Source organism: Periplaneta americana, chromosome 2, assembly GCF_040183065.1.
Source record: "Periplaneta americana isolate PAMFEO1 chromosome 2, P.americana_PAMFEO1_priV1, whole genome shotgun sequence".
Lineage (NCBI taxonomy): Eukaryota > Metazoa > Arthropoda > Insecta > Blattodea > Blattidae > Periplaneta > Periplaneta americana.
In genome coordinates, this window is record NC_091118.1 from 205,876,354 (window position 1) to 205,948,442 (window position 72,089).

The 72,089-nt window shown below is 35.3% G+C and overlaps 1 protein-coding gene across 1 annotated transcript; it reads right to left on the reverse strand.

Annotated features, from left to right (window-relative positions):
- Positions 1–52,125: 52,125 nt before the first annotated feature.
- Positions 52,126–55,431, reverse strand: LOC138695088 (uncharacterized). The gene has a single exon (XM_069819476.1). The coding sequence runs from the start codon at positions 55,399–55,401 to the stop codon at positions 53,380–53,382; it is 2,022 nt and encodes a 673-aa protein (XP_069675577.1). The 5' UTR covers positions 55,402–55,431; the 3' UTR covers positions 52,126–53,379.
- Positions 55,432–72,089: the final 16,658 nt, after the last annotated feature.

The window sequence follows — 72,089 nt, forward strand, 5'->3', positions numbered from 1 at the left end:
GAGATTTATACTTCGAAGAGGTGGAAAAATTCAAATATCTTGGAGCAATAGTAACAAATATAAATGACACTCGGGAGGAAATTAAACGCAGAATAAATATGGGAAATGCCTATTATTATTCGGTTGAGAAGCTTTTATCATCTAGTCTGCTGTCAAAAAATCTCAAAGTTAGAATTTATAAAACAGTTATATTACCGGTTGTTCTGTATGCCTGTGAAACTTGGACTCTCATTTGAGAGAGGAACAGAGATTGAGGGTTTTTGAGAATAAGGTTCTTAGGAAAATATTTGGAGCTAAGAGGGATGAAGTTACAGGAGAATGGAGAAAGTTACACAACACAGAACTGCACGCATTGTATTCTTCACCTGACATAATTAGGAACATTAAATCCAGACGTTTGAGATGGGCAGGGCATGTAGCACGTATGGGCGAATCCAGAAATGCATATAGAGTGTTAGTTGGGAGACCGGAGGGAAAAAGACCTTTGGGGAAGCCGAGACGTAGATGGGAAGATAATATTAAAATGGATTTGAGGGAGGTGGGATATAATGATAGAGACTGGATTGATCTTGCTCAGAATAGGGACCTATGGCCGGCTTTATGTGAGGGAGGCAATGATCCTTCGGGTTCCTTAAAAGCCAGTAAGTAAGTATGTAGGTAAGTAAATAAGTAAGTATTTTATTCAACGTCGTTTTCAAATACAAAGGTAGTTTAACTCAGAGCCTAAATATAGCGTGAAAACAAATTTTACCTGAAGCCCTCTATCAGGGAGGGGTTCGAATAGTTATGATTAATGTATGACATCGTACGAAGTGACACTCAATTTTACAAAGTTTTTAATTGGTAATTTTATTACGCTTTATAAACTGCTACGGTTATCTAGCGTCTGAATGAGATGAAGGTGATAATGTCAGCGAAATGAGTCCAGGGTCCAGAGCCGAAAGCTACCCAGCATTTACTCTTAAAGAGTTGAGAGAAAATCCCGGAAATAACCTCAACCAGGTAACTTGTCCCAAACCTGAATACAATATATTTTGCATATTTCCACTCGGTAATGAGTTTTGGAATAATATTCTGGGGAAATTCCACAGATAGTAACAGTATATTCCTATTAAAAAAAGAGAGAGTGATAAAAATAATAGTAGATGCCAAATCTGGAAATCGTATAGGACTATTAAAAAAAAACTACAAATAATTCCCATGGCTTGTCAGTATATTTTTTCATTAATAACACTGTAAAACATGAAATTTGTTCTTTTTATAAAAATATGCGTATTCGATGTATTCCCTTTATGGAAAAAACGAATCTGCGATTAATTTTTGTCCAGCACGTACTGTTTCTCCAAAATAAAAAGTTATTTAATGTTAGTGAAATGTTGCACTACTTTCACCTTATGGGATGCAACATGTCACAGAAGGTACACTTTCTTGACAGCCACCTGGACTTCTTTCCAAAAAGAGAAAACCTTTGTGCCGTAAGCGATGAACACGGGGAAATATTTACCTTCGAAAAGCTCTTCAGTGGCAATGGCGGGCTTATGTGAGGGCGGCAATGAACCTCCGGGTTCCTTAAAAGCCAGTAAGTAAGTATCTCTTTTCATATTGTAACTAATATCACAGCCCAAATATTTGAAACTAGACACCTGTTCTATACTTTGATTTTCTAAAATAAATTTGGATCTCACTGGATATTTTCCTCTAAATGCCATTGTCTTTGTTTTTTTTACTAATATCTTTAGATCATATAAGTTACATAATTTATTTAATTCATGTAAAGATTTCTGTAGGTCATCTTCATTTTCTGTATTATGATTAAATCGTCTGCAAATGATTATTTATATATACTGTAAATTTTTATACTGAACAACAATGTAATTTTATTATCTCAACAATAACTCTTCACTCTCTACAATTTAATTTCACTCCCGTCAACAATGGGATTTGCTCTCCACACAGCAACACAGCGTTCGTTATTGAACTCCACAAACGACAATGACAATTTACTTGGACTATTACGAACAACAATGAACTGTTAATCTTAACTAATATTCACAAAGCACTATTTACAACACAGAACTGTCAGTTCTCAGTTCACAGCTCGTTTGTCTTGGCTAGTTCTTCTAGCTCAGTCACTCGCATTCACAGAATCTCGAACCCCAGACCTTCAGAGCCGATCTGCTGCACTTCGAACTCAGGTCCCCCAACTGCGGTCCACTGCACTCGAACTCCGGGCTTCAGGCTCCACAGTTACGGACACAACTCAAGTCGCGCTCTGGTCTCGAAGCTGGCTTCACTGCTACACAAGACGGTCTGGCTTGCTCTCCACTGACTTTAACAACACTGGCTTACTGACTGACTGAAAATCACTCGCGTTCACTAGTGCGTTGTATTTATAACTAAGCCATAGTTTCTGGAGAGTTCGCCAAAGATTCCACTCTCGAATAATCTGGATTTCCACTTCGACGGACTTCTCGGCCTCTCTAGGCAAGCAGAAGATGCGCGCGCAACCTCCCCTCGCCGCGTCGCCCTTTCCCCTCTCTTCTCTCCACAATAGTACATGTCCCAGGAAGCAGATGCCTCTCCTCCGTCGGTCGTGAGATCGAACCTCACGTGGCCGTCACAATACTTTATTATTTACTCTTATTCCTGGATTCACTAAAGCTTTCCATTTATTTAAAATGTCGTCTCTATACATATTAAATAAAGTGGGCGATAAACTCCACCCTTGTCGCAACCCAGTGTTTGTTTTAATTGTATCTGTTCTTGTGAATCCGGTGTCTATAATTATATTTGTATCTTCATATAATTCCTTACTCACAATGTTTATTTCTTAATTCGAGGGGTCTACTTCACTTAACACGACTTCCCATTTCACACACACTCTGTACATGGACGTAGTCGGGGATCCATTGAGAGCAGCATTTACATATCGCTACAACATTTTAGTTGTGAAAGGAATTAATTTCAAAATTGCAATGTCAATGCAACTTAACCTCAACAATGGCTGACACGATGATAAAATCTATTTTCAATTGCAAGCGAACATGTTGTATGATTATGCACCATGCCGTGTTTATTAAAACGACAATTATTCGTTTTGTGCCGTCGTGTCTGCGTAGCCCTCAACATTGATTACCATATAATTTGTGTACAAAAGGGCGCTTAATTACAAAATTAATCACATGTGCCATGTTTTCATTTTTTTTGTGTGTTTTCATTATTGCACTCTCGCTTACATACACTGCAGATCAAATTAGTAATGGAGATGCATCACACACAGCTAACGAACTTGATGGCCAGCTAAATGGGACTTTCAGATGACCGGCAAAATTATGAAAGTGGCTTGGATGGTCGATTGAATTATCAGTCGCACCTGCTTTACTAAGGCCTAGCGCTCACGAGCTCTTTTGATTTGAGTGGGCACGCGAACGGAGAAAAAACCGCTGTTTTCTCAGTCTAGCTCTAGCAGATAACACTCAAGAAGAATTGTGGGAAATCTGTAATATGTGCTATATATTACGTCTTCGAAAACAGCGAAGAAAGAGAATGTGGGTCCATGCTCTCTTAAGCCAAAGATTACTTAAGGAACAGATTCATTGTACATATACGGAATTAAAATTTGGAATGAGTCTTGATGGGAGTCCACCTGTATGCAAGCCTTGGCAACAATTTCGCACGACTGTTCACAAGTACCATGTTATACAGGGGCTCTTGTTTACTGCACATGCGCAGTGTATTGTAAGCGAAACTTACAGAATAAGGGAGCTCCAAGTTTTATTTCCGTACCATATTCTAAAAACTTTCTGAATATTTTAGAATGAGTAAAAATTCATTCAGCGTATTATTAAACTTCATACAGCAACACAGCTTATCAGGATACAAACAATTATGAGAAAAGCAATAGCACCAGAAGAAAGACTAGCAGTCACCGTAAGGTTAACAATATTTATATTTAATTTCAATCGTTACAATTTACACAAGATATTACATACGAGTATATAAAGCAAGTTATTTAATATGTTTATGTTAATGCAGTTCGAATAAGTCAGATTAACTTGATGAGAGCACTGTACTGTCACTAGGTCACAATTAACCCAGATAAGACTGACGTCCTATATATAGGACAGCGGACGTTTCACACAAATATGTTAATAACAATGACTATGACAGACTAAATATAAGAAAAAAAATTGGAGGCAATTTATAACACATAAGGATTATGGTATCATGATTGCCGACTATGAAAATCTTACACAGCAATGATAAAAAAATAAAACGTTCCGTCCTATATATAGGACGTCAGTCTTATCTGGGTTAAACACCATTGGGTGTAGCCTACTGCAGGACGGCGTTAGTTGAGAATTGGGTACATATGTTGAAAAAATCATTGTTGTAGACGAAGTCTGTTCGGTGTGAGGAGTCTGAATCTGCCCAGGTTGAGTCAAATGTGTTAAGACTGATTATGTGGTGGCAAACCAGATGAACTAAACACATTTGAAGGATATCGGAAGTGAGAATTGATATGCATAAAAATATGTTTTGATATCCTGCATAACTGGGTGACCTGGGTTATTTCGCTAAAAAAAATGAATTTTTGTAATACTTGAAAAAATTCCACTTTTACTGTCAATTTTTGTTGTGGTGAAAGTTTTCGAAAATTCGGCAATAATGAGAGCAAGAAGGATTTATCTTCATCGATTTCTTCTGTTCTACCATCTTTCAGAATTTGTTTGTGAGGTTCTTCGAAACTAGGCTTCCTAGATATTAATTTCTTTTGCCTCTTTGTTTCCTTACCTCTCGAATACTTTCCATTGCGTTGGGATAATATTTCACAACTGCATCATTAATGCCGGCCCGGATGGCTCAAGCGGTAGGGGCACGGCATGTCCCTATCGCTTGGTCCGAAGGGTTGTGGGTTCGAGTCCCGCCTCGGGCATGGGTGTTGTGATTGTATTAGTAAAAAAAAAAGGTAAACAAACAGAAAACAAAAATAGATAACTTTGGAAAACGGCCTCTGGCCGGTCGAAATTAAAAAAAAAAAAAAAAAAAAAAAAAAATTAAACGGTTGTTTTGCAGCTCGTTTGCACACTAACATATTCTGAGACGTGTTTCATAATATTGCGCGGTTGGCGCTCCGCTCAGAAAATAGAGCATGTTGCGTTTTTAAAACCGTTGCTGTAAAATATCCGCTCGTGAGTTCACATCAATTTCAAGCAATGTGTTCTATCAAAGCGGTTTTCTAACCGCTACGGATAAGGGGACGAAAAACCGTCCCTGCGCGCTAGGCCTGAAACACGATGAAACTATGGAACAGTAACCGAGCGTATTCTTATAAAAACCTGAGAACTTTTGCTCGTCTGAATCGACGTGGAGACCTTTGTACTCGTGTAACACTGCGCTGGTTTTCTTACCATAGGCAGAACGCGGGCATTGTGGTACTGAAAGGGTTTGCATTGTGTGGACCCGATTCAGATGCGATGCCATGTACTGCAAGCAGGCTTCATTCAGCGTGACAGTCGATGTAGCCTTCAGGGCACAATCAATCCCGTTCGACTCCCCCGTGACCTCGTCGTGCTGTTCAGGTAGCGAGCTCTTTGTTCTTCCGCTGCATTCAGCAACGTGAGGCGGGCAATTTGCAAACATAGCGGATCAACGGCGATTATACCGCTAATGATATTAGGCCTACAAGTGCTTTTGATTCCTGGCAATGTCAAGCATGGGAAAGAAAGATCGCTATGCTGCAAGGAATATACAGGGACATCACTTTATTTTTACTTGCATTTTTATTGTACCTGCATTTCTGAATGTACTTCAATCTCACCCCTTCACTAATGTCCTTGCTCCCGTCAGACACACAAACTTACGGCCGCTGTTGCATTCGAAGTCTTCAAGCAGTGAAGTAAACACTGCAGTGTATAGTGTGTTTCATAAATATGATTGCGTTTCCTATAGAAAAAAGAACCTATATTAATAATATCGTACTAAAAATTATATTCAAGAAACGATAAATTCAATTTCAGAGAATATGCTTCAAAATGTTTTTAATAACATGCGTACTGAATTGAAGCCTGCATTGTAATGAACGGCAACCATTTTCAGCAACTTGGTTAAAAATTCAGATTAGTTTTTTTTTTTTAATTGAGGTGGCTAGAAGCAAAGGAATGCTAGTGACATTTGTAATAACATGAGTTAAGTGCATCCAGTGTAAACAAAAGTATCTAAAATTTTAGTGGCAAAGGGATATTTTAATCGCATCACACATTAAAATTTAAATAAAAATTTCACCGATTTTACGAAAGCTTAAACATTTAAACCCCATTTTCTCAAAAGTAACTTAAGTGTACTTACAGCCCTTTACTTATGAACCCCTCAATTTAAATGCACTCTCTATATTGTATGATAACATCAATAATTAATATGCTAAATAAAGTAGACATTACATAACGAACGTAGCCGCCTGAAAAGTTGAGTTTTTGAAAAAAAAATGTTACTACTCTACTGTATTTTGATAAATTCCGTAAAAGTGACGATCAAACTGAAAATCGTAATATCGTATTTCCCTACAACATAAATGGATACACTACTTTTCTCTCCTCCTATACCTAGTAAAATGATTTGTTTACATATTGCACTAGTAACATCAAACTCCTGTAATGGCAGGGGGAAACAGTGTTTCCGAATATAGCCAGGTTAATGTTAAAAATGTTGGTAAAAATAAAGTGATGTCCCTGTATAATAACTAGAGGGTTATGCAGCAAATACTGCAAACTAAGTCCATAAGAAGTTCAAATAAAAATTGTTCAGATTTATTTTCAGTGAAGAATACCGACATTTTGAAAGTTATTTTCTTCCATAATAGTGAAACATACTCCCTCTGAATGTTTTTTTTTATGCCAAATACTTTTCCTTGAACCTATCCGTCTTCAGTTCTTGAGTTCCAATGCGAAATCGCAAGTAACAATGTCAGGACGATCAGCGAGTTTTTCATGTGGGAGTAATGCAGTAGCTATTTCAGGTCATTGCGGATTGTAGGTGAAAGTTAAGAAAATGTAAGGTTTGTCATGCTTTGAACAAAAGACTTAGCATCTTGTCTAGTTCCTGCATGTTTCGTGAACTACCGTGAAATGTAGAGGGCAGAATCACTTTTTCCCACTAAGAGATCTTGCTGAGGAGATCAAGAGACTACAAAATCTTGTAGGCCTCTTATTTTATCAGTAAGTAATACCTTTTGGTCTTTTCTTAGGAATTGTAATTTTTGCGCTTCCTCCAGACAATACTGATCTACCAAATACTGCTGGATTAATTTGTGTAACAATGAATGTTATCCCGTACCTATATTTTCTGTAATATAGGCTGTTGTGAGGAATCAATTGCTGAGATGCTGAAAAGGAGGCGAATGATATGGCGGTGTTGTAGAATCTTGTATGCGCCCTAAATAAAATAAATTGTCCATCGTAAATCGTTAGCAGTTTCAATGTTTCATTCGTTGCTGGTTGCGGGAAATAAACTTACTCATCACGGTAGCAAGAAGTGAAATGGCCTTCTATTTTTCCTACAACAAAATATGCTTGGCAGCGATCACAAATAATCTAATCGATTAAACCAAAGAAATATGAAATTAATTTTGATGTAGTTTAAAGACGCAGCTAAAATAGGAACCATGACTCAATTACTACCAAGGAAAATTACAGAATCAAACATATAAATAATCACACCACCATTAAATATATGAAAAAGACCCACACCACTTGATTAATAACTATAAAAGTATTTCATTTTTGTTACCTTACGTAAGTTCTATAGTTTTCAGAAACATATATATAGCCGTTACTCAGTAAATTATAGAAATGAACATCTAATATAAAATATTCTTTCTCTGCGTCTACTTACATAAAACCCCAAAAGGTTTCACTTTCATATCATCAGTATAGCATTATGTGTTGCATTAACTATAATAATATTTCATTTTTAATGGCAATGTCACCAAACATTCTTAAGTTCTGTAGATCTTAATATCCAATACACAGCTGTACTCGGAAAACTATAGAGCAGAGAACCAGACCTGTAAATTATTTTTATACGTTACCAAAAATTTACACAAATGAAGATCGACATATTGGCATTATGATGTGAAAGAATCTGAGCCATCTGAACTCTAAATATGTCAGCAATCCTGCAGGTCATGGCCTTCGTGTTTTATTATTTATTGTAGTGTGTGTTTTGTTTTATTCTGAAATGCAATTAATTAGTACTCAAAACTGACGAAAGATGGATTTTGGAAAATAGGAAAATGATGTAGGAAAATTGAAATTTCACTGAAAACTATTATTTTTCTGAAAAACTTTTGGTTCCAAGCTTCATAATGAGGGGTCATTTATTAAAATCCTTTCAGCCGTTTTCCCGTAATTTCCATTACCAGTTCAAATTATATATATATATATATATATATATATAGATAATAATAATAATAGTAATAGGCCAGTAATAGTAATAATAATAGTGTTGAGAATAGTAATAATAATAGTAATAATATCACGAATTAATTCGAATATTTATTCTGTTACATGCAAAAAAAAAAAAAAAATTGAAAAATGTGCTGTTGGTAAAGAGAATTAATTGTTAAATGAATGCTTTCTTAGTTTATTCTCAAATTCGTTTGCCGTCTGGCAGTCTCTGACATTGCTCGGTAATGAAGTAATGACGAAACTATGACGTAGCTATGTAACAGTTATACTGTTATACACGACATATGTAGTGATTATTAGTAAGGATTTTACACACGGCGTATAAACGAGCTACTCATTGTATAAGACAGTTAAACGTCTGTATATAGAGTTTTTATTAGTAATACCGATATTGTGTAGTATAACGTAAATTCAAACGTGTAATGTTAAAAAAATATTTTCTGTACTAAAAATTCACTGCATAATATATTATATTTGTAAACGTGAACATTTATTTTGTGTCCTACGGTGACTGAATGTTTATATGTTAAGACAAGAAGTAATAAAATGGCACTCTCCATCTGCCATTCCTCTCAATCTACACAACACAATCGACCGTGCGTTCGTAACTTATTGAGATCCGGTACCCTGGACCGAGACTTTTGAGAGTGTAGGCTAATCCGTCTCAGGATGGGACCTGATTGTCAAGGCTGAGACAGGATAGTGCGCCTGTCAGCATGGAATTCACGAATGGGGCAAATCGCAATATAGCGAACGTAGAAGCTCCACCCACGACCCCTTCCACTTTTCCCCTACTAGCTCACCAGACACTCTACGTGATAAGCGAGTGTTGTGTCGAATACACATTTCATGTGGGTGGGGATAACGTCCCCTACTGGCGTTCGCTATATTGCGATTTAATGTCACTCAGTCCACCTGTTGGACTTGGACAATCATGGGCTATATACGTGGGGTGTAACTTTAATAGTGGCAACACTGCTGTAAAAGCGAAACGAGGCGGAGTTCATTGTTGTCACTTCTACCACATGTTAGTCTATGTCTGCGTTCCTTCCCCCCTAAAAGGACTCTTCCGTCTGACTCACAGCGCATGCGCTATGGAGAGTTGGAGTTATAGTCCCGTCGCTCTAATTTCCGGCAGCCAATCACCTTACAGGTCGGCTACATTTAAACGTGTGCGTCTTGTGATTCGCTAGTGAAGAAGTTATGCATCTCCTAAGGATCGATAAATACTTAATATAATCGCCCGCCATTTTGGCTCTTTCGTTTGCGTTCGCAGAAAGCACACGAGGACGTTATTTGCCGCTGAATTATTTGCTGAATTACAGTGCGTTTGATTTATTATCATAGGAGCTACGACATGTTAATGTTTAACGGTGTGGCAAATAGATCCCTCGTCTGGTAGCTCGGCAACGAAAGAACAAAAATGACGAACGATACTACTTACTTAGACTTTATAGAACCTTGACTTCCTAAGACGTAAGCAAAGAGGAGGAGTCACGCCGGGAATAACAGCGTCGCGACTTTAGTTTCCTGTTAGTTACAGCTCTAAGCGGTTGTGTTTCGCCATGTTTACAAAGCAGGAACAGTGATCTTGGCTGAATGTTAATGCACAGCATTTCCGTCATTTTTTTTAGCATAATCTGAGAACAGCGTTGCGAAGAAAGCGTCCACACGTTTTGCAGAACCCTCCCATCATTTTGCAGGATAATGCAGGGGCGCACACGGCACAGCCTGTAGCTGATTTGTACTGTCGCTTGGGGTGGGAAGTGCTTTTCCATCCTCCACATTCACCAGACTTAAGCCCCTGTGATTATGTCTTAATTCCGAAGAAGAAAGAAACACTTCGTGACGTTTGATTCCGGACTGTTCCCGATATTCTGCAGGCAGTAGGGCTGTCCATCAGAAACATCAACACAACAGAAGCTGCTACAAGGATACTACGACTTCAACATCGCTGGCAACGAGTTGTTGACAATGCTGGTTACTACATTGAAGGACTGTAGAAGTTTCGCAGATGTATCACTTGTATATTCGTAATAAATAAATAGTTGCCATTATTAAAGTTACAACCTATGTAGGTCGCGCAATGGACCTATGGAAGCCTTAAGGTACGGTCACACGTCGCTACTTTTGCAGTCCTGCAGTACAAAAAACTGCGCAACTCTCGTACTGCGACGTGTGATCAACGGTGCAACCCGAAAAGTAGCGGCTGCCGAACCTGCTCCCCGCTACTTTTCCATGCTGCGCGCAGCTTAAAAGTAGCGACGTGTGAACAGGGTTCTCAGGGTTGCAGCCGCAGCATTTTTGATATCGGTTTTGTTGAAACTTTTGCTGCGGTTGCAACCAGTGTTACCACCCAAATGTGCCAATGATACTTTTATTGTTTGGATATATTTTAATGTTAAATATGATGAAAATAAATTATTTGTAACAGTTATTAAATACACAACACAGTCTGAGCATAATTGCTGACGATATAATTCATTTTTTAAATTTTCCGTAGTGTAGTTCCAAACAGGAGGGTTGCCAACATTGATTACATGAATATACTGTTGGTTATCATTTAAGTATATAGGCGTTTTTAAAAGCTTTATAGGAAAAATAATGTCAATTTCTGAATACTAGATACGACAGAAACTTAAATAATAGATAAGTAAGCTGTCGCATGAGTTTATTAATAATGCGAACATAACCACAAAATGTATATTGAGAAGTCAACACGGAGATGGAAACCTGCAGCATGACTGGGGCTGCAAAAGTAGCGCCTTGTGTGTGAACAGACTCGCAACCTCCAGTTGCAACTTTTGCAGCACTCGGGTTGCGCAGCACGAAAAGTAGCGTACAGCGCGCTCCTTTTGGCTTACGTATGAACACGACACGCAACTTTTGTAGCTGCAGTACAAAAGTTGCGCTGCAAAAGTAGCGACGTGTGACCGTACCTTTAGTGCAGGGATGTCGAATAGCGCTCTCGAGCTGCGAACTGAAGAGCCTTCACTCTTCCCTTACCGTACAACGGTTGAACACAGGTAGCAGGCAGCCTGGCCGAATGATCGTAAACAAAAACGAAACTGCGGCGGCTGGTACTTTGATAACTTTTATACATCTTACCAGTTGATTAGGAACTCAGTTTAGATTTGCACTTGATGAACTCTGATAAACAAAGAATGTAGGCTACATGAGGATGAATTATGATGGTAATAATAATAATAATAATAATAATAATGATAGTAATAATAATAATAATAATAATAATAATAATAATAATAATAATAATAATAATAATAATAGAATTTTATCTACTGGGTCATTCCATGAATGTTGTTCGTTAGTGACGGAAATAAATCTTAATAATAATGTTGTCAATATCATGTTTAAAATATCAACTTTGTGTGTATGTAATTTACAATTCATTTTATATATCAATATGCCTGGTAAATTATTAAATAAGTATATAATAAATATATAATAAATTTCAATCTTAAGACATATCAACTTGCAAATGTTTATTTGCTATTTAATAACAACATATGAACGTTTTCGCCGTTTAGGGCATCTTCAGATATAACAAAAAACATGTAATCTGGACCTATAATAGTAAATTATGCAAATGACATGGAGTAGAGAACAATATATGTGATACATAAGATTCATGAGCTTTATATAAATTATGACATAATACAGGATGAATATTGAGATGGTCTTTGGATTTGGATTTTGAATCTTATGTATCACATATATTGTTCTCTACTCCATGTCATTTGCATAATTTACTATTATAGGTCCAGATTACATGTTTTTTGTTATATCTGAAGATGCCCTAAACGGCGAAAACGTTCATATGTTGTTATTAAATAGCAAATAAACATTTGCAAGTTGATATGTCTTAAGATTGAAATTTATTATATACTTATTTAATAATTTGTGTGTATGTGTTGTAGCAGTGCAACTCAAATTCAGAAACGTAAACTGTTTTGATGTACAAAATTAATTACTTTTAGCGTGGCATGAAATTTGTTCATAGTTTTTGTTACAGATTCAAAAATATCTCCTCCTCGAGTTCGATCCTTTAGTGAAATGACATCTACAAGATCTCCATGAACATTGAAATCTGAATCGACATTCCTTATGAATATACTGTAGCTAGCTGCGCCGTATCTTTCCGGTCGGTACTTTCATCAAGAGCTATAGTGAGTAATGAGTGAAAGTTTTCATTCTTGCTATCAGTTGTTCCTCCAAGTTATCTCCCATTTATGATACGCGCTCTGCAACAATATTACGAGACAAACATATACATTTAAAATCATTAACGTATTCCGGACATGCAACAGCTATGAGACAGCCTTTCACAAATTCGCCGTCAGTAAATAGCTTTGAAGTCGTTGCAATAATTTCACAAATTTTGTAGCTAGCACGAACCAAGATTATTCTACTAACACCCGATGATGATGGAAGGTTTTCTGAATTCAATCTTGATCTTAATTCTTCTACAGCCTTTTCACGAGTGAAACCGGATAACTTTTCTGGTCCATAAGCTTCAGCATGACGTGTAGGATTAAAATGCCTTTTAATATTATGATGGCTAATGCATCCAAGTTCTTTTCTACATATTAAGCAATGTGCCTTTCCGTCCTTCAAGATAAATAAATATTTATCTGTCCACTCACTATTGAATCGTCGTTCCACATCCATACCAGCCGCCAGAGTTGATAAACACACTGCGTACAGAACACTGCTACAGCGAGCTGACTGACTGTCGTTTCAGCTCAGCTACGGTAGGAAACAGTATTAATCGTTTCACAGTTTGAGAGCGCTGTTCGACATCCCTGCCTTAGTGCAAGGATATGTCACGGATCAAGCCCTGGTAAAAGTCGAGACGAGCCAAATACCGTTTTGTTTCTAAGTTTTATTCGTTATTTTTTTTTTTATTACATTCCACTGTTGACCACAAAATACTGTTAAATACATTTCCGTAGTCGGTGGGACATGAGGCGTGCTTCAGAACAAGATTCCCTTCATTTATAAACTACGGGTTCGGATGTGAATATAATCGTACTTCTTGCTGGTTTTGTTGCCCTCGTTGTTATCTGGTTCTTCCTTATGGCGACGTGCTCTCAAGGAAAGAAGAGGGAATGTGGTGGGGGTTATAATTCGCGCTGTTAACTTCTCTACTTCCCTTCTTGCAGGAGGGGAGATTGGTGGATCGTCGCATGTCGACCGGCATTTGTCAACACGTCCATCCTACAGCGACAAGGGGAGGGGAACCATCAGCCACATCCCTTCCCTGGGAGGGTGAGTACATGAGATAGAGAAATTATTTCCCGTTGACAGCAGGACACGAACGAAGAAAGAAAGTGAAGAGGGAAAATGGATAACAGTCAGGAAAAGATAAATCTAGTATTTGACAGCGTGAGGGAAGATTTTGTTTACCTAATGCTCCATATCCTGACAACTTTGTTTATCTAAAGAGTGTTGTACGATTGCTTTGCGTTTAAAATCGACTGGATTTAGAATGCTTGCTAGCTGAAACTTGTAGTCCTTCACTCAGTTTCAAGGGTTGTTTGGAATCAATCCGTGCGTATAGTTGCCATAGAGATTCCAAACCTCACGATTTTGGCGGGCGACTATCGATTTTGAGGCCCATATATCTCGTCCTGCCAGCATTATTTTTGGTAATTCTACAGAAGTACTAGACCATATCTGTACAAACAGCGCTCAACGAGTGCGCGCGCTCCTTCGGAGCGGGAGAGCCGTGTTTACCGCTCGCCGAAACGGAGAGGAAGATACGTCAGAATGACATAGACTTGATATGGGTAGAGGAGAGGGAAACGACCACTCAGTCATCTAGTGGAGTGCAGTGTGTAGGCCTATTCTCAGTAACTGTTTCAGATTGCTTACCTACTGCTGCAGTACAGTATGGAGGAATCTAAAAGACGAAACATAACATTTAACCTTTAGGGTGCTGTTCATAGACATTTCGCTAACCCGCGCTACGAGCGTGCTAAACTAGCCCCGGCTATCGACTGATTACTTGTAAAGGATTCATATTGTAAATTTATTTCAACTCAACAATAATAATTCCTTTCTACAATCCACATTAAACGCTCTCGGCAACAATGAGATTTGCTCTCCACACAGTAACACAGTATTCGTTAGTGCACTCCACTGACGACAATGACAATTTACGTGGACTATTACGAACAACAATGAACTGTTAATCTTAACTAATATTTACAAAGCACTATTTACAACACAGAACGGCCAGTTATCAGTTCACAGCTCGTTTATCTTGGCTAGTTCTTCTAGCTCAGTCACTCGCGTTAACAGTATCTCGAACCACAGACCTTCAGAGACAGTCCACTGTACTCGAACTCAGGTCCCTCCAACTGCGGTCCACTGCACTCGAACTCAGGCCTTCGGATGCTGACACAGTTGCGGACGCACACTCAAGTCGAACTCCGGTACACAAGACTGGCTTGCTCTGTTCACTGGCTTACTCACTGAATGGCTGAATGAACCGAAAACTCTCAAGTTCGCTCGTGTTTCTTCTTTTATATCTAAACCATAGTTGCGAGAAATTTCTACGGGTGTGCAGAGATAGCTCTCTCGAATTATCTGGATACCTCCACTTCGACGGACTTCTGGAAGAGTCGGGAGGGTCCGTCCCCCCTTCACTCCGCACGTAGCAGTTGCGCGCGCAACCTCCCCTCGTCGCGTTGACGTAATACACCCCCTCTGCTCTTCAGCATGCAGATGCTCCCCGTACCAGCGTCTCGTCTGCCGCGCGCCCTGTTGGACGCGTATTCGAACCCCGTTGCAGCTGTCACAATATCATATTATATCGCTAACACTGGTTTATGAATATGAAAAACGTTAGTTCGCTGATCATCCACCGGAAGCCCGCGCTAAGAATGTCTATGAATAGGTATGGCCCTTAATGATTTACAGCTCGAACTTATTGATCTTCAATGTGACCTAAGGGGTAAAGATCGTTTGAATAATACTACTAGCTTGGTTGAGTTTTACAAGAATAAACATTAGCAGTCCACCACACCTGTGGAGTAACGATCAGCGCGTCTGGCTGCGAAACCAGGTGGCTCGAGTTCGAATCCCGGTCGGGGCAAGTTACCTGGTTGAGGTTTTTTCCGGGATTTTCCCTCAACCCAATACGAGCAAATGCTGGGTAACTTTCGGTGCTGGACCCCGGACTCATTTCACCGGCATTATCACCATTTCATTCAGACGCTAAATAACCTAGATGTTGATACAGCGTCGTAAAATAACCCAATAAAAACATTAGCAATAATATCCACGACTTCACAGGCTGGCTGTGAAAATGATTGCTATGTTTGGCTCAACATTTATATTTGTGAGCAACTGTTTTCTATAATCAACTTTAATAAAGGCAGACATCGAACATCTGTAACTGATGTTTCATTACGATCAGTAGGCTACTGTTCTTTTCAGCTGCCAACAGCATAAAAGCCCGTTTTGATGTACTGATAAATAAAAATATAACAAAATGATATTGTACATTTAAGTAGCTACAGAATTTCTATTATTTCTGTAAAATGAATATTTCTTTATTAATTAATAATAGTCCAAGATAGTTTTGCAAACACTGAACGGGAATCTTCCAGTCTACCCTTATGTAGAGCGCAGCTATTATCTGCATTCCGCTCATGAGCTGCGAGCCGGCTCGGAGAGCGCAAACCTTGTGCAGGCCTGTACTAGACAATTCATGTCAGAATCAGCCCGCAATGTGTTCTTCGCCCGCGGTGCAAGATCTCGTGCTCGCGGGCGCCTGCACTCTTCGACTCTTTCGCTGGAAGAGGGGTGGGAGGAGGTGAATATGTACACTGGTAACACGAAATATACGATTGCTTGCTTTACTGTGCCTACTAAAAACAACACGATGGCGTGTTTAATTAATTTTGTTGGGGTGATGGGAAGACTTAATTAACTCTTTTTATATTTGAATAACCAGGATTGAAAATGCATTAAGTCCAAAGAAGCAGATTTTACAGGAGAGGCAAAAAAACGTTGTAACTCCATTACTTTCTGTGAAAGAATAATGACTAGATTGATTTTATAGAGTTTTCATACCTACACATGTACCAGTAACACTATTGAAGATAAGTGCAATCAGTATGGAAATATAAAAATTGGAAATTTATCCTTTGAAGAGGTGGAAAAATTCAAATATCTTGGAGCAACAGTAACAAATATAAATGATACTCGGGAGGAAATTAAACACAGAATAAATATGGGAAATGCCTGTCATTATTCGGTGAGAAACTTGTATCATCCAGTCTGCTGTCAAAAAATCTGAAAGTTAGAATTTATAAAACAGTTATATTACCGGTTGTTCCTTATGGTTGTGAAACTTGGGCTCTCACTTTGAGGGAAGTACATAGGTTAAGGGTGTTTGAGAATAAGGTGCTTAGAAAAATATTTGGGGCTAAAAGGGACGAAGTTACAGGAGAATGAAGAAAGTTACACAACACAGAACCGCACGCATTGTATTCTTCACCTGTCATAATTAGGAACATTAAATCCAGACGTTTGAGATGGGCAGAACATGTAACACGTATAGGCGACTCCAGAAATGCATATAGAATGTTAGTTTGGAGGCCAGAGGGAAAAAGACCTTTGGGGAGGCCAAGACTTTGATGGGAAGAGAATATTAAAATGGATTTGAGGGAGGTGGGATATGATGGTAGAGACTGGATTAATCTTGCTCAGGATAGGGACCAATGGCGGGCTTATGTGAGAGTGGCAATGAACCTCCGGGTTCCTTAAAAGCCAGTAAGTAAGTAAGTAAGTAAGTAAGTAAGTAAGTAAGTAAGTAAGTATGCATTTATGAGGGTTTAAATGACCTGGACTTGCATCTTTTCTATTCTTGGACATGATTAGTAGGAACTGTGGGTGTCATGGGACCTTTATAACATGTATAACATTTTTGCACGATATACTTAGTCTTTGGATCAGAAGCCTGGACTTTGAGAAAAAAAAAAGATGTTCTACGTATAACTACCAACGAAACGAAATTCATGAGGAAAACGGAGCTATACACACTTTGAAATAGAAAACGAAATACAGAAATTTTGGAAGAATTGAACCTCCAACCTACATTGAATTTTCTTAAAATCTATAGAGCTAATTGGAAACAGCATGTCGAGAGAATGCCAACAAAAAGATGGCCAAAGGCAGTGCTACATTGCCGTCCTTCTGGACCACGATCTGTTGGAAGACCATTAAAAAGATGGCATGAGACCATTGAGACCGCAATAGACCACTAGGTCTAGTGCTTGAATTGGATGATGATGATGAAAAGAAGTTTTGTTACATATAATTCTAGAAATCAAACAGGTACATTAATGTGAATCCAAGTAATTGTTAAAATAATAAAGAAAATTTATATATTAAAAATAAAAATTATATATTAGAAAAAAATTATATTTTAAGAAAGCTCATAGTCTAAGCAGTCTATTTGACAACAGGGTTTTGAAATTAGTAAATGTCTGACAGTCCCTTAAGGGTATGAGGCAAGGAGTTCCAAAGACGAGAAATTGAAACGGTGAATAACGAATAACGGTGAAAAGGTGATTATATTATGACAGGATTTCCCTGGAGAGGATAAAATCAAAAGATTTTATGAAGATATATTTTCCTGGCGCAGTCCTAAAGAGATGACGCACCTGAGAAGCTGTAGTGTGGGACTTCGATAAGATATTAATGTTCTAACGTTAATTTTTCTTTTCATTTTGTAATATGGAGGAAATACATTACCTATGTACTAAATCTGCGCTTAAATATATTTTGTTTTCATTAACTTACATACAAAATAAATACAAAAATATTATTTTTACAGCAACTATTTAATGTATTTGAAAAACAAGACATATCCACGAACTTTAGGGCACCCTAGCGTTCTCAAATATAATTAAAGGTGTCTTTAGAATATTTAGAAATACTGAAATCTATATTAAAAATTCGTCCTAAAAGATAAGAACGTACATTCAATACTTATAAGTAGACTTCGTGGAATTGCCACGAGAATGGCAAGGTTTACTGCGCACGCGGTATAGACTGTATGAGAAGGGGACGTGCAACGGATGGAGTACGCCTCTAATGTAAACACTGAGCAGTATACTGCGGTTACAATAAAACCTGTATCCTGCATTGAAGAAATATAATAAATGATCATTGAAGTAGGAAATATCTAAACATGTAAATACACAATTATTTTACAGTGAGATATATTAACTCTTAAAATTTAATGTAAGATACTCACATCATCCTTGAATATGTGCATTGCAGTGAAGAGTTACGTACATTTTGAGCGACTGCAAAGTCACCTCCTCCGATGGTCACTTAAACAGTTTTTATATTGGGAAAATGTACGTTCAACATCACACGATGTAATACGTAGGCCTACATATTTGAAGAACGGAAATCACTACTTTTTAGTACACCAACTTCAGATGTCTTGCCGTGACCTGATGGTACATTATTTATAATACGAATTTGTGAATAGGCAGAATTTTTAGAAATAATATTTCTCAACTTACATTTCACTTTTTCTGAAATTAGTGAATTGTTATTTTGGATAACGGTTTGTGATACTTTATCCACTATGTTAAGAGCTTATGAGAGTTGTAGTTTAGACGATTCTAACAGGATGGTGCTTTTGGACACGTTTTTAAAATTAGAATCAATGAACAAAATATCTTCCAATAGCTGTTCAGAAGGCAATGATTTTATAGCTGCAACAGCGGAACTGTCTGTGCTATCCAAAGCATCAATTACCTCCATTATTTTGCCGTAATGTTCTGCATAATAATTAACAGCATCCAACCACGTTCTCGAACGTGTGAAGACTGGCTGCGGGGGTAAGGGTATTCCAGGGGCAATTGTTTGGAACAGCAACACTCTCATTGTAGTATGTTTGAATTCTTGTCTGCACTGAACAAATGCTAAGCTTTGACTATTCCAACCACAGTAATGCAAAAACAAGTGCTTACATAGGTATACATTAGCTGTAGCTGCTCTATCTATTTGGACCTGTCACAACTCTTAACATGAACTACTTATACTACCAGACCGGGCGGTCGCTCACCTCCACTATACTACCGTACATGGGCAACCTGATTGAATAGTGGGTGTGGCAATTCAATGAAGTCTACTTATAAGCTATAGTCCAGATCAGCTTACTTCATACCCTAAGGGTGAAACCTAACCATTTTTACCCCCTAACTACACATGCTAGTGGATTATGGTGATTTTATAGTTTGAAAGTTGAATTTTCTTTTGCCAACTTCGTTTCGAATGATGGCCTTGATACATAATTCACTGAAACTTGTTTTAATTATATTATTATTATTGTTATTATTATTATTATTATTATTATTATTATTATTAATTGTATATCGTTACTGTATTTCTACCATTTTTATGTTTGCTATTGTTCTAATACTGGTTGAGTGGAAGAGAAGGCTTTATGGCTTTAAAGCTGCCAGTAGAAATAAATCTACTACTGGGCTAATACTTAAAATAAGGCAGACATGTTCACTCTGTGTTACAAACGTGCAAATACATGTATTAATATCAGAAACACAATAAACTGTTTTGGCTAAGAATGGACTTGTGCGGTATCTCAAATAACCGATTCTGTTAAAAAAATAGATTGTTGAATAATTGGATTATTGACACATATGTTAATTCTGTTATTTTTATAAAAATTCATTACTTTACTCTCACGACTACATATTTACATATATTTCCACATGGAATGACTTCGTTTCTTGTTCTAGGTTTTGGATTTAAAATTTGAGTTCTTCTTTTGTTTTTGTAAAATAAATTCGGCTGACTATTTCGTTTATATGACGCCATTCCATTTTCGACCAATGAAGTGTAATGAAATTTTGAATTCCAACCAATCACAGTCACACTTTCCGATAATTTTTGCAGCTAGATTTATCGCTATCAATTTATCGCATGGTCGTTCTTTTGTCGTTGTCGCCAACTGTTTCCCCTTAAATTGATGATCACGAATACATTAAGATGCAACTACACGGTTAAACTTTTCTTTCAACTTTAAAGCAATGAATGCAAGATTGATATTTAATATTAATTAATATATTTACGCAGTGAAGACGACATTTAAAACGGCGCACCATGTAGACACAAAATCTTCATGCATCTTAATTGAACGTACCTTTTAAACTTGTTTCTTTCAATATTCTTCCCAGATTGCACGCATACGCGATTGGAATATCGAATTATGTAGATGCAGCTTTAGTTCCGTTACACACTACAGCGAGAATGCGTTTGTCGAGCTATAAAAAATGCTTTTCTGTAACACTGAGTAACGATCGAAATAAGGCACAGGTGACATTGGCCCTGCTCCCACAGGTAACTTAACCTATAGCCTATAAAATTTGTATTTTGTGAATGAAATGAAACAATTAATAAAAAGTCAGATGTTCAAATTTATGTAACATCATCGCATATCAAACACAAAGACCTTGTATAGTAATATATACAAGATCTTTGATCAAACTGCCTTTCGTATGGTGTAATAAAATACGTGTTTTAATTATCTATACAGAGATGGCTTCACTGTGTAGCAACATGTCTCGCTGTGAATACATAAGCATTATTAATCAGGTTACTGTAATTATATTACAAGATTTTAAATTATATTATGATTTCAGCAGATAATGAAAATGTATTTATGTTACAATAATAAGAGAAAAGTGCAGTGCATGTAATTAACATTGTTAAACCTGTATTTCGCTTTTCGCAATTGGCATTACTGAATAATAACATCGAATTTCTTTATTGCAGTAATCGATATTCATCTATGAGTATTTCAATTTCACAATGTCTGAATAGGTTAAGTATTCGTAAATATACAATTCGCTAAACTGGAGAATTCCCACGGTATCTTTGAACCGTGTCGTTACGTTTAGCACCAAATTTAAGTAAATACACAATCTCGCCAGCATAACAACACGACGTTGGTGTGTGGCGTCGTTGTAGGGAGAAATTTGTTTCTTTTCTCTCTCTACCTCCTTCGTTCTGAACATTACTGAGAGATAGCACCACTGTTAGCTACAAGATATATTTGCGCAAATATATTGAAGTAGATTACGTGACTTATTACGTGACTTAGATGAGAGTCTCGAGACAAAACAGTTTTGCTATATTTATTTTTTTTATTAAATGTTAAGCACAGGAACGCCATTTCGTAATTTTATTTAAGAAACAAGCCAAACAAATTATCTTTGCATCAAAAACGGATGCTCCCTGGACCAAATTATCGTATTTTATAATTGTTTGAATGCAACAGAAACGAGAAGTCTTGCACTTGACTAATGCAGTGAATTATTTAAGAATATAGTCGCGAATTTTACTACCACCATTTCGATTGTGTTTTGTTTGGCACGGCTCGGTACGGCCTGGTGACTAGTGGCCAGCGAGTACGTCGACTATCGACATTGCTCTGCCGTGCTTATTATCCAGTTGTTCCATACAATTATTAACATTTTGCGATCGAATTTTAGGGATATATTATTTAAATTTTTATTTTATTCACGAAATAGTCCTAATAAATGTCACTCGAGGTCCAAGATTTCCCAGATAAATCTCAGACCTCTCGTGATATTACTACAGATAATTTGTAAGTCACATAAAAGTCATTCATTTTTTTTTTTTTGAAAAGAAACGAGGATGCACCAGGACACAAATTGCAACAGCAGATTTGAACTCGGATGTTCTGTGAAACAGCCATTCGCATAACTGCAATTGACGCTAATGCAGAATGAAAAGACCAGCTGTTTAATTATTATTTTTATAGAATTAAAAGTTAATTAATTTTCAAAGCGTGTGCAAAATTTCACAATACAGAGCCGTCGCATATTTAATTATGCCCTCAAAAGGTTCGCACTTTCATAATTAATGCGTTATAAATTACAGGAGAATAGCCTGTGGGCTCTGGACCGCAGAACTCGAAGCCCCTGGGAAGTGCTGTGTATGCAGCATGCTAAACGAGATTACGGCATCGTTGCTCGTTTAGTTTGAACGATGGCAGCTTCTCATTCGAGATGGCTTTTCTTCTTTCTACGATGTTTAGAAAGTTAGTTCTTTGTATATTGGCAGATTTTTGTTTCTGCTTTCTCAGTAAACGAAGTAAAAAGTATTATGATGACCAGATCTTGGACATCGCCTTTTTGCCTATTTATCGTTTCAACACAACAGTCCGTACAAAAAGTTAGTGTTAATTCACAGAAGAGAATGTTATGCATCTGATGGGATAAAGAAGAAATCATGTACTACGAATTGCTTCCCAGGAATGTAACCATAACTGCTGACATGAATTGCCAACAAGCCAAACGCATTACGGCCGCACTTGAAGAAAAATGACCAGGAAGATTGCATCAAGTGCTGCTGCAACACGATAATGCACGCTTGCACTCCGCTGACATGACGAAGGCAGCTATCCAGGAGCTTGGTTGGGAGGTAATTCCACATCCCCCATATTCTCCCGCTCTTGCGCCCTCCGATTTCCACCTTTCACATTCTCTATCCAACAATCTTCAAAGGAACTCCTTTGATAACGAAGATGCTTTACAAACTTGAATGACGACTTCTTTAACTCCAAAGCAGCAGATTTCTTCAGACGCGGAATTGAGATAATGTAGCAGAATATATTACTGATTAATTTCTGCCATATATTCATCTCAAATAAAAAGCTTTTGTGCGAGATCGTGCGTATTTGCTTGTTTTGCGCACAGAACCAATACGCGGTAAGTGTGAAATACCACATTCAGTATTCCCAACGTAACACACATAACAATTTCCCTCTTCTTACCGCTTAAGCGCCATATTCATTTTACTGCTTTAGGCTTTTAACATATTATTTTTAGAGACGTTTAACATAGTAATAATTATAAATTCGAAACTTACCACTGCAATTTCACCTAAATTGCACTGTTAATTATTGTTTTCAATATTTGCAAAAATTAAGTAAACTCTACAACACCACAAAAGTTACTGCATTTGTAATGCAAGTAACATTAAGGAAGCCGTGAAAAAATCAATAAGATTCCAGATGCCGATGTTATTACTGCAATATGTTATATAAATAATATTGTTAAAATATTAAAATGAAAAATAAATCATTACATAACCTTACCGTTTGTTTTAAGTTCGCATTTATAGACTGGGGGAAAAAAAAGACAGACGTATATCACGGCCTGCTGGAATATAGTAAACACAGAAACCATTTTATAGCAACAATGTTGAAGTTAGTTATTTTAGTTTTTAAAAGTTTCCGTCATTGAACAGAAACCAAGATGGAGATTTCATTGCAACTAATTAGAAATTCCTCTTCCAGGTATGTAATAAACGATCTTCGCACAAAATAATGTACGATACACGAGCGGTATGTTTGTTTTCATGTTCTCGGAAATTAAAAAAGCTCAACTACGTTTCGCTTTTTCAAACTTTTCCTGGAACATGAAAACACCAACATACCGCTCTTGTAACGCATATTACTATTGTTTGTCACATGAGGGGAAAAAACTTTACGAACTTTTCAACCAACCCAATAGCATAGAGAGTAAATTATGCCCATAGTATTAGCATTCCAGATGACAGTGAATTTTTGCGTAAACTACAATAATACTTTTCTAGTCTTCTTAGAACTTACTTACTTACTTACTTACTTACTTACTTAGGGCTTTTAAGGAACCCGGAGGTCTATTGCCACCCTCATATAAGCCCGCCATCGGTCCCTATCCTGAGCAAGATTAATCCATTCTCTATCATCATATCCAACCTCCCTCAAATCCAGTTTAATATTATCCTCCCATCTACGTCTCGGCCTCCCCAAAGGTCTTATTATCTCCGGCCTCCCAACTAACAATCTATATGCATTTCTGGATTCGGCCATACGTACTGCATGCCCTGCCAATCTCAAACGTCTGGATTTTATGTTCCTAATTATGTCAGGTGAAGAATACAATGCGTGTAGTTCTGCGTTGTGTAACTTTCTCCATTCTCTTGTAACTTCATCCCTCGTAGCCCCAAATAATTTCCTAAGAACCTTATTCTCAAACACCCTTAATCTCTGTTCCTCTCTCAAAGCAAGAGTCCAAGTTTCACAGCCATACAGAACAACCGGTAATATAACTGTTTTATAAATTCTAACTTTCAGATTTGTTGACAGCAGGCTAGGTGACAAAAGTTTCTCAACCGAATAATAACAGGCATTTCGTATATTTATTCTGCGTTTAATTTCCTCCCGAGTATCATTTATATTTGTTACTGTTGCTCCAAGATATTTGAATTTTTCCACCTCTTCGAAAGATTGATCTCCAGTTTTTATAGTGCTATTTCGTAGAATATTCTGGTCACGAGACACAATCATATACTTTGTCTTTTTCGGGATTTACTTCCAAACCTATCTCTTTACTTTGCTAGTCTTCTTAGAACTAACGTGTGGAAAATAGAATCCCAATAGAATGGCTTTACTGTTATTTTCTTAATACCGCATTTGGAAGAATTTGAACGGGCGATAGAATCCTTAGCAGGGTTTCCTACGCGAAGAAAGTAAAACTGGGTGTCCCGTCTCATAGATTTACTGAAGGTAAAATATATTTTTTGCAGACAGGAGGTTCCAGGAAACATTTTTTCAGCAATTTGTTATCCACGTTGAACTTCAATGCCTACAGCTGAAAGCATCTTTCAATTAAATACTGTTCACCTAAACATGGCATTCAAAAAGGTTGTAAATGAAGATCAGTATTTATCGGAAACAGGGAATCCACATTAGAAACCAAGCGAAAATCGGTGTGTAGCCGAAGTGAAGAGAGGTTCAACATGAGCGAATGGAGGGACAAAAAACGATTAACACATGAGGGGACAAGTCGAACGGGCTTTCCATTCCACTTGGCAACAAAGCCTGCGAGCGCCATTGTGGCCCGAAGAATTCTGGTGCAGCGCGATGTTAATTCGACACGGCATTCCTCAAAGTGCATAATGTTTGGAAACTGCTTCCATCGCACAATGCAGCAGGAATGTTATCAGCCTGTTACAATGACACACGCCCCAGCAACTGCAGTTAATTTACGTGGACAGCTTCCACATGCCGGTACCGTGGAATTCCCCTGTAATGGGGTCGCTGCTGGCACGTCTAGGCTACTTACAAGCTCTTCTGCACTGACAGATGCAGTTATTTTCCTGTTTGTTTCAATTCGGCTGTTTGACAAATCCTGATGAGACTGTAGCGCAGTGATGTCAAAGCAAGCGCATTTTTCTGACCTTGACGTCGTGGGCGGGCATTAAGGGTATATGTACAGAGTGATTTATATAGAACTGACACATTTCTTTCTTTAATTATTCCGTTGGAAATTCATTCAATGACCCAATTTAACACCAAATTAAGCAGAATGTTCCGGAGTTTCGATTCCTTGTCACTAGATGCGCAGATGTTTATGTTTTATTCCTATTGTTGGCAGCACTGACCCAATTTTAGCACCAAATTAAGCAGAATGTTCCGGAGTTTCGATTCCTTGTCACTAGATGCGCAGATGTTTATGTTTTATTCCTATTGTTGGCAGCACTAGATGCGCAGATGTTTATGTTTTATTCCTATTGTTGGCAGCACTGACCCAATTTTAGCACCAAATTAAGCAGAATGTTCCGGAGTTTCGATTCCTTCTCACTAGATGCGCAGATGTTTATGTTTTATTCCTATTGTTGGCAGCACTGACCCAATTTTAGCACCAAATTAAGCAGAATGTTCCGGAGTTTCGATTCCTTCTCACTAGATGCGCAGATGTTTATGTTTTATTCCTATTGTTGGCAGCACTAGATGCGCAGATGTTTATGTTTTATTCCTATTGTTGGCAGCACTGACCCAATTTTAGCACCAAATTAAGCAGAATGTTCTGGAGTTTCGATTCCTTGTAACTAGATGCGCAGATGTTTATGTTTTATTCCTATTGTTGGCAGCACTGACCCAATTTTAGCACCAAATTAAGCAGAATGTTCCGGAGTTTCGATTCCTTGTCACTAGATGCGCAGATGTTTATGTTTTATTCCTATTGTTGGCAGCACTGGCCCAATTTTAGCACCAAATTAAGCAGAATGTTCCGGAGTTTCGATTCCTTGTCACTAGATGCGCAGATGTTTATGTTTTATTCCTATTGTTGGCAGCACTGACCCAATTTTAGCACCAAATTAAGCAGAATGTTCCGGAGTTTCGATTCCTTGTCACTAGATGCGCAGATGTTTATGTTTTATTCCTATTGTTGGCAGCACTGACCCAATTTTAGCACCAAATTAAGCAGAATTTTCTGGAGTTTCGATTCCTTGTCACTAGATGCGCAGATGTTTATGTTTTATTGCTATTGTTGGCAGCACTGACCCAATTTTAGCACCAAATTAAGCAGAATGTTCCGGAGTTTCGATTCCTTGTCACTAGATGCGCAGATGTTTATGTTTTATTCCTATTGTTGGCAGCACTAGATGCGCAGATGTTTATGTTTTATTCCTATTGTTGGCAGCACTGACCCAATTTTAGCACCAAATTAAGCAGAATGTTCTGGAGTTTCGATTCCTTGTCACTAGATGCGCAGATGTTTATGTTTTTATTCCTATCGTTGGCAGCACTGACCCAATTTTAGCACCAAATTAAGCAGAATGTTCCGGAGTTTCGATTCCTTGTCACTAGATGCGCAGATGTTTATGTTTTATTCCTATTGTTGGCAGCACTAGATGCGCAGATGTTTATGTCTTATTCCTATTGTTGGCAGCTGTTTTCGACATTTTGTGTCAACGTGAAAATGCAGTACACATTAAATCAACGACTCTTCCTTGTGAAGCAATACTGGATTACGAATTCAATTACAGCTACTCAAAGGGCATACCAGAGAGAATTTGGTGTTCGCAATCCTCCCAAAAGAAACACAATACTGGGACTGGTAAACAAATTGGAAATAACTGGATCTCTGGTGAGTGAAAAGGGCCAATTTTTTTTAACCAGACTGTGAATACTGCAGAGTACCGACTGATTTTCATGGAGTTTGTTGAGCAACTGGACGATGTAGAGCTGAGTCAAGGATATTTTCAGCAAAATGGCGCTACATGTCATACATCAAATGAATCCATGGAACTAATTGCAAGTTTATTTGACGACCGAATAATTTCCAGGAACCTGTGGCCACCGAGATCTCCGGATTTGACAACGCCGGACTTCTTTCTATGGGATTACTTAAAAGACAGGGTTTACGCCACACGTCCCCAGACATTGAACGATCTGAAGCACAACATCACACAGGAGATTCAAGCTATTGACAACAGAGTCCTCCAACGAGTGGCCAGTAACATGGAACGACGTGTTGAGTTGTGCCTTATGCAGGATGGAGGACATTTTCAACATTTGCTATAATGGTAAATAATCTCCCAAAATTCCTCTACATTTTAGGTATAATAAGTTGTCGCTAGCACAATTCGTTTTGAAACAATTAATGAAAGAAATGTGTCAGTCCTATATAAATCACTCTGTATGTGAACGACCACAAATATTATCAGAAAATGCAGGCTCTAAATTTCTAACATTTTATAATGAAATGAACTCACAATTGGACAAAAATTACAAGGTACCATAACAAGACTTATTAGAAATTAAATATCTGATGAAAGTTTTAAAAATATTACTAATAATATCTTTAAGAATTCACTTTTTACTTTAAATTACATTTTCCAAAATTTGAAAGTTTTCACACATATTATTTGATAACTCCACAACCATTAGAGATAGAATTCTGAAATTTTGTTCATTGATTTAACACGAATTTATGCAAAAGGAAGACTACAATAATTGCCATTTGTTTAAAAATAGAAAAATTAGGTCACAAAACATTATGTAAATTTTAATATATTTTATATAAGACAAATAAAAAATTAATTGTAGTAAAATATACAGGGACATCATTTTATTTTTACTTCAATTTTTATTGTACCTGAGTTTTTGAATGTACTTCACTCCCATCCCTTCTACTAATGAAGTTCCAACTCCACACAGAACCAAGACCGCAGATAGTAAGCACTACTGAGTTATTGAGTATAGTACGTTCCAGAAATATGTTCGCGTTTTCCAGTGACGAAAGAACTTTCAATATTGAATCATATTTTCGCACAGGTACTGTCCGTTTGCCTACGTCGCATCCCGATTTCCCCCACCTGCTTCTGCTCGCCCCTCTGTAAAAGCTGGGCTGTCTTAGCTCTTTTCTGAAAACATTAATTTCTGTTAGGAATTGGACGTTTACGTAATATTATACAGCTGTTTAATTTAACTTAAATAAAAGGGCCTCGTTAAGTAATTAACTGTCACGTGATTTCCTCTCTTTCTACAATCCTGCGGCATAACCACTTGGACGGACAGTAGATAGCATGTCTGAGTAATTTTATATTTTCGGGTCGGGCAGAAGTGAAGATTGAATGTACAGTACTTAGAGTAGGTACAGAATTATTTCAACATGAGTTACTAGTACGAAGGACGAAACTGGCAATTGGAATTAGATGCAATAGTCTATAGTGCGATAATATGCACAAAAGAACTGAAGCCTGTATCGAAATGAACGGCCACCATTTTCAAAATTGTGTTTAAATATTCATATTATGATTATTTTTCAATTCAACTTCTTTCTCTATATTGTACGCTAATGTGCTGTAGACAGTATAATATACACTGCATAATGAATACGTTCGCATGGATAACTCACTTCGTGAGTAAAAACACTTATTCTTAATGCGGTACTGTACTTTGATTAAAGAAAAACCTAATGAAAATTATCAAACTGAAAATCGCTATATTTCCTAGTTTACGTAAATGGATGAACTACTTTTCTTCCTTCCTATACCTAATAGAGTGATTTGTGTTTTACGCCAGTATCATCGAACTCCAGTCTTGGAGGGGGGAGCAAGCGGTGTTTCCGGCTCTCTAAAGGTATAGACAGGTTAATATTAAAAATGTTAATAAAAATAAAATGATGTCCCTGTACAAATCTACATGTCTGAGTGTAGTCTACTTTTCAGAAATAAGTGTTTATTAAATGTAAGGAAAATATTAAAGATGTCAGACAGACCATAACAAATGATGTAACTGCAGAATTTTTTTGTTTTGTTTTTTCATACTCTGATAAAAATTTGTTTGAAAAATATTATTAGTAAACTTTTTTATATTTTTATTAGATATTTAAATTCTAATAAGTCTTGTTGTGGTACCTTGTAATTTTTGTCCAATTGTAAGTTCAGTTTCTTATAAAATTTTAGAAATTTAGAACCTGTATTTTCTGATAATATTTGTGGTCGTTCACGTACATATACCCTTAAGCGCTAGGTATGCTAGGAGGAATAAGCAGCCTGTTGGATTAAGAAAACAGTGGTGCACAAACTTCAAACGGAACGTGAAATTTTATGTCGTTATTTTTATATGGCTTCTTTCTGTTTGATATTTTCTATATTGTCTGTAAAACAAAAATACTAATACCAATTTCTTAATATTGCAATTGTGTTTTAAATGTTAATAACATAATAAAGAGTTAAGAAGGAATATTAACATAAATTCCATAGTAGTACAACTATACTGTACTAAATGGATGAAACACATAATTCATAAAGATAGTGACATCAAAAAAAAAAAAAAAAAAAAAAAGAGGACTCAGTATGACATGATAAGTTGGAATTGGTTTTGATGGTATCTCTAGCCTTATAAAAGTAATCAATAATCTAATCAAAACAATATTACAGTACAAAGCAAAGTTACCTAGGTACTGTATCTGTTTTAAGTGTAACTAATATTACATAACAAAACCCTTATCGCATTATCCTTTTAAGGTGATATTGGTGAGCAACTTTCTATCATCAGAATATTAAATTATTTTCTCGAAATCTTCTGAAGCTATACAACACATGGGCACGTATCTTTTGCTTATGATGTAACAGTAGTTGCTTTGTTAATTCATTTCCTTACAAACAATTTCCATGCGAATAGTTTCAAAATTTGTAATACACTATCTTCAGTAATACGTATATACGGTACATTAGATTTACGAAAACATTCTGTAAGGCTACTAAATAAATAGGCCTATATAAAAAAATTTCACTTTTCTATAAAAAAAAGTTGAGGAAATATTTCTTTTGAACAAAAAAATCAAACTTGTGAAAAATGAGCATTAAAATTAAAACTTACATTCTTATAATGCACATATACTTCTCAGACAAATCTAAAAATTAACATGGATACAGTTTTAATAAGTTCTCTTCCCTTTATCTATTGAATCAGTGCTGGCCATCCCTGTATATAGCTCGACCACAGTCTACTATATACAGTCACGAAATTGAGTTTTGAGGGTGCAAGAAACAATAGACTGTGACGGTACTATTTTGCATTGCCTGTAATGAGACGATATTAGCGATCCTAGTGGTGAGCAACTATCTAATGTTTGCATATTTACTACGTATTGAGCTTCGCGACTGTATATACTAGACTGTGGCTCGACCAAGCGGCATATACTACTTCTTTCGTCTGTCTCTTTTCTTTCCGCTGTAAAGCGATCAGGCTCTCCTGAGTTCTAAAGCGCGCGCTTGCTCCTGTGGGCATCATTTGACATGACTGCTGTAGCGTATTTAAGATGTTCCCCTTATTACTAAGAGTCCGGAGACGGTTAAAAACAGCCAAGTTGAGTGACACCAGTATAGAGACCAGGGGTGTTCAACTTTTGACGTGAATACGCCTATTCTTCTAGTCCCAGATATGGATGGCAGTATGAAAGCGACATCCGACACGCCGTGGTCAACGCTTATACAGGGTGGGCCAAAGAAACGGGAGGCTTTTAAATAGTGAAATGAAACTTTACATTTTACAGTAGAACCTCTGTTATCCGTAGTAATGAAGGGGGTGGACTGAGCGGTTGATCGAAAAAATGGGATAATAATAATAATAATAATAATAATAATAATAATAATAATAATAATAATAATAATAATAATAATGATTTATTTTAGCTGGCAGAGTTAAGGCCGTAAGGCCTTCTCTTCCACTCAACCAGCAAAAAGTGTATATACATATGCATGAACTTACAAAGAATTCAACAATTTGATTTAGATGAGAGTTACATGTATACAAGAGTTATTTACGAATTAAACAACAAAATACTATGAACTATTAATTAAACACTGAAATAAACTGTGTAGCAGAATTAAGCTAAAATACATAGAATGTTAATATATTTCAAATAATATTAGATAATAGAAATTGATTATTATGAGACAATTTTGAAAATGCAGCACAATCAGGATGATGTCTAAAGAAAAAAAGCAACGGTGTAGTCAGTAATATTTTAAATCAGTATGATTGGAGTGAAATGCTAATAAGGTTATCTTTTAAGCTGTTCTTAAAGGTGTTTGTTGTCTTGCAGCCCCTAATACTTTGTGACAAGGAATTCCATTGACGCGGGGTGGATATTGTAAAAGATGAGGAATAACAAGATGTTCTATGAAGAGGTATATTTAGCGTGCCACAGATAAGCGATCTGGTATTTACGTGCTGTGAAATATTGTGTAATTTCCTCCATGATCTTTTATTTAACTCGCTAAGTATTGGATCAGAAGTTCACTAATTTAAGTGTGGTTGTCAACGACGGGTTTTTAAGGAGCAAGGAAGTCCTTCGTAATGGCTGTCTCAAGAAAGATAGGAATAAAGGAGGTCTCATGTTGTAGATTTACATCCTTTTTTATATTTATCCTTGTTTTTTTTATTAAATCGCCCAGTTGTAATTCCAATCTCGTATGCGAGATGATCCACACTTTCCCTTTCCCAAACCATTCAATTATTTTCATTCTTTTTAGCACAACACGTTTGCTGTTAACATCCATGAAATACATTTTATATACAGGGACATCATTTTATTTTTACTAACATTTCTAATATTAACCTGGCTATACCTTTGGATTAAGGGATGAGACCCGGAAACATCTTTTGCTATCCCCTTCCACGACTGGAGTTGAATGATACTGGCGTAAAATACAAACAAATCACTTTACTAGGTATAAGAGGGAAGAAAAGTAGTTCATCCATTTACGTAAACTAGGAAATATCGCGATTTTCAGTTTGATAATTTTTATTATAGGTTTTTGTTTAATCAAAATACATTACTGTATTAACAATAAGTCTTTTTACTTACGAATTGAGCTATCTATTCGGACATATTCATTATGCAGTGTATATTATACTGTCTACAGCACATTAGCGTACAATATAGAGAAAGAAGTTAAAATGAAAAATAATCATAATATGTATATTTAAACACATTTTTGAAAATGATAGCCGTTCATTTCGAAACAGGTTTCAGTTCTTTTGTGCATATTATCACAGTATAGACTATTGTACCTAATTCCAATTACCAGTTTCGTCCTTCGTACTACTAACTCATGTTCAAATAATTCTGTACCTACTCCATAAAAGAGTACTTTACGTACTGTAAATTCAGTCTTCACTTCTGCCGATCCGAAAAGATAAAATTACTCAGACATGCTATCTAATGTTCGTCCAAGTGGTTGTGTCGCAGGATCATAGAAAGGGAGGAACTCACGTAACAGTTAATTACTTAACGAGACCCTTTATTTAAGTTTTTTTAAACAGTTGTATAATATTACGTAGACGTCCAATTCCTAACAGAAATTAATGTTTTCAGAAAAGAGCTAAGGCAGCCCAGTGACTAGCCTTTACAGAGGGACGAGGAGAAGCGGTTGGTAGAAACCGGGATGCGAAGTAGGCAACGGACGACAGTACCTGTGCGAAAATATGATTCAATATTGAAAGCTCTTTCGTCACTGGAAAACGCGAACATATTTCTGGAACATACTATACTCACTAACTCAGTACAGTTTACTATGACCGTAAGGCGACTTTGACTGCATACACTGCCTTGGTTCTGTGTGCAGGACGATTGAAAATTTACTAGTAGAAGGGGGTGGGAGTGAAGTACATTAAAAAACTCAGGTACAATAAAAATTGAAGTAAAAATAAAATTATGACTCTGTACAATGTTATACAGTACGTATACTAACTGGCTCCGCAGTGAAGCAAGCGGCAGTATTCGACCCGGTAGCGATATAAATTTGGTACTGTGAAGCGTCTGGTTTGGACGTAGGAATGTTACATCTCTCTCGCTTCCTCCAACGTTCAATATGGCCAACGTTCTACCTGCATGACACCAACACAACTCCTCGAGTCCCCGCGTTTTGCTTGCCACTTCTCCTGCGGAGGCAGTTAGTATACGCAGTGTATTATAGAACGGCAATTCGAACAGTAGACAATGCTGTGTAACGATAAAGGCTTGTAATACCACTCTCAAGCAAAAACATATGTAGAACCTACTAATATGATGTACCAAACAGTACTTCATATAAGTTATTTATTTCTGAAGGAGAAAAAGAGAGAGAAATAGTCGGATAATCCGCCAATCGGTTAATAGGGTTACGGATAATCGGGGTTCTGCTGTGTATTGAATTAACTTTTATTATCATTGATACTGAGTTAACATTACAAAATTACTTGGCTGACTAGTTTCGACGTGATATTCTACATTGTCCAAAATCTTCTGGTTTCGTTATAAGATCACAATATATAACCATAATATTCCTTAATCAGGGGCGGCCCGTGCTTATGTGCTACAGTGCTACAGCACAATGATAACACTGGTAAACAAGATTTTGCTTATCATTGTTTTTTGATCATTACTTACAGATTTCGACACGCTGAACATGAATCCGTTAATGGTTTTGTCGTAGTGTTAATATTTTGGATTATATCGGGATATTTCTCAGAATACTGGTTTAGCAATATGTACATGTAAGTATTTATGTTGATATCCGCTAGGTGGCAACATGGCTCTGGCGTATAAATATCTGCTGGTGACGCTCAGTCACGATAGTAGGTTCGTTATCTTTGCAGTCGTATGTATCTTTGTGTTTAGTAGTTCTTTACACCATGTCTACAGGGCGGAAGTGCAAATTACAGGCAGACACTTTCTGCTATGTATGTGGATATTACATTGGACCAAAGCAAGTTAAATACACCATTGTGCCTGGAACAAAGTTCTGTGAGGCATACAAGGCGTGGCCGTAGGTGACCTTGACAAGGCAGTTAATGCAACATCTGGAGCCGGATGACAAACCCAAACGAGTAGAATTCGCCAATTGGATGCTAGACCGTCTCGGCGCTGATCCTGACTTTAGAGGACCAATCGCTTGGCCCCCGAGATCTCCGGATTTAACACTGCTCGATTTCTTTCTCTGGAGCTACGTCAAAGATAAAGTGTACGCCACCCCAGTCAGAGACCTTCGTGATCTTCGGGAGCGCATCATACAGGCTATTGAGAGCATTTCAGAAGATATGCTCCATCGTGCTTGGCAAGAAGTCGTTCATCGCCTCGATATCGTCACAGTGACAGCTGGAGCTCACGTAGAGATATGGTGATGTGCATATCGAAACTTGCTGAGTTTTCCTTTCATATAAACGTTACTGTAGGTTTCTATCTTCAACCGTTTATCAGTCACATACAATTGAAATTAGGTACATTTGAGCGGTCCACCCTGTATATTTTCTAAGTTATTCTAGGTCATAGGAGTTAACTATTTTGCATTCCTGTATTGTATTTGTGTATTTACATGTCACTCATGATTTATTGAAGTAGTGTTAATGACTGTCCTAGGTTTGAAACTATTTTCATACAGTGTTACAAATAAATATCATTTACTGTGTTAATCAAATTTAAATTATGATGAAAGAGTGATGGAACGGAGAAAAATTCTCTCCGGCGCCGGGATTTGAACCCGGGTTTTCAGCTCTACGTGCTGATGCTTTATCCACTAAGCCACGCCGGATACAACCCCGACGCCGGTTAGAATCGTCTCAGATTAAGCTCCATCTCTTGGGTGCCCTCTAGTGGCCGCCCTCTGCACTACGTCATAGATGTCTATGAACGCAGGACCGAAGTCCATACATGTGTTGAGGTGCACTCGAATGAGTGACTGGTTGGCCGGGATCCGACGGTATAGGCGCCGTCTTAAATCACAAAGTGATTTATTACGCATATCATATATATTTTGATGTACCGAAGTACATATGATATTTCCATGCAGATATTCTGCGTCATCATATGATGAAAGACTGATGGAACGGCGTGGCTTAGTGGATAAAGCATCAGCACGTAGAGCTGAAAACCCGGGTTCAAATCCCGGCGCCGGAGAGAATTTTTCTCCGTTCCATCACTCTTTCATCATATGATGACGCAGAATATCTGCATGGAAATATCATATATACTTCGGTACATCAAAATATATATAAAAAATATATACAAATTTAAATTGCTTACATCATCCAAACTGTTGAAACTAGAGAAAAACTGATGTGATATTCGTGATCATCGGGTCAGAGTTATTGGTATAACCCTAAAAAATCAACATAAGCAAAACGTTTATTGGAATTTTTATATGTTACAAATTAACTAATTTACTGCTTTAAACAAATATAAATCGCTTATATCATCCAAACCATCGACACTATGAAAAAACTGATGTGATATTCGTGATCAGCGGGTCAGAGTTATTAATAAACCACTAAAAAATCAACATAAGCAGAAAGTTGATTAAAATTTGTTTACCAGTGTAATTTTTGCTCAAATAATGTATTTGTAATGCCATGGTATTTGATCTGCCATTTGACAATTTCCCGTGGTTATGTTCACGACGCATAATAGAGTGTTTAGTCTTCGCTTTTCGCTCTTTGATGTCTCAAGGGGTACGTTGTGCTACTCAAAACTCTACATGAGAATGTAGACAATTAATGCGCATGTGCGAAGCTGAAAACATTGCCCTGATTGGCTATTTTTACGCGGGGAAGTGCTGTAGTCAGCTTCGGCACAACACAGCTTGGAGATTGCAAAAATAGAGCGTAACGAAAGAATGCTTGTTTGTGGAAGAACTCGGAACTATGCACAATGTATTTGGTAATTCAAGTGTCCAACTGCTGCTGCCATCTGCCTGTTTTTTGAGGTTCCTCCTGAATCAGTCAGCAAGCGACGAAAAATGGAATCCCAGAAAATTGATGCCAAGGAAGTATGTGACCGTATAATTCAGGACCTAGACGCAACAAAATTTTTAAACAGCAAATTTTTTGACAAATTTTCGCATAATTTTCCTGAACGCGAACTTGAAGTTGCTGTCAACAGCTATACTGTACTGAACAAAAGAGTGTTAAGAACACAACTTGGAGTTCTATACGGAAGACCCGACTTCCGAAATATAGATGGTTGTTCAATTGTTACAAAACATAGTCTCCAACAATTCATAGCATCCATTCTGTGAAGTTGTCAAATATTTCGGTTACAACACCAATGACCACTGCTGAGCCAGAAAGAAGTTTTTCTTGCTTGAAACGCATGAAAACGTTTTTTAAGGAACACTATGTCCCAGGATCGTCTCACTGCTCTTGCAATACTGTCAATAGAAAATAGAATGATGTCCAAGATGGAGGGGTTTAACACCAGGGTAATTGACAAGTTCTGCAGTAGGAAGGAACGTCGTATGGACTTTATATTTCGTCACTGGGCGAGTCTCAAATTAAGATAAATACATATAAGTGTACGAGTATACAGTAGGCCGATGTAGAGATTGTAGCACACTCATTATTTTGACCACCAGCCGCTACTGTCCTTAATATTAGTTCGTGTTACTACCTGAAACAGCCTGTAATCAACAATAATATTTGTAGTTTTATTCTCTTCAACTCTAATAAAAAAAAACAATCCAGGTGTTAGATGACAATAGAAACAAAGGATGTGAAACAGATCAATGAGATGTATAAACAATTGAATACTCTTGCAAATTTAAGTATCAAAATAAAGGGGTGCAATTTTAAATTTCTGAACCGGTGGAAGAGGTGTGGAGGTGAAACCTAAATTCCCTCCTCAATATATAAATTGTCCTGCTTTTTGTTTCAATTAAATCTAATTGAAATAAATAGTTATTTAAACTGGGAAGTTTTGAAATGAAAGCTCTGTGTATTTATTTACAATTACGAAATCAGTTTCCATAGCAACATAAAATTACACTCAGTTGTATCTTTTACAAAGCGTCCTATGAAATCATACTTACATCAGTAGTGTCACATTCAGAGAAATGTAGAAGCAAAGCGGAGTATGCTAGGAAATGCGATTATTTGTATAAAAAAACCTTGAATGTAGTTACGCACGACTATAGATCCAATCACGCCCCTCCACGTTTCCTTCCACTTCCATCATCCCTCTCTCTGAGAACATGTCAGAAAATACATACAGGGGTAGTTTATCCGGTCTGCAGGTCCATTTCCTTCAATCTGCATTAGCTGTGATACGTTTTCAGAATTGAATTCCACGACGGAAGAGGAGCTGCGTCGACGAGTGTACTCTGGTGTCCGCACTCCAGAACCCTTATGCAGCTTATTTCCGGGGATGTAACGCAGGAGGAGAGAGCTCCAAATCCCCGTGCTAGACTGCCGACTGGGTAAGGGATGGATTCTAGTGTCTCATGGGAAGGCCGAAATCAAAAAATCTGGGAATCACATTCATCATGTGATCATTCCTGTGGGAATTCAAAGCTAGCCTCTCGTCTCTTTCAGGGGGTGGAGGGTTGCTTCCATCCCCATTAAGTTGCTGGCTTGGGATGAGTGATATTCTGCCGTGGCTACTCTATAGGTACGGTGTACTTCTCTCTGGTGTTCTGTTTGTGCAGCCATGCTAGAATTGATTGAGAAGTCTAATGAAAAGCATCATAAAATTTGTCTTCCACCATACTTTCGTGTTAATGTGATTTATTAATTACTAGGGCTAGGATTTTGATGACCTATAAATCATGAAAAAAATGTCCTAAAAACAATGCATTTATGACCTAAAAATCTAAAAAAAATGCCCTAAAAGTTAATTTTACATAATTGGCTTAGTAGGAAAAGAGGTTTAGTATTACTTAATATTTAGACCAGTAACTAAATTAAATTTTACATACTTTCGTGTTAATGTGATTTATTAATAGGGAGCGGATTTTTACTTACTTACTTACTTACAAATGGCTTTTAAGGAACCCGAAGGTTCATTGCCGCCCTCACATAAGCCCGCCAGTGGTCCCTATCCTGTGCAAGATTAATCCAGTCTCTATCATCATACCCCACCTCCCTCAAATCCATTTTAATATTATCCTCCCATCTACGTCTCGGCCTCCCTAAAGGTCTTTTTCCCTCCGGTCTCCCAACTAACACTCTATATGCATTTCTGGATTCGCCCTTACGTGCTACATGCCCTGCCCATCTCAAACGTCTGGATTTAATGTTCCTAATTATGTCAGGTGAAGAATACAATGCGTGCAGTTCTGTGTTGTGTAACTTTCTCCATTCTCCTGTAACTTCATCCCGCTTAGCCCCAAATATTTTCCTAAGCACCTTATTCTCAAACACTCTTAACCTATGTTCCTCTCTGAGTGAGAGTCCACGTTTCACAACCATACAGAAAAACCGGTAATATAACTGTTTTATAAATTCTAACTTTCAGATTTTTGGACAGCAGACTGGATGATAAGAGCTTCTCAACCGAATAATAACACGCATTTCCCATATTTATTCTGCTTTTAATTTCCTCCCGAGTGTCATTTATATTTGTTACTGTTGCTCCAATATATTTGAATTTTTCCACCTCTTCGAAGGACAAATCTCCAATTTTTATATTTCCATTTCGTACAATATTCTGGTCACGAGACATAATCATATACTTCGTCTTTTCGGCATTTACTTCCAAACCTATCTCTTTACTTGCTTCCAGTAAAATACCCGTGTTATCCCTAATCGTTTGTGTATTTTCTCCTAACATATTCACGTCATCCGCATAGACAAGAAGCTGATGTAACCCGTTCAATTCCAAACCCTGCCTGTTATCCTGAACTTTCCTAATGTCATATTCTAGAGCGAAGTTAAAAAGTAAAAGTGATAGTGCATCTCCCTGCTTTAGCCCGGAGTGAATTGGAAAAGCATCAGATAGAAACTGACCTATACGGACTCTCCTGTATGTTTCACTGAGACACATTTTAATTAATCGAACTAGTTTCTTGGGAATACCAAATTCAATAAGAATATCATATAATACTTCCCTCTTAACCGAGTCATATGCCTTTTTGAAATCTATGAATAACTGATGTACTGTACCCTTATACTCCCATTGTTTCTCCATTATCTGTCGAATACAAAAAATCTGATCAACAGTCGATCTATTACGCCGAAAACCGCACTGATGATCCGCAATAATTTCATCTACGTACGGAGTTAATCTTCTCAAAAGAATATTGGACAAAATTTTGTACGACGTCAACAAAAGTGATATTCGTCGAAAGTTACCACAGTTGGTTTTTTCCCCCTTTTTAAAAATAGGTACGATTATGGACTCCTTCCATTGTTCTGGTAGAATTTCCTTTTCCCAAATAGCAAGTACAAGTTTATAAATTTCGCTATATAATGCACTTCCACCCTCTTGTATTAATTCTGCTGGAATTTGATCGATACCTGGAGACTTGTACTTTTTCAGATTTTCTATCGCAATTTCGACTTCTGAAAGCGTGAGTTCGGGTATAAATGGCTCAGCAGTTTGTATTTCAATTTCGTCCCGATCATTTCTATTTGGCCTATGTACATTTAGTAATTGCGCAAAATAGTTTTTCCATCTGTTTAGGATTGATGGAGAATCTGCAAGCAAGTCACCATTCTCATCCTTGATCACGTTTACCCTTGGCTGATATCCGTTCTTAAATTCCTTTATACCCTTATATAAATCTCGAATGTTTTTATTCTTACTATTTGTTTCTACCTCATTCAGTTTTTCCTTCAAGTAACCTCTCTTTTTATTCCTAAGTGTACGACTTGCTTCCCGTCTTTCATTGAAATAATTATCTCTCTTCTCCTCAACTGGATCCTGTAAGAATTGGAGCGGATTTTTATGTGATAAAAATTTTAAATATATTTATTTTTATGTGCTAAAAAGTACGAAAATATTTGCTAAAAATAAAAAAAAAATATATATATTTTTAATATGACAAAAATACCTTACTTAGCTTGAAAAAAAAATGTTACTAGGTACTCACCAACCACACTTGAGTGTTAGTAGTTGGCCGAGAATTGCAGTGAACAACAAAGGTCATCTCCAAATTCTCCATCACAAATGCATGCCGATTATCTCTGAACAATGACTTATACTGTGAAAATGATCTTTCCATATCACAGGACGTCAGACGTGCATATTTAAAGAGAGGAATGTCACAAACACAAACACCGTAAATTTCACCTACAGGCACACCCTCCAATACTTGAGCAACTTTACACATTTTTTTATATCCACTGTTTTTCCCAAATACATTCTGGAATTTGTCCCTTAGTACTTCCCTTAGTCCCTTAGTACTTCTGAGCCTGGTAGCGAGTCTAGTTTAATTTTCACGGCACGCACCTCCCTGTTTCAGACAACAGATTTTTGGATGTTTCGAGTTTTTTATGGTGTCACACACAAACTTAAATTTGCTAATAGGAAAGCCAAATCGTTTTTTAAATAACCATCTTTCAATATATCTTGAAGGATATCGATTGACGAAGCCCGATAACAGGGATTCACAACAAGACTTATTGCCTTGCATGATGGATATGAGCGAGAGGAGAGAGATTTTTGTTTAAATTAAATAATGTTCATACCCGAGCTCTTATCTGTTGTGTTTAACAAACAAAGCGTGGAATGAAATCATCTTCAGCAACAATAAACATTTCTAATTATGTGTTGAAAGATCTCTCCTCCTTGTCCATGTTAATTTATACTCTAATAATAACACTGATATGCTGCCTAGCAGTTCTCAGAACTTGTGATGATATTATTACAAAAATGGATCATGGATACACCACACAGCGCTTAGAAACACGAAGCAACCAAGAATTCTTAAAAAGATAACGTACTTCTGAGTGACATAATTGATTTAGTTCTAAAATGTTTAAAAGTTCTTGTAAAAATTATTTAAGTAAAAAAACTCCAAGATTTATGTGTTTATAATAGATTTCCTGAAAATATGTACTAACATATTTTTTTTGTGAAAATACGTGTTTTTATGTGAAATAAAATTCGAGTTTTAAACTTGCAACTTCATGTTCGGAATTTTTAACTTTGTTAATTGTGTTTTATCACACGCAAAAATAATATTTAATTACATAGGAATCCGCTCCTTATTTATTAATTACTAGGGCTAGGATTTTGATCACCTATAAATCATGAAAAAAATGTCCTAAAAACAATGCATTTATGACCTAAAAATCTAAAAAAAAAAATACCCTTAAAATGCCCTAAAAATTGATCTTACATAATTGGCTTAGTAGAAAAAGAGGTTTTGTACTACTTAATATTTAGACTAGTAATTAAATTAAATTTTACATAATTTTTTCTAAGTAGTACACTTTGATTAATTATTTTACCTGATGTAGTTTCCATGTATGATCGTTCACCTTAGCTTCGGCATGTGGACGTGAGGTGAGCAGTCGGCTGGTCTGTCTTTGCCCTTCATGGGCTGTAGCGCCATGGATTTACTTTACTTTTAGTTTCCACGTAGTCTATCACAAGGCGGAATTAGCAGGTATAGAGGAGTCTATATTGAAGGGATGGTTGGACTGATCCATTACATGGGGTGTACTACGTTAAAATGGCAATATTTGTGTAGAAAACCGATTAAAATATTATACAAAAATGGATATTAATGGACAAAATATGTAAAGAAAATATCAAAGGAAATAAACATTATTTTATATTAATAATGGGGATTTATGGCCAAAATTAAATGAAAATTCCTAAAAAATGACCGAATAAAACAAAAGATGCTTTTATGAGTTGAAACAGGCAAAAAATGCAAAAAATGCCCTAACAAATATGTCTTATAACACTCAGTTTATCACATAACATATAAATACTAAAGCAGCTATGGTTCTGGTTTATTAGAAAAAAGATGCTATTTCATCAAAATCCTAGCCCTATTAATTACTCTATGGCTATTAATTATGACTAGAGATAGGCAAGAAATGGAATTTCATATTCTAAAACGTTTCTGCTAGTTATGAAAACAAGGATTTTCACGAAACACTATACGTAGAATGCAATCAACACCACAAACTTTGCATATTTCATAATGTTTAGGTGAAATATTCATATTTCATAAAAATCTTATTTTTTACATTCTTCAAGATACCTTCAGTCTACCGCTATGGACTAGCAACTGTATATTCCTACTACAAAAAAAAGTAATTGAATCTACTTTTACAAAAAGGACACATGTTACAAATTTAATGTTTTAAGATATTCAAGAAAAGCATAATAGCAGGTAGAAAACTTAAAATTGGAACTTGCTATTCTTGTTACATAAAGTTAGCTACAAATGTGACTAATATATGTTATAATCTACTCATATTATTATTCCATTCGCCATCCATTAAGTTACAGTTTCCACGAAAAAACAGATTTTCACAAAAATGTAAAATATGTCCTTTTTGCAAAAGTCGATTCAATTAGAATAATAGTAGCTGCCAAATCTAGGAAATCGCGTAGCAACATTTAAAAAAAAATTACAAATAATGCCCATGGCTTGACACTACATTTTTTCCGAGTTCCTTAAAAGCCATAAGTAGTGGTAGTGGTAGTGGTAGTGGTAGTGGTAGTGGTAGTAGTAGTGGTAGTAGTAGTAGTAGTAGTAGTAGTAGTAGTAGTAGTAGTAGTAGTAGTAGTAGTAGATAATAATACTTACTTACTGGCTTTTAAGGAACCCGGGGGTTCATTGCCACCCTCACATAAGCCCGCCATTGGTCCCTATCCTGAGCAAGATTAATCCAGTCTCTATCATCATATCCTACCTCCCTCAAATCCATTTTAATATTATCTTCCCATCTACGTCTCGGCCTCCCCAAAGGTCTTTTTCCCTCCAGGCTCCCAACTAACACTCAATATGCATTTCTGGATTGGCCCATACGTACTACATGCCCTGCCCATCTGTTCCTAATTATGTCAGGTGAAGAATACAATGCGTGCAGTTCTGCGTTGTGTAACTTTCTCCATTCTCCTGTAACTTCATCCCTCTTGCCCCCAAATATTTTCCTAAGAACCTTATTCTCAAACACCCTTAACCTATGTTCCTCTCTCAAAGTGAGAGTCCAAGTTTCACAACCATACAGAACAACCGGTAATATAACTGTTTTATAAATTCTAACTTTCAGATTTTTTGACAGAAGACTGGATGATAAAAGCTTCTCAACCGAATAATAACAGGCATTTCCCATATTTATCTGTGTTTAATTTCCTCCCGAGTGTCATTTATATTTGTTACTGTTGCTGCCAGGTATTTGAATTTTTCCACCTCTTCAAAGGTTAAATTTCCAATTTTTATATTTCAATTTCGTACTATGTTCTGGTCACGAGACATAATCATATACTTCGTCTTTTCGGGATTTACTTCCAAACCTATTTCTTTACTTGCTTCCAGTAAAATTCCCGTGTTGTCCCTAATCGTTTGTGGATTTTGTCCTAACATATTCACTTCATATAATAATACTAATAACAATAATAATAATAATAATAATAATAATAATAATAATAATAATAATAATAATAATAATACCTAATAATATACAGAGTGTAAACGATATAAACTGTTAAATTACCAGTGGTAAAGCATAAACTACCAACTCTAGAAATATTGAAGACTGTTGTTTAAGATCTTATTTTGAAATAGTAATATGCGTTACAAGAGCGGTATGTTGAAGTTTTCATGTTCGAGGAAAAGTTTGAAAAAGCGAAACGTAGTTGAGCTTTTTTAATTTCCGAGAACATGAAAACAAACATACCGCTCGTGTATCGTACATTATTTTGTGCGAAGATCGTTTATTACATACCTGAAAGAGGAATTTCTGATTAGTTGCAATGAAATCTCCATCTTGGTTTCTGTTCAATGATGGCAAATTTGCAAAACAAAAATATCTATCTTCAACATTGTTGCTTTCTAAAATGTTTTTTGTGTTTACTATACTCCAGCAGGCCGTGATATACGTCTGTCTTTTTTTTTCCCCAGTCTATAAATGCGAACTTAAAACAAACGGTAAGGTTAAGTAATGATTTATTTTTCATTTTAATATTTTAACAATATTATTTATATAACATATTGCAGTAATAACATCGGCAAGTTTAATTTTGCCGGTCAAGGAGATGTTTAGAAATGGAAAATATCTTTGACATCTAATTCTGCACATTGAAATTAATTGTTACATTTGTGCAGTTATTCAGAGTCACTGGAGCACCACCACCAGTATTTTCTATTGTGCAGAAACTTTAGTGGAGTTGTAGAGTTTACTTAATTTTTGAAAATATTTAAAAACAATAATTAACAGTGCAATTTAGGTGAAATTGCAGTGGTAAGTTTCCAATTTATAATTATTACTATATTGAACGTCTCTAAAAATAATGTTAAAAGCCTAAAGCAGTAAAATCAATATATATGTCACTTAAGCGGTAAGAAGTGGGAAATTGTTGTGTGTGTTAGGTGGAATGTGGAATTTTAGACTTTCCGCGGATTGGTTTTGTGCGGAAACCAAGCAAATACGCACGATCTCGCACAAAAAAAAATAATTCATGTCTCACCAGTACGCAAGAAGATTGAAGAAGTGACTTTTCCGACAGAGACGATAAATTCAGTTCCTCTGTCCTTTACGTCCCTCAAAGTCTATACTGTAAGCGTACCAATGCGTTACTGGCAGTGGAGTCATCCATTACTACACCCCGCTATACACACATCTGCTCTGCTGAAGAACTCTACACCAGCACTGGAATCTGTTTGTTTCTCTTGCGATGGTTAATATTCCGAAGTCAGCGCCTTCATTTTTTTTTTGCTAAGTGGTTTCCGGTGTCGTGGGGCTGTTTTGAAATTGAAACGCCGTGTGGCGTGACATTTCTTCCAAAAGTTGAGTGGCGGGTAATCTTTTAGTTATCATGCCAGTATCGATGAGAGATTTTTTGTGCATACAATCAATTATTGAAGGAGATGGTGCGAGAGTTTGAGCGATCAAGAAGGCTGAAAGATAGCTCTCCATTTCTGAGAAGGGAGTCAAGTGTTCCATTTTGTTCCGGTTGGAAGCTTTCTGAGACGAATATTTGTGTTTAAAGGAATTATTTTGCATTTCCGGAGGAGAAATTCTTTATTTAATTGCTCCAGTATATAACGTCTTGTAATATGTACATTTACATTGAATCAATTTTAGAAAGAGTTATGGAGTTTAATTTTATTTAGGACTAGCGGTACCCGTGCGCTCCGCTGCACCTGTTAGAAATAAATATAAAGTAATTACATAATTAAATTAGGACATTTGATCCAGGGAACATTCGTGTTTGATAGAAGGATAAATCGTTTAATATGTTACTTAATTTAAATTGCATCCAAATAATTAAAATGCGATCATTTTGGTCCAGAGACACTCATTTGGTGCAATGACAATTCCTTTAACCTGTTTATTAATTTTTATTACATGCAACCATAGCTTAATGAAGATTGACATCATTTAGATTTAATGTGTATATTTTATTTTACTTGTTATAGGTTTCCATTGAATTATGGTAATAACTTAATTTTAACCCTTGTTTTCTACGTATTCAGTAAATGGCGCTTGGCCCACTATGGTTCTGTATATTATATTATATTATATTATATTATATTATATTATATTATATTATATTATATTATATTATATATTATATTATATTACATTATATTATATCAGAAGTTACTGTAATAACATTATAGCATTATGTCCATCTAGAGAAACTACAATTTCTAATGGTGAAATAATAATTAATTATACAAATCGGTTAATTTAGCTTCCGATATTACTTCATACAAACACAGAAACATTCTCTGTAGGCTATCTTTCATAGCTTTCGATTGTTGCTGTCCAAGGCCCCTTATAGACGAAGTCATTTGTTTTTGTATTTCATTATACATCCTTAGATTGCAGTTATTTTAATTTTAAAACTCATTTATCTCATTAAATATCAGTCCTATCAAAATTTTTCAAGGAATAAAACTTATCGAAAATTATTTTTAAAGAGACGTTTGTTATGTAACATTTTGTACAAAAATCAATAATAAGCGAGATATTTCGATTTATTTAATTCAGGCCCCCTTATAACCCCCCTTTTAAATAATGTATTTTGAATGCCATATAGCCTAAAATCTAAGTTACAACGAACTTAATTTATATTCCAATTTTCATCGAAATCCGTTCAGCCATTATCGCGTGAAAAGGTAACAAACATACAGACAGACAGACAGACATACAGACATACAGACAGACAGACAGACAGACATACAGACATACAAACAAAAATTTCAAAAAAGCGATTTTCGGTTTCAGGGTGGTTAATTATATATGTTAGGACCAATTATTTTTGGAAAATCGAAAATTACCAGAAAAATTTCGGCTACAGATTTATTAGTAGTATAGATATAAACTTTCTTTTGCTGAAAATTTGGATTTATCAGAGAAAATTGTAAAATTCAACAAATCAATGGGCATCATTAATAGAGTTTTAAAACCTTCACTAGTACAAAAATCAACTCGTACTCGTCTTTATCAAATAATAGCTCGACCAGTCCTATGTTATGGGAGTGAAGCGTGGACTATGAGGACAAAAGATGAAAGCAGACTAACAGCTTGCGAGATGAGATTCATCCGCCGAACAGCTGGCTACACTAAATGGGATCGAAAGAAAAATGAAGATATCCTTCAAGACTTAATGTGTCATCAGTACTGGACTGTATCTCCAGATATCAGTTAAACTGGAAGGAACACGTCTCAAGAATGGTTTCATCCAGGATCCCTAAGGCAATAATGAAGTATCGTCCAAATGGGAAACGGTCACTTGGTCGACCTATGAAAAGATGGCAAGAAAATCGCTTTTGAGGCCGTAATAGTTCTTTTGGGACTAGTACTTGACAGGATGATGATGATGATGATGATGATGATGATGATGATGACATTGAATCATGTCCTTTCATAATATACTCTGAAGTGAAGATCTTACATCGATTTTTACATCCTTTTACAGAGTAATTCAGGAGGAATAATAAATATTCTAGAGGATGGTATATGGGCTATTCTGGGTAAAAATTTTCATATAAACATGTGTCCAATTTTCAATGGGTGTGGAGATGCAGCTGTATGAATGTTACACATAACCAGCTTTAAGGCTCATTCACAATGAAAATTAAACATAACCGTAACATAAACACAGAAGTTTGCGGCCAGGCTACCAAATGGAATAATTCACAATCATTCAGATAAGCATTGACATAAACATTACCGTAAGACGTTAACATGAAAGTTTGCAAACTCCAAACTTTCATGCTTATGCTTACGTGATTTGCAAACAGAACACAATCGTGAAGCGCTGAAGTATAAGACAGAATATGAGGAAATGGCGTCGTTGTTATGTTTCCATGGTTACCAAGTATCTTTGTGGTTATGTTTATGTACTTCTTCTTCTTCTGCGTCATGAAATTAGGCCTTTTGACCTGTTTTCACATCAAGCGAAATTTAATGAGTCCTCCCATCTAGTGATTGGGCGTCCAACACTTCTACGTCCTCTTGGTTTGTATTGTAGTAACTGTTGGGGAATTCTGTCTGTAGGCATTCTTCGAACGTGCTCATACCAGCCATTTCTCATGCTTTCGATTCTATTTGTTAAATTAAAAATATTTAAGCCTTTTCTAATATCTTCATTTCGTTTGCTGTCTAATATTGTCACACCTGCTATTGAACGCAAGAACTTCATTTCTGCAGTTTCTATTTTTCTTCTGTCTGCACGATTAAGAGTCCAGTTCTCACTTGCATGTGTTAAGGTAGGTACCGCCATCACTTTATAAAATTTTAATTGTGTACTCTGTAGTGTTTTATTTTTCAGTGTTCTTTTTTATAGTGCCGCACATTCTGTAGAATTTATTTAATTTAATATTAATATCTTCTTTCTGGCAGTATGATACGTTGCATCCCAAATAATTAAAATTGTTCACCTGTTCTATTATGCTGTCATTAATGCTGATTTTACATCTCATATGATCTTTTCCGTTGAATGCCATTACTTTCGATTTGCTTTCAGAGATTGTCATATTGAATTTCTTTGCTATTTCATTCAGTTTGTAAGCTGCTAATTGTAAATCATTTTCAGAGCCGCTAAAAATTGTCTGATCGTCTGCGAACAGTATAGTGTTTAAAATTTTATTGTTAATTTTAAAATCCGTAGTTAGTACTGATTGCCATTGTACAATTACTTCGTCAATGTTTATGTTCCCATCGTGAATGATGGTATGACTTCTTGATTTTACCGTAACGTTCACATTTTTAAGTTAACGCTTACGCTATGTTTAATTTTCATTGTGAGTGAGCCTTTAGGCCTACAAATGGAGTACCACTGACTACGTACAAAGAAATAGTAGGCCTACTTGTCGCTCTTATGTCGTCTGAGGGCAGCACTGTTCATAATGGAAGTAGACAAACAGCTGTTTGTAGTTAGCCTGCATAGATCCGATCTGCGCGCAAGTCTAAAACAGATGACAAGCATTCAGCATTTTGAATAACATGTTGACATACTGTATATTGATACAAAGTATATAAAGAATAACATACTATAATCATTAAATTATTTCATTTTCCTTCTTATCACTTGTAACCCAATAGCGGCTGGTGGTCAAAATAATGAGTGTGCTACAATCTCTACATCGGCCTACTGTATACACTTATATGTATTTATCTTAATTTGAGACTCGCCCAGTGACGAAATATGAAGTCCATACGACGTTCCTTCCTACTGCAGAACTTGTCAATCACCCTGGTGTTAAACCCCTCCATCTTGGACATCATACTATTTTCTATTGACAGTATTGCAAGAGCAGTGAGGCGATCCTGGGACATAGTGTTCCTTAAAAAACGTTTTCATGCGTTTCAAGCAAGAAAAACTTCTTTCTGGCTCAGCAGTGGTCATTGGTGTTGTAACCGAAATATTTGACAACTTCACAGAATGGATGCTATGAATTGTTGCAGACTATGTATTGTAACAATTGAACAACCATCTATATTTCGGAAGTCGGGTCTTCCGTATAGAACTCCAAGTTGTGTCTTTAACACTCTTTTGTTCAGTACAGTATAGCTGTTGACAGCAACTTCAAATTCTCGTTCAGGAAAATTATGCGAAAATTTGTCAAAAAATTTGCTGTTTAAAAATTTTGTTGCGTCTAGGTAGCTTAAAGACTGGAAGCGATGAGTAGCTTCCTGAATTATACGGTCATATACTTCCTTGGCATCAATTTTCTGGGATTCCATTCTTCGTCGCTTGCTGACTGATTCAGGAGGAACCTCAAAAAACAGGCAGATGGCAGCAGCAGTTGGACACTTGAATTACCAGATACATTGTGCATAGTTCAGAGTTCTTCCACAAACAAGCATTCTTTCGTTACGCTCTACTTTTGCAATCTCCAAGCTGTGTTGTGCTGAAGCTGACTACAGCACTTCCCCGCGTAAAAATAGCCAATCAGGGCAATGTTTTCAGCTTCGCACATGCGCATTAATTGTCTACATTCTCATGTAGAGTTTTGAGTAGCACAACGTACCCCTTGAGACATCAAAGAGCGAAGAGCGAAGACTAAACACTCTATAACGCGTCATGAACATAACCACGGGAAATTGTCAAATGGCAGATCAAATACCATGGCATTACAAATACATTATTTGAGCAAAAATTATCATTGTGCTGTAGCACTGTAGCACATAAGGACGGGCCGCCCCTGCTTGTAACCCTTTTTATGCGTAACATTCATACAGCTGTATAGTCCGGGGGTTACCGGGTTTGCATTCCCCCTTGAACTAAAAAAATGACATATCTAGATCTGAGTATTTTCTTTATCCATATTCGTTTTCCCTTCTGTAATTTTTCACTGTAAGATTAACAAAATCTACAGCGACATAAGACAGTTCTTCTACGCCTTCTTCAGCTTGGTGCTGCGGGGTATTCGCATTATAACAATGCTACATTTATTATGAAGAAATCTACCGCCTTGTGCCGACCTTGTAATAAAATTAAGCCGGCACAGTATGAAATTCAACTTTTGTTTATCAAACACTGAATGGCTGTAAAAATTACTTTTCAAAGATTTTATACGAATATTCATGAATATGTTCTATTAGCCCATATTATAATGTTTTTTTATTCTGTTATTTTATAACGCTATATAAACCTCTCAGGTTATTTAGCGTCTGAATGAAATAAAGGTGATAATGCTGGTGAAATGAGTCCGGGGTCCAGCACTGATAGTTACCTAGCATTTGCTTATATTGGGTTGAGGAAAAATCTCGGAGAAAATCTCAACCAGGTAACTTGCCCCGACCACAGTATAATGCTAATAAATATAGCCTACTATAACATAATATAAATGTTATAATATAATCATAACGAATAGAAAGAAGAAGTGTGCGCACTCCTATCTGTTCAGCATTGTCGACGGTGACCAAGAGAATTAGTGGCGCTGCGATCGGTATTGCTCAGTTGGAAGCGAATATCCATAAAAGAAGCAGTAGAGTGTTCGTTCATTTCGTTTGCTTTTTTAGTGTAATTAAGTGCGTTAAATACTTTAAGTGCCAATACACTAATCTGCAATTATTCGTACACGAGTGACAAGTGAGTAGCTCTCACGATTTATTTATTAAAGGACGAGATTATTATGTTTTTGTCGTGTTATATTTGAAGCAATGCCTTCGTGTTTTGTTCTGGGTTGTAGGGCGTGCGTGTTTCATTTGCTTATGCAAACAGAACAGACAATAAAAGAAAAATTGAGCGATGGAATGTGGGGCGACATATTTCACGAGTGCATAGACAGTATTACCTCAATTGTAATTCAGCCACCGGGAACAGGATGCTGCTTGGATCATGCCATGGATATCATACCGAAACTAATTTTTCACTATATGAAATGTCGGTTCTTCTTCCTGGCGAAACAAATCCGACGAGAACTCCAAGCTCCGAGAGCCGCCAAATCATCTCGTAAATTCTCCAAAGTGTCGGACAAGTAACTGTTGGTGAGTACATATTGCATGCCTACAAGCAGCCCTAAGTTAAGTTTTACATATTAAACTATTATTTGTTTTACAGTGTGATGTATATGAATGTGTTTTTCTTTCAAATAGTCTTAATGTTGTAAGTACAATGCCAGTTACGTACGTATATGGAGCGAAAGGTAAACAGTGCAACTTACGTTAAATGTATTTACGTACTTACACACGGAACAGACTGAGCGAACTCTGCACTAGCGCCGCGTGGTATCGGCCGTTTGAATTAACAGAGTGCGACCACTACTTCTTTCTATTCGTTATGATATAATATTAATAATACACACATATTTTACATAGTAATAAATTTATTACACTGAAACATTTCTCTTTGTTATGTACACATGTATTGGGGTTATAAATTTGAGACAAATTGACAAAGTAACAGTTTACAGATAGTAAGAAATATTATTTTGTTGTATTCATAGCTATTTATTTCCTCATTAGTATTACATAATACGTGAAACATATATTTTTAAATTTGCCTATAGTGCACACAATTAATAGTACATTATGCAAAGAGCCTATAATGATAGTAATTAAGACGCAAGTATGTTTGTTTATGAAACGAGCGCAATTGAATTTTGAGCACATTTTTAACACTGATGAATTTTTATTTGTTTGGTTTTTTGTAATAAAACAATTGACGATTTCTTAAATGTGATGTCCTAGAGTTAAGCTGAATATGACGATATAAATGTAGTCTTTCAGTGTAAGAATTTTATCGCCTCTTAATATCCCATTACTTCTACCGAAATTGATCCAGGATATCAGATATGTCGGTAGACCTCCCATCCTATGAACCACAAAGAAAAAATACTTTATACTCGGAAGTTACGACAATTTTCATAATTCTTGAAGCTCTTTCATCATGGTCTATCCTCATTCTACATCGCATTCTCTTCTGGTAAAATATCTCGCCTACAAAAACTATAACACTCACAACAATCCCAAACGCGAAGAGAAGGAATACACCTTGCATATGTCCCAAAGCCAGACTGCAATACTCGTCGGCGAGTGTCTCTATTGCCAAGGTCTTTGCTTTTACTTGAAGACTGTAGTAGGACTCTTTCACCCACTGCATGAACAGCCCTGATTCGATTATTTGTCCTATTATGGAGTTAAAACGGTCTAACAATGGAGTGCCTTTCGTCATGACCATTCCGATGAACACAAAAGCCATCGTGCCGTCTTGAATTTCACATGCCAAAGGCTGGCCATATTTATCGATAAATTTCCCACCCTATGAACCACAAAGAAAAAATACTTTATATTCGGAAGTTGCGACAATTTTCATAATTCTTGAAGCTTGTTTCATCATGGTCTATCCTCATTCTACATCGCATTCTCTTCTGATAAAATATCTCGCCTACAAAAACTATAACACTCACAACAATCCCAAACGCGAAGAGAAGGAATACATCTTGCATATGTCCCAAAGCCGGACTGCAATACTCGTCGACGAGTGTCTCTATTGCCAAGGTCTTGCCTTTGGTCATGACCATTCCTATGATCACAAAAGCCATCGTGCCGTCTTGAATTTCACATGCCAAAGGCTGGTCATATTTATAGATAAATTTCCCATCCTATGAACCACAAAGGAAAAATACTTTATATTCGGAAGTTGCGACAATTTTCATAATTTTTTAAGCTTGTTTCATCATGGTCTATCCTCATTCTGCATCGCATTCTCTTGTGGTAAAATATCTCGCCTACAAAAACTATAACACTCACAACAATCCCAAACGCGAAGAGAAGGAATACACCTTGCATGTGTCCCAAAGCCAGACTGCAATACTCGTCCGCGAGTGTGTCTATTGCCAAGGTCTTCGCTTTTACTTGAAGACTGTAGTAGGACTCTTTCACCCACTGCATGAACAGCCCTGATTCGATTATTTGTCCTATTATGGAGTTAAAACGGTCTAACAATGGAGTGCCTTTCGTCATGACCATTCCGATGAACACAAAAGCCATCGTGCCGTCTTGAATTTCACATGCCAAAGGCTGGCCATATTTATCGATAAATTTCCCACTTAGATAGTCATGTTGGTACTTGACTTCTTGATAAGTCGTAGAAAAATTTCTGTGAAGTGCGGTCCAGTTATAACAAGCAGCAATCGATGGACACAATATTCTGTTCTTTGATATGGTCTCAGACTGCCAATCGTCATTGTTGTTCTTGAAGTACGTGTCGTCTGTGAAACGACTGAATCCGTATTTCATATTAGACATTAATAAATCCTCAAGACTATCGATGTAATCCTCATATCCAGGATCAACCAGGTATGACGTGAGGAACGCTTGGAATATCGTGTTTATTGCGAAACTGTACAGAATCCAAGCCAAGAAGAATGTTCTCAAAGCATCAGAACGTGGTTGAACCGATACACTAACACCTAAAATAACTGCCCAAGCATTGAGTATATTTTCAACCACTGTGTTATAAATTTGAGATTCAGTATTCAAAAACACGAGTTTGGCTACATACCGCATAAATACAGCTGAGAAGAATAGTACTAGGAATATTATGAACCATGCCGTGTAGGAAAATATCCTCGGAATGCTTCTCCATCGCGGAACTTTTAGTGGACAAGGCATGTACCACTTCCAGGGATTCATAAAGTACACCCTCGTCATATCCGCGAGTTCTATAAGCTCATTTCTTAAAAACAAGGCACTAAAAGCCACATCACTTCCCCCATACATCAGACTTCGTGTAAAGCCAGTGACAGTACCATTTTTCTCAAACACATTGTAGAAGAATCCTTGCACTTTGGGAAACTTTGACCATGTGTTCAATTTCTCTGTAATAGTATCTAATACCCTCACTTCCCATCCCCTATTAAACACGTAACTTTTTTTCTTTTGATCGTACATACCGTCTTCTACAAAAGGGACAGATTTCTTTGCAGCCACTCCCAAAGGACAACCATTGAGACTCTGAGTTTTTAACGGATAAAGGTTTGTGGACTTCAGCAAGTGTCCATAACCGTTCATAACCCAGCTGTCTAGCAACACTATATCTTCAACTTTTTTACACTTCTTTGGGGTCTGATATGGGAACCACGTATAGATATTCAACACTTCAGTCACCTTACCATTTAGTTTTGACTTCTGTTTTATCGCCACGACTACATTTATCACTTTATATATCCAGAGTTTCTCAAAAATTCCTTTTATCACCAAACTTTGTTTATTTCTTGAACCTGAATTGGATAAAACAGATACAATAAACTTTCCACGGGGATTCCAGGATAAGCTAGACGCTAAGATCTGTAGTTGTTCTGCAAAATTGGTAACCATAGTATCGTCTGCAAGAGAAACATCTGACAGCAACATAACGTAACTCGCTTGTTTGTCACTATACTTGCTTTCATTAAAGCTGAACTGCAACTCGTCCTGTGGATAACTGAGCACTTTCACTGGAAAATTCTGTTCACTATAAAAGATTTGAGTGACGAAAATCACAAGATGATTCAAACTGCCTTCTGTTGGTGTTGTGAGCAGTCTTCGAGTTTTATACTCTTCTGTGTCGTTACCAGATGAACAAATCACCAATGTTCGATGCTGCTTGAAGTACCGGTCACTGATTGTTTTAATGAGTCGAACTATATGTTTCTCTTCTTCTGTCATTTGTTTTGGGAGTATTGCTGCTTGTATTGCTAAAATCGTAATGAACAGAGATAAAGACAGCAGCATGGAATTTCTTACTTGAGTTGATCTGCAAGCAAAAACAAGTCATAAATATTAATTTCAGTTCCTTAGGAAAATATCTAGAATTTTCGTAGTCTTTTCAACTCTAACTCCAAAATATATATGGAACGTTTAGATGGCCACATGTTCAGGGAAAATATCCGTTACCATTTCTGTAATACTGTACGCGCATCTTGCTGCTTAGCAACCCACAACATATTATTATAGTAAAAACAAGCGAAGTTTGAATATCATTGTAATGATTATATTACATTCAAGATATTACTAGCGACTGAAAAGCGAATGCTAGATTTATTTTCTTGCATTGGTTAACATGTTCATTAAAAGTTCTAGTTGTTTTTTTATTTATTTGTCTGTTTGTTTGTTTATTTGTTCATTTGTTTATGTATATATTTTTAATGAATTTATTTATTAATTTATTTGTTTATTCGTTGTTCATTTGTTTTCTTTTTATTTTATTTTATTTTATTTATCTGAAGTCATTGAACACAAAGTGTTTCAGACTTAGTCCAAAATAAATATTAAAAATAATTAATATACAAAATTTACAAATTTCCATACTCTGTGTTAAACAATTCACTAATTTTATCTGTATTTTTATAAATTTTCATTATGTGAAATATTATCTACTGCAAATTTTAGTTTCTTGTAAACAAATTTCTTGTAAGACATTTTTAATGTCATTTTAAATGTTACTGTTTTACATTCTTTGGCAACCTCACCAAGTTGAGGAAGATTGGATTATATATATGAAACGACTTATGAGCCAATCACAGATTGATTGATTCATTCATTCATTTACCTATTCATTTACTTATTTATTAACATATTTATTTACTTAATACTTATTTACTTACCTATTTATTTACTTACGCATTTATTTATTTATTTATTTATTTATTTATACTGACGGTTTATAAGCCCAGTGTGATAGATGTAGCGCAAAATAATTCCTAAATTTCGTCTAAAATTATAATTAATATCTATATAATTACACCTCTGGTGGTGCATAATGTATTGTCCCAGAAACGTCTGATGTTTCGTCAGGTGAAGGAATTTCAGGTGGAAGGAAGAAGCGTAAACATGTAAGATGATTCGCTGTATTAAAGGAATCAGTAAATGATGTCCGAATGACGTTATGGTTCCATTTTAAAAATAAGTTACCAAGCAAATTGTTCTACAAGACCTGTTTTAATGAGGAATGTGAATTTGAAACTTATAATAAAAAACCTGACCGAAGAAGGAAATGTCCGGTGCACATCATCCTGTCTCCTCTCTACAAAGAATCACCACAGATTACTCATATATTCGCAAAATACAAGAACATTCTGGACTCACTTCCACTCATTGCATCTGTCCATCACGAATTTTTCCGCTCCCTTCCATAAGAGCAAGAAGAGTAACAGCTAGGAATGATTATCTTCGGGAAACTAATAGATCTACAGGTGATGAAAATGACTTGTTTGATTCAAATTATGATTTGGAGTAGTCTATTTTGTTTTATTTCCATTCATCATTGTAAGCGCTATAAACTTAAACTTTTGGCAGGCGGGTCTTTTCTGGTAACACGACCAGGCGCGCAGAGAACACTGTGCGCCACACATTTTTTTTATTAAAAACTGCCTTTTCTATAATGTTAACTGAAAATTTTTAGGAGCGTTTTCATACACATTATTATTATTATTATTATTATTATTATTATTATTAGTCACGTTGATTACATTTATAATCACGCAATCAGAATGCTAGGAATAATACGGTCAATAACTTATTCTTTTTCCACGCCCGATTCTCTTTTAATGCTATACTATACATTGGTGCGATCGAAACTCGAATATGCATCTGTAGTTTGGAACTCGATTACAACTACGGACTCGGCTAAATTAGAAAATATACAAAGAAAATTTATATCCTTATGTTCATTCACATTTTTGCCCATTAATTCCGGGTATAGTTATGAGAGAAAATGTGAATATTTTAATTGTCAAAATCTATATGCTAGACGCCATGAGCTAGATTATCTGTTCTTTTGTAAAGTCCTCAAAGGTGATATATCCTGTGACTCTTTCTTAAACAATATTACCTTACGTATTCCAACAAAAGATATGAGAGCCCACAAACTTTTCTATATTAGAAATTCGAAATTTCTCTCACCAGTCTCCAGATGCATTAAAAATGCCAACATGCATGGCTGCGAATTCGATCCCTTCAAAGTATAGACTTTGTTTGCTCTTGGCAACGACTTATCATTTATGTATTCTTTTAGGCATTATACTCAATTATCATTGTCTCATAGTATTCTTAGTTATCCATTCTTCGTCATTATTGTAATTAATTGTAATTATATTAATGTGTAATAATTATTTTTGTTTTATGTTTTTGTTACATTTGTGCTGAACTGTAATTGGCCACTGGCTGTTGTACAGCACATTAAATAAATAAATAAATAAATAAATAAATAAATAAAATAAAATAAATAAAAATAAAATTATTATTATTATTATTATTGTTACTATTATTATTATTATTATTATTATTATTATTATTATTATTATTATTATTATTATTATTATTATTATATCAGCTTCTTGTCTATGCGGATGACGTGAATATGTTAGGAGAAAATCCACAAACGGTTAGGGAAAACACGGAAATTCTAGTTGAAGCAAGTAAAGCGATAGGGTTGGAAGTAAATCCCGAAAAGACTAAGTATATGATTATGTCTCGTGACCAGAATATTGTACGAAATGGAACTATAAAAATTGGAGATTAATCTTTCGAAGAGGTGGAAAAATTCAAATATCTTGGAGCAACAGTAACAAATATAAATGACACTCGGGAGGAAATTAAACGCAGAATAAATATGGGAAATGCCTGTTATTATTCGGTTGAGAAGCTTTTGTCATCTAGTCTTCTGTCAAAAAATCTGAAAGTTAGAATTTATAAAACAGTTATATTACCGGTTGTTCTGTATGGTTGTGAAAGTTGGACTCTCACTTTGAGAGAGGAACAGAGATTAAGGGTATTTGAGAATAAGGTTCTTAGGAAAATATTTGGGGCTAAGAGGGATGAAGTTACAGGAGAATGGAGGAAGTTACACAACGCAGAACTGCACGTATTGTATTCTTCACCTGACATAATTGGGAACATTAAATCCAAACGTTTGAGATGGGCAGGGCATGTAGCACGTATGGGCGTATCCAGAAATTATTAATAAGTATTTAATGAATTTCAATCTTAAGGCATATAAACTTGCAAATGTTTATTTGCTATTTAATAACAATATATGAACGTTTTCGCCGTTTAGGGCATCTTCAGATATAACAAAACATATTATCTGGACCTATAATAGCATATTATGCAAATAACAAGGGAAATAGAGAACAATATATGTGATACATGAAATTCATGAGCTTTATGTAGATATAACATGATACAGGATGAATATTGAGATAATCTTTAAATTTGAACTTAGACTGGACGAATGTTTTATTTTATACATATAGCTCATGTTACAATTAATATACATTGTTTAAAATTTGTCAATGATGTTAATTTAAAATTTACAATGATGATAATAAAATATTTAAAGTAATCATGGCTGAAAGTTGTCGTAAGTTACAAGATAGTATGCGTAGTTAATGTTCTTGTGTTTTGTAATTATTTCGCCAACGGCCTCTCTAAGCGAAATAATTACAAAACACAAGAACTTTCAGCCATGATTACTTTAAATATTTTATTATCATCATTGTAAATTTTAAATTAACATCATTGACAAATTTTAAACATTGTATATTAATTGTAACATGAGCTATATGTATAAAATAAAATATTCGTCCAGTCTAAGTTCAAATTTAAAGATTATCTCAATATTCATCCTGTATCATGTTATATCTACATAAAGCTCATGAATTTCATGTATCACATATATTGTTCTCTATTTCCCTTGTTATTTGCATAATATGCTATTATAGGTCCAGGTAATATGTTTTGTTATATCTGAAGATGCCCTAAACGGCGAAAACGTTCATATATTCTTATTAAATAGCAAATAAACATTTGCAAGTTTATATGCCTTAAGATTGAAATTCATTAAATACTTATTAATAATTTACCAGGCATATTGATATATTAAAATGAATTGTGAATCCAGAAATGCATATATGTAGAGTATTAGTTGGGAGGCCGGAGGGAAAAAGACCTTTGGGGAGGCCGAGACGTAGGTGGGAAGATAATATTAAAATGTATTTGAGAGAGGTGGGATACGGTGGTAGAGACTGAATTAATCTTGCTCAGAATAGGGACCAATGGCGGGCTTATGTGAGGGCGGCAATGAACCTCCGGGTTCCTGAAAAGCCAGTAAGTAAGTATTATTATTATTATTATTATTATTATTATTATTATTATTATTATGGTTATTATTGTTATTATTATTGATTGTTATTAGTATTAATTATTATTATTAGTATTATTATTAATTTATTATTAATTGTCATTATTGAGTGTAATTAGTTACCACTGCCGGGTATATACTCATTTTCAGTGTGAATAAATACATACGTACATACAATGTCTTCAATGTTATATCAATTTATGGCGAATAGTTTATCTGCAATTAAATCATAGCATATTTGCATTTTTTTACTTACCTGGCATCAGAGTTACGGCTTGCGAAATACTAAAGTCTAGTAGAATGAAGTCTGGAAGACTTTCTGCACATTGCAGATGTTGCGTACAATCTGACGACAGGGCTGCGGACTACAGAGCGTGATTTAAGGGGCGGTTTTGTAACACCGTTTACGTAGTCTTGTTTTGGAGTGGACGAGGACAGTTATTTTCCATTGTCACGAAATAAACAAACCTTGCACGTTGCCATTTAATATTAATGCAGTATTTCACAAACCACGCTTGTGTTCTGGATAATGAGCCACTAGCGTTATAAATTCATTATGTATGTATACATATTCCTGTGTGCTGTGTATTGCAATAGAGACATGAACTTTCCGAGTACCGGGACCTACCTTCATTAGGATATAGTTTATTTGTAATCATAATAATCACAGACATTCAACGTTATGTTAATAGATGTCAGCAATGGCGTTGTTCACGCGGTATCATGTAGCCTACTGATCCCCTGATTCGAGACTGGATTCGGGGCGCCGCGCCGGTTTGAAACCCGCTCGGGCCTGGTACCTAGTTGGATTTTTCCGAGGTTTTCTCCCATTTGTAAAGAAAAGTCAGGTAACTAGACAGCTGTTTCTTGGACACATGTCGCCAAATACCATCTTGCTATTATGAAATCTTTCACATCTGATAACATTTTATTTAATAGACTAGCTGTACCCGTGCGCTCCGCTGCACTTATTAGAAATACATATAAAGTAATTACATAATTAAAATAGAACATTGGGTCCAGAGAACATTCGTGATTGATAGAAGAATAAGTCGCTTAATATGATACTTAATTTAAATTGTATTTAAATAATTAAAATGCTATCATTTTGGTCCAGAGACCACTCATTTGGTGCATTGATAATTCGTTTAACATTTTTCTAAATTAGTCTTGAATGCATCCTTTAATAAATCACTCCAAATTAATACAGTTCATTGTGTACGTAGATCATTTTTATGTTAACATTACTGCGCATCTTTTTTTATTGCTAAGTTTATTTTATTCATGCCTTTACATCTGTGGTCATGTCGCGTGTTTAGAATGTGTGGGTACATCAGTAGGCCGTTTTTACTCTTGTTGAGTTCCTGTTTCTATTGTGTGTTGTAGATGGCTTGTGTTCATGTAACTGATTATAGACTTTGATTAATGTTTTTGGTATTTGTAATTGAGGCAGTGATGAATAATGGCATGTATCTTTCCAATCCGGCATTTGACTTTATGACTAAGGGAAATCGTGAAAAACCTCAGTCAGATTGGTCGGCCACGGGGTTTGAACCCGGGACCCCCGAATGCGTGTCTCAAATGCTACCGCCTGAGCCAACTCGTTGGGTTGTATATCATTGTTTATGCAAATAAAAAAATGAGGTACCTTACATAAATATTATTTTAAGAAACACAGGAAACGAATATGGGTAAATTATAACTTGAGCGCAGAAACGCCATTTCATGACGCCTTTTAAAATAACTCGGCTCCAGTGATCTCTATGGTAAAATGAGTATAATAATGTTATACAATATTTCGACAGAATATCAAGTTTTCTGTGCGTACAGATTTCTTTTCATCTTACCTCAGTCCTCATTTGTAGCATTACATCCATCTAGAGAAACTACAAATTTCAAATTGTGAAGGTTAATTAGCTTCTGAGATTACTTCATACAAACACACAGAATATTCTCTGTATATTAATATTGACAAACGTCAAGACCGCCTTAAATAGACGGAGTTATTTGTTTTGATTTCATTGTAGCCATCGTCGTCGTTCCTGCAATAACTCCTATGTCACATATCGATTTTCAGATTTTTTCTCTATTAAATAACTTAAATAGTGATGCAGCAAATAATACAATCTACTATATATAACTTAATTATATTTCTTTCTTTCGAAAATGTAAGAATTCACGATCTCCTATGCAGTACTGCCATAGGATGAATAAATTTGTTTTCCTTCCTACTAAAAAATTTAATATCTTGCATACAGAATTTACGGAACAACGACACTATAATCTGAGGCGGCGATAGAAATGTATTGTATTGTTATTTTAAAACTCTTGTATATCCTTAAATATCAGTCCTATCAAACTTTTGCTTGGGATAAAACTTATCGGAAATTATTTTTAAAGAAACTTTTGTTATGTAACATTTTTTTTTTACAAAAATCAATAATAAGCGAGATATTTCGGTTAATTTAATTCAGACCCCCTTATAACCCCCCTTTTAATAAAGTATTTTGAATGTCATATAGCCTAAAATCTAAGTTACAACGAACTTAATTTATGTTCCAATTTTCATCGAAATCCGTTCAGCCATTATCGCGTGAAAAGGTAACAAACATACAGACAGACAGACAGACATACAAACAACAATAAAAAAAGATTTTCTGTTTCAGGATGATTTTAATATATATGTTAACATCAATTATTTTTGGAAAAGCGAAAATTACCAGGAAAATTTCGCATACACATTTATTATAGTATAGATTATATTATATAAAAAGTGCGTTGATAACGGATGTACTCCGATAAGTAAGTTTTTAATTTGTTGTGGGAGCTCTTGAATCTCATAAGCAACAACTTTTACAACAGCGCAACATTATCTGCTTGGATCATTACCCAATTTCTTTTGCATTGCATTTATTACATATATATATTTTTATGTATTTTAACACGATTCAATTGAGCATAGTTAAAATCTGAATTATAAAATAATGGATTGCTAAGCTAACGTACTATTACTGCATACTAAATCAATACACTCTCGTTGTTCGTTAATTCTCTGAGATTAAAATGAGTGTGTACATAAATATTATTTTAAGAAATACAGAAAACGAATGTATAAAATAGCCTATCAAATTTTCTATGCATAAGAAGCTATTTTAAACTTACCTATCCTCGTTTTACTCACGTTACTGTAATAACATTATAGCATTATGTCCATCTAGAGAAACTACACTTTCCAATGGTGAAATAATAATTAATTATACAAATCGGTTAATTTAGCTTCTGATATTACTTCATACAAACACAGGAACATTGTCTGTAGGCTATGTTTAATAGCTTTCGATTGTTGTCCAAGGCCCCTTTTTCGATTGTTGTTGTCCAAGGCCCCTTATAGACGAAGTTATTTGTTCTTATTTCATTGCACCGTCTTAGATGGCAGTTATTTTAATTTTAAAACTCATTGATCTCATTAAATATCAGTCCTACCAAAATTTTGTAAAGAATAAAACTTATCGAAAATCATTTTTAAAGAAACTTTGGTTATGTATTTTTTTTTTACAAAAATCAATAATAAGCGACATATTTTGATTTATTTAATTCAGGCCCCCTTATAACCCCCTTTTTAAATAAAGAATTTTGAATGTCATATAGCCTAAAATCTAAGTTAAAATGAACTTAATTCATATTCCAATTTTCATATAAATTGGTTAGCCATTATCGCGTGAAAAGGTAACAAACATCCAGACAGACATACAAACAAAAATTTCAAAAAAGCGATTTTCGGTTTCAGGGTGGTCAATCATATATGAAGAGTTCGCGGGAAAAGCGATGAATGTCACATTTCTGTTAAGGATTAGATAATGATCTAATTGAGTCTATAACTGCAAGATGTAGTGCTGTTTCTATAGAAAATAAAAGGAAAGGATTACTGCATTCGTGGTGATAATTTCCTTTTTACCATTTTTCATAAGAACAACATTAAATTTCGCAGTGATCCAATGATTTAGATAATGACATCAACCTTAAAAAAAACTGTGACATTCATCGTTTTTCCCGCGAACTCTTCATATGTTAGGACAAATTATTTTTGGAAAATCGAAAATTACCAGTACAATTTCTGCTACAGATTTATTATTAGTATAGATAGATAGATAAAAATAATGGATATCGTCAAATTATATACGACTTGACAATTTTTTCATCACACTTATTTACTTACTTACAAATGACTTTTAGAGAACCCTGAGGTACATTGCCGTTCTCACATAAGCCCGCCATCGGTCCCTATCCTAAGCAAGATTAATCCAGTGCCTAGCATCATATCCCCTCAATCAAATCCGTTCTAATATTATCCTCCCATCTACGTCTCGGCCTCCCCAAAGGTGTTTTTCCTCAGGTCTCCCAACTAACAATATATATGCATTTCTGGTTTTCTCATACGTGCAAACGTCTGGATTTAATGTTGCTAATAATTATGTTACGTTAAGAATACAATGCGTGCAGTTCTGCGTTGTGTAACGTTCTCCATTCTCTTGTAACTTCATCCCAATTAGTTCTAAATATTCTCGTAAGTACCTTATTCTCAAACACCCTTAACCTCTGTTCCTCTCTCAAAGTGGGAATACATGTTTCACAACCATAAAGAACAACCGGTAATATAACTGTTTTATAAATTCTAACTTTCATTTTTTTTAAAGCAGACTGGATGATAAAAGCTTCTCAACCGAATAATAACACGCATTTACCATATTAATTCTATGTTAAATTTGCTCTCTAGTGTCATTTATATTTGTTACTGTTGCTCAAAGATATTTCAATTTTTAAACCTCTTCAAAGCACGAATTTCAAATGTCTATATTTCCAATTCTTACAATATTCTGGTCACGAGACATAATCATATATTTTCTTTTTCGGAATTTATTTTCAAACCTACTACATTATTTTCTTCAAGTAAAATTCACTTGTTTTTCCCTAATCGTTTGTGGATTTTCTCCTAACATATTGACGTCATCCGCATAGAAAAGTAGCTGATGTAACCCGTTCAGTTCCAAACCTTCTCTGTTATCCTGGACTTTCCTGATGACATATTCTAGAGCGAAATTAAAAAATAAAGGTGATAGTGCATATCCTTGCTTTAGCCCGCAGTGAATTGCAAAAGCATCAGATAGACCTATACGTACTCTGCTGTAAGTTTCACTGAGACACATTTTAATTAATCGAACTAGTTTCAAATTCAGTAAGAATGTTATATAAAACTTCTCTCTTAATCGAGTCATATATTTTTTTTAATTCTATGAATAACTGATGCACTGTACCCTTATACTCCCATTTTTTCTCCAATATCTGTCGAATACAAAAAATCTGATCAATAGTCGATCTATTACGCTTAAAACCACACTGATGATTCCCAATAATTTCGTTTACGGAGTTAATCTTCTCAAAAGAATATTGGAAAAGTTTGTTTTAATACATTAATAAGAAAGTCCTGATAACGAGCTCCAGTTATTCTCTGTGGTAGCACGTATGGTCCTATTAATCTATCATCAAGAACGCTTGGCCATAAGTTGATTGAGAATCGGTGCTGATGCCTTGTTTCTTCAACTGCATGGGGATTTTCATCAGCCCACACATGCTGATTACGAAAATTCACAACACCATCTCTGCTGAACCCTGTTCATATCCGCGCAACCAGACTTTTATTTTCAGTATTCCTTGCGACGTATCAGTATTCCATGCCAGGGGTGTCAACTACGGTATGATTATCTGGTAGTCTGCTGTATTGGAGGACAGAGAAATGCATTGCCATGAATGGACGTCACATTGAGCACCTCCTGTGAACAAGTGTTCAGATCTCAGAAAGTATGTGTTGTAGGACCCATGTTTATTAGACATTATTTTTTTGTTTTGGTGCATAGTATTACCTCCTAAAATATTGGATACTTTTTTAACACATTGTATAATATGTTAAAGAAAGCATCCAATATTGCGAGATATATTCATCAAAACAAGAAATTGACCTAATAAAAAACATGAGTTCTAAAATTAGTACCTTCCGAGAGATATCAACTGCCTAGATCGTCTAGGCCTAAATCCGACACTGAAAGATATAACTTTACCCGTAAATTTGACCATATAACGCCTTCCCTCCAGTTACTTTCGTGGGTGCGTCTGAAGGAATGAAGAACAATACATTCACTGTCTCTTCTGTTTAGAATCATGCATACTTCTACTCCGAATTATCTGTTATCGCGCTTTCAATTTCTTACAACTCTTCGAAACCGACATCAAGCACTTCTTTCTATCCCTCATCATAGAACGTCTTTATACTCATCTTCCTATACTGTAGAAATACCTCGCCTCTGGAATTCGTTACCTAATGACGTCAGGGACTGCCGGACTTTATCACAATTCAAAATTAAATTGGAAAATTTTGTCTTAGTTAATGTTTTTAGGTATTGCTAGAAGTATTGATTTGTGTTTTTTTTTTCTTTTTCTTTTTTAATGTAGATTAAAATTGCAAGTTTCTTGTTTATGTTAGTTAATTAGTTAGGATACAATTAATTATGATACTTAATGACTCATTTAAAGTTTGTGTGACTGCAACCTGTGTATATTTTTGTATGGCTTTACTTTTTTATAGTGTTTTCTCTCTCTATTTCTTTATTTCTTGTGTAGCTTTATTTTGTATATAGTGCATTTTTTCTCTGTTTATTTCTATTATTGTATCTGTATTCCTGGTGTTGTGGAAGAGAAGGCCTGATGGCCTTAACTACACCAGAATAAATAAATAAATAAATAAATAAATAAATAAATAAATAAATAAATAATAATAATCATCATCATCGTATGGAACGACCAGCGTGGTGTCCTATACTGTTGCGATGATGGATCGTGTGTGAGTAACTTCGCATGCAGAATATTGCGTGCGGAATAATGAAACAATGGCACTTGGCGTTTTGTTTGCTTTGTTAAGAGTAATGATTAATCGAGTCACGAGCCGCTGCTGATGATTTATTTGTGGCAGGACAGTGACACTAAAATAATGCGACCTCTACACATGATGGAAGACGCAATTTAGAATTCGAACCAGCACAACCAGTGCGTATCGCGGCAAGAGACACTTTCATTTAAATTGCGTATCTCCGTGGTTATAGACGTATGGTGTATGACTCCACAAAAATATGTAAAAGTGATATATATTCTTTATTACATTGGTCATCATCTTCATCATCCATCATCATCATCATCATCATCATCATCATCATCATCATCATCATCATCATCATCATCATCATCATCATCATCATCATCATCATCATCATCCTCCTATAAACTATTCGGTTCAGGTCAAAGACCTTAGGCTTTCAGTAAGTGTTTATGTATTCTTCATTATGTTATTCAGAGTTCCAAAATTTTATGATTCCAGACAAAATTACTGGCCGATGTCTTAGAGAACGTTTCATTCATCACAAATATGCCTACAGAAATTCTGAGAACATACTTAATCCACTTTATTTACTACAGAAGAATATAATTAAAATGTGTTTTCATAAACCTATTGATTTTCCATCTCAAAAATAATTGTTTTTAGACTTTAATGTTCTTAAAATAATAAAAATTTATTATATTGTATTAATGAAATTCATACATCAAAATCGAAATAATTTTGAATTGTATTCTCATAGTTATGAAACAAAAGGTATGAATTCTTTAAGATTGTCTGAACTAAAATGCAACACTGCTGCAGTATTTAATCATAGTAGTAATTTAGGCCCAAGAATATATAACAAATTTATATTTAAATATCCCATTCTTGTCAATTCTAATAGTCCTAATATTAAATTAGAAAGTTATGTACGGATTTTATAAATAATGAACAATTGTAAATTTAAATTTATGTATTCTTATTGTGTAGTAGACATAAGACAAACTGTATTATATACTTCTTAATTTGAATTCAGGAATCTGCCCCTGAGAACGAGTTCACTCTTTTAGGAGTGAGCTAAAGTTTTTTCTGTTTTTATTATATTTTGTGTTACAATTATTAGCAAAATAAATAAATAAATGAATGAATGAATGAATAAATAAATAAATAAAAAATAAATAAATAAATAAATAAATAAATAAATAAATAAATAAATAAATAAATAAATAAATAAATAAATAAATAAATAAATAAATAAATAAATAAATAAATAAATAAATAAATAAATAAATCAGTGAGTGAATGAATGAATAAATGAATGAAAGAACGAACGAGTAAATGAACAAATACATAATAAATAAATAAATACATAAAAAATTAGTGAGTGAATGAATAAATGAATGAGTGAATGAGTGAGTGAATGAATGAATGAATGAATGAATGAATGAGTGAATGAATGAATGAATGAATGAGTGAATGAGTGAATGAGTGAGTGAATGAATGAATGAACGAACGAACGAACGAATGAAAGAACGAACGAGTAAACGAATTAGTAAAAGAACAAATACATAAATGAACAAATACATAAATGAACAAATACATAAATGAACAAATACATAAATGAACAAATACATAAATGAACAAATACATAAATGAACAAATACATAAATGAACAAATACATAAATGAACAAATACATAAATGAACAAATACATAAATGAACAAATATGTAATAAATAAATAAATAAATAAATAAATAAATCAGTGAGTGAATGAATGAATGAGTGAATGAGTGAATGAATGGATGGATGGATGGATGGATGGATGGATGGATGGATGGATGAATGAATGAATGAATGCATGAATGAATGAATGAATGAATGAATGAATGAATGAATGAAAGAACGAACGAGTAAACGAATTAGTAAATGAACAAATACATAAATGAACAAATATATAATAAATAAATAAATAAATCAGTGAGTGAATGAATGAATGAATGAATGAATGAATGAGTGAATGAGTGAGTGAATGAATGAATGAACGAACGAACGAACGAACGAACGAAAGAACGAACGAGTAAACGAATTAGTAAATGAACAAATACATAAATGAACAAATATATAATAAATAAATAAATAAATCAGTGAGTGAATGAATGAATGAGTGAATGAGTGAATGGATGGATGGGTGGATGGATGGATGGATGGATGGATGGATGGATGGATGGATGGATGGATGGATGAATGGATGAATGAATGAATGAATGAACGAACGACCGAACGAACGAACGAACGAACGAACGAAAGAACGAACGAGTAAACGAATTAGTAAATGAACAAATACATAAATGAACAAATATATAATAAATAAATAAATAAATCAGTGAGTGAATGAATGAGTAAATGAATGAATGAATGAATGAAAGAACGAACGAGTAAATGAACAAATACATAAATGGATAAATGTATAATTAATAAATACATAAATGAATGAATGAATAAATAAATAAATAAATAAATAAATAAATAAATAAATAAATAAATAAATAAATAAATAAATAAATAAATAAATAAATAAATAAATAAATAAGTAAACGAGCTCATGAGTGAACGAATGCGCAGAGTGGATGGAAGTTTGGATAATGAATAGACAATAGACAGATAATAGATAATAAATAGTAAGATAAATAAATGAAATATATTGTATACCCATAATTAATTAGTTTCTTTATATAGGTTTAAGCGAAAATGAAACAAATCATTAAAATTGACACAAGTGTTTTTTCGTTCCCGAAACTGGTTGACGTATTTTAATCCTGCATACTGATGTAGGCCTATCCCTGTTAAGCATATCCTTTTTTTATCTCTGGGATATTAAAATTTATAATTTAGCACCTCCTAATAAGTCCACATTTCGCACAGAATGCGACTGAAAATAATTGTATGGAGAACGCAAAATAGTCTTTCATTGAATTCGAGTCTGTAGCGGGGAGTATTGCAGTTTTAAACCTCTCACTGCAGTAACATGTGGCCAAAAGATCAGCTCCTTCTCTTGGATGTGACGCTATTACGATTTCTTTACATTTCTATGTATCTTTTATCCACAACAACTAATCGAAACTCCTGCTATGACAATTTTTTTATCCCATTCCTGTATTTCCTTTTCGTATAACTGATGCCTAGACACGCTTACTTCGACCACGACGGAACCTTTATGGCGTGCTGTACATCTCGTGGAAATCGATTGCTATAATCCCTACAGGGGTGAGGGCAACAAGAAGTCCATCTTGCGTCGACCATTAGCTCCACCCATGCCCGCACTCAACACCATCCCCAAGTATCAACCACAAACCCAAATTCCCAAGGCGCCCGACATTTCTGGGCACTTCAGATAGGCGGGAACAGAGCTGCAATTCGAAATGATACCGCTTTAATCTCGGCTCATAACGACACATCATCTGTTTCTCAAATAATGAGACGGTATCCATGTCTTTAAGGAGGGTGTATGGTTAATGCACCATCTTTGTTTTTGTATAGAGAAATATCATTCCTGCAACAACTTAAATTTGAGGTTAGTTTTTTAGAAATAAATTTGGAGCCAAAATTTTGGGAGAATAACAGCATAGAGTACACACATACGTAGTGTTCTGCCAAATGGTAGCCCAGAATTATCCAATCTCTTCTACTTTCTGCTTTCCTCTTAGACTTCTCATATCCCTTAGTATCGTCTCTTCTTCTGCTAATAAATAGATAGATAAATAAATAAATAAATAAATAAATAAATAAATAAATAAATAAATAAATAAATAAATAAATAAATAAATAAATAAATAAGTAAGTAAGTAAGTAAGTAAATAAATAAGTAAGTAAATAAATAAGTAAGTAAATAAATAAGTAAGTAAATAAATAAGTAAGTAAATAAATAAGTAAGTAAATAAATAAGTAAGTAAATAAATAAGTAAATGAGTAAGTAAGTAAATGAGTAGTAAGTAAATGAGTAAGTAAATAAAAATAAGTAAATAAATAAATAAGTAAATGAGTAAGTAAATAAAAATAAGTAAATAAATAAATAAGTAAATGAGTAACTAAGTAAATGAGTAACTAAGTAAATGAGTAAGTAAGTAAAAAGTAAGTAAATAAAATAAATAAATAAATAAGTAAATAAATAAGTAAATAAATAAGTAAATAAGTAAATAAATAAATAAATAAATAAATAAGTAAATAAGTAAATAAATAAGTAAATGAGTAAGTAAATGAGTAAAAAAGTAAGTAAGTAAATAAGTAGAGAGAGAGAGAAGGAGGGAGATAGATATGTAAATAAACAAACAAAGAAATAGAGAAATAAATAAAGTTTACTTATTAATTTATGTATATATGTACTGTATGTGTGTATATGTATATATATATATATATATATATATATATATATATATATATATATGCCTACACTTAAAGAAATAAGCACATACATATATACATAAGTAAATCATTAAACAAGTAAACAAAGTAACAAGTACATACATAAATACATAAGTAAATAAATATAAAAATAAATAAGTAAATAAATAGGTGAGTGAGTGAATAAGTGATGAATGAATGAATGAATGAATGAATGAATGAATGAAGAGGCAGGCAAGCAGACATAGATAGACGGACAGACAAAGAATCAAAGGAACAAACAAACATTTTCCTCCGACCTTGTTCTTTAAGTAGCCTACAATCTATAGGGCACGGTTGTAAAGTTCCCAGACTACTGCACATGAAAACCGGGTTTCTCCACTTTATCCCACAAATAATGAAATCTAATTGTCTTCAATTTTTTGTTCCCCAGTTGTGTAAACATGCCGTATTTTCCAGCGTTTCAACAGAATGCATTCTTGTCCGCCTGTAATTATGTCACCACTGTTGCACCTGGGTTCCCAGCAATTAGCCCCTCTATCAGGTTCAGCTGAGCCGTAGCAACCGTAATCAGGGGGTGGTAAATATTTTGGATCGTATAGGTATTTATCATACGTACAGTTATTTAGTTACCCGTTACTTCTCTCTGTAAGGAATCATGTTTTCCACACGTATAGAGGAGATGTTTCTCTCCTGTAATAGGCTATAAATATCAGCAATATTTCGTTATGGAAAAACATCGCCGTGAATTTCTCGTGAATATAAAACCACTTTTCATTTTAGTGTTGCCAGTGCTGACAACATAAGCCCTTTGGAGCTATATTTTTACTGAAACTGGCATTTTTCATATGCAGTATTATAGATAATTGACAAGGTCCGGCGGGTTGTATTTC

Coding starts and splice junctions, on each gene's coding strand:
- LOC138695088 (XM_069819476.1), bottom strand. CDS start 55,401: ATGACAGAAGAAGAGAAACATATAGTTCGACTCATTAAAACAATCAGT.